The sequence below is a fragment of the Nuphar pumila genome, chromosome 5 (assembly GCF_984573655.1).
Source record: "Nuphar pumila chromosome 5, dmNupPumi1.hap1.1, whole genome shotgun sequence".
Classification (NCBI taxonomy): Eukaryota; Viridiplantae; Streptophyta; class Magnoliopsida; order Nymphaeales; family Nymphaeaceae; genus Nuphar; species Nuphar pumila.
In genome coordinates, this window is record NC_143253.1 from 96,713,410 (window position 1) to 96,785,498 (window position 72,089).

Genomic DNA, 72,089 nt, shown 5'->3' on the forward strand with positions numbered 1-72,089 from the left:
ACCCAAAGTATTACCTCCAAACGAGATTCACTTCGTAGAATCAAGATTTAGCATCCAAATTACTTGCGATTGACCTTCTTCAAGGAAGTTATCAATTTCCTTGATATGAACAGAAAAGAGAATTTGATATTGTGAAAGCAGTTGACGAAAGAGTACTGATAGTAGAATTTCACGAATTTAAAGAGGATTCTTGATAGATTTGGCAGTTTGATATCCTGGGAGCTTCTCTCCTGATACTCTTTCTGCACTCTTTTGACTCTCTGGTGTTTTGGCTACATTCTCCTTCATTTTGGAGATGTTTTTTACTTTTTCTCTCTTTTTTTTTCCTCTCTTTCTCTCTTTTGAGAGGGTACGTCACAAGCTCCTTCATCTTGGAGATGTTTTGATCCTTCTTGAGCGATGGGTTTCGAGATCTTTGGATGATAGCTGAAATTAAATATCTTTTAGGGATTGTCGAGAGGTTCATCGCATCTGCCTTCATCTCGACAGTGCTTTGGACTTTTTCTGGAAGGATCCATCACAAACTCCGTCATCTTGGAGATGTTTCGAATCTTTTTTGGCCCTGGGGGTCTACTTGCCTAATTCGCCTTCATCTTGACGACAGGTGAGAGATCCCTTTTGCGGATACTTAATTGCAGCTTAGGTGATTCTGAGGAGACAGGGTTTTGATGAATGCTCTCTTTTTCTAGCGCTCAGGATATTTTCACTGCCTCGTCTTTACAAGAATAGTATTTAAAAGTGTGTCATTGACTGCGATCAATATCAATCATCTATGGCTTTTCAATAACATTGAATCTTCTTTTCTGGCCATATCGAGGATTATCCTTCATCCTTTTGGTTGGCCAATAGAAAGAATTTGAATTCTAAATCACTTTTCGCAAAAGCTTCGCTCTTTTGGAAGTAATGCTAAAGGCAAACTGAAATAAAGATTTGTGTCGTAAAGATTCTGAAATCAACAAATAATTGATTTGATAAATTGACAAAATTTTCTTGAAATCTTTGGTGAAAGTGAGTATTTGAAGTCCGGCTCAACACATCCGTGACGAAAATTATCCTCTCCTTTCCCCAAAGGAGGCGACTATCAGTTCACTGGGAACAATATCAGTTTAATTAAGAACGACCATCAGTGTGAATAATATCAGTTCAATTAAGAACGATCATCGGTTCACTGGGAACTATATCAGTTCAAGGAAGAACGACCATTGGTTCACTGGGAACAAATATCAGTTCAATTAAGAACGACCATCGCTGGGAATAATATCAGTTTAATTAAGAACGATCATCGGTTCACTGGGAACTATATCAGTTCAATGAAGAACGACTATCAGTTCATTTGTGGGAACAATATCAGTTCAATTAAGAACGACTATCAGTTCACTTGGGAACAATATTAGTTCGATGAAGAACGACTATCAGTTCACTTGGGAACACTATCAGTTCAATGAAGAACGACTATCAGTTCACTTGAGAATACTATCAGTTCAATTAAGAACAACTATCAGTTCACTTGGAACACTATCAGTTCAATGAAAAACGACTATCAGTTCACTTGGAACACTATCAGTTCGATGAAGAACGACTATCAGTTCACTTGGAACACTATCAGTTCAATGAAGAATGACTATCAGTTCACTTGGAACACTATCAGTTCGATGAAGAACGACTATCAGTTCACTTGGAACACTATCAGTTCGATGAAGAACGACTATCAGTTCACTTGGAACACTATCAGTTCAATGAAGAACGAGGACCATTATAGAGAGTTGGATTGCTTCTATAAATGGTTTCAGGATTATCCCCTTATCCTGAACGGGGAATAGAAATCGAATGACCTGGCGGTCGAAATTGAGAATTTTGGTAATTTGAAAATTGGAAATTGGGTGACCCGGAGGTCGAAATTGAAGAATTGAATGACCCGAGGATTGAAATTGAAGAATTATGGAAAATGATTCAGGTTTATTCCTTAACCTGAAGGGGAATATGAATAGAAATTGAAGAATTTTGGGGAAATCATGGAAAATGATTCAGGTTTATCACTTAACCTGAAGGGGAAATCTCAGGTTTATCCCTTAACCTGAAGGGGAAATCTCAGGTTTATCCCTTAACCTGAAGGGGAAATGGAATTGTGTGCATAGTTAATGCAAATGCAATGCACATGCACATGAAATGCAAATGAAGTGCAAATGAATGCAAATTGATGCAAATGAGTGCATATATATGCAAAATGAGAGAATGGTTTATCGTGCCTGCATACAGGATGTTTTGAGGTAAAGATAAATTTTCCAAAAAAAAAAAATGCCCCAGTGTAACTGGGAAGGAAAATTTTGAAAAGAAGGATATTGATTAATAAGGCGACAAGCTTCTTGACTGATAGATGTCCTCAAGATCATTGCTCACAAGAGAGACATTATGAAAAGGAAGAGGAAGTAAATAAGATGGCGCCAAGCTATTGAAAAAAATTTGATGACTTTATTGATGCTTTAAAATCAAGGAAAGAGAATGAGATTACATTATTCTTTTGAAAAAGCAAGATGGGAAATGGGAAATTGTTGGCATTGTCATCTTCTTGAATGATTGTAGAAAAAATCTTTGTCAGGATGACTAGTTCTCCTTTTCATCTTCAACGAGGAGCTTCTTGTCAATGTAGTCTTGAACAATGTTTTTAAGGATGAAGCAGTTTTCTGTATCGTGCCCTACTGCTCGATGAAATTTGCAAAATTGTTCTTTGAATCAGCCCATAATTGCTGGAGGATCAGCGGCTTTAGGCAACCGGACAAGGTCTTTCTCAAGCATATACTTGAGGATACTCTCGAGTGTCTGATCCCGAGGGGTGAATTCTCGATCAGTTCTCCAGTCTTTGCGCTTTGATTTTTCCTGGTCTTTCATTTGATCCTGAGGGCTAGATTGGAGAGGTTTATCACTGTTGATGTCCTTCCCTTTTTGCCTTTTGATTCTCTCCAAACTGTTGCCATGATCATTCTTGTTGCCTTTGCTATTATTGAAAGATTTGGCTGCAAAAGTGAAGTGAGCCTTCTTCTTTTGTTCACCTTGAGGGTTATTCTTGGAAAATGTGAAGCCTTCATAGACTCCATTCTCCACGCTCAGCTCGAGCCATTCTGCTCGCTCAATGAGTTCAACGAAAGATTTAGAGGGTGAGGTAGAAATTAATCCTCTCAGAGGTTGCGAAAAATTATTGAGGATCAAGGATAAAGCATGCCTTTCTGATATAGGATCCCTCATTTTGTTGCAGGTCTCTCTCCATCTGCGAATGAAGTCCCTTGCCTTTTCATTTTCATTCTGCCTTAGATTGCAGAGATGGCTCAATGTTGGGAGCGCTTCAGTATTGAACAAGAATCGTTCAACAAAGAAATTCACGACTTTGTCGAACTCTTTCAGTTCTATAGGATTGATATTCTCCGCGTACCATTTGGCCGCGACTCCTTCCAAGCTGCGGGAAAAGCATAAGAACAGTGCTCTATTGTCTCTTTTGAACCTAGAGCATTCAACGAAGAACATGGCGAGATGGGCTTTGGGATCACCAGAACCATCGAACTTGATGAATTTACGAGGCAGGTTTTCTAGATTTTCATCCTCTTCTAAACCGTCATAAAAATCCTCACTGGTAAAGACTTTCTTGCCCTTGTCGCGGTCTTGTAGATCCTTGACAACTCTGGCCATTTCCCTGAATTGCGCTTGCAGGGGCTCTTCTGCGACCTGACTTTTTGATTTGTGACTCCTCCTTTGGCCACGTTTCTGAAATGCCGGAGGCACCTCATATTCTTCATCGGTATCATCTTCGTCTGAAGTATCTTGAACATTCTCCTCAGAGGACTTGGTTGACCTCTTGGCCACACGATCTCTAATTCTCTGACTGAATGGATTTTTGTCTGAGCTGGTGCCAGCCTGCTCACTCATCATCCTCTTCATCATTTTCTGAAACATCGCGTACATCTGAGGGTCGATACTGTCATCTCCTGGTTGCTCTTGGTCTTTGTCTGACCTTGGCGAATTCATCTCTCCTTCTGATGTTGATAAGTAGTGATACGCTGAATTGGTGCGGTCTTCTTCCTTGACCTTGTCTGAACCATCAAATATTGCGAAGGCTCTCTGCAGGATAAAGTCTTGATTAGACTCTGAGGAAATTTTTGGATTGGGAAAAAAATTATATGGTGGACAATTGGAAGAATATCCCATTACTAGGGATGGAGTCGCCGCTGGAGTCACGACAATTGTGTTGTCATTCTTTGTAAGAGAAATAACAACGGAAAATGTGCCTTGTTACATAGGCGAGGTCGTCAACCACGAGAAAAACACCATTTTTGAAGGAAAGAGATATCTTTTGGAAAAACAATCCACAAACGGATTTAGAATAAGGAGAAGGCAAGTGAGTAAACAATTTTCACCACAACAATCAAGGTATGCCTGAGGAAAATAAGATGAAGAATTTTGCAAATAGACAAAAGGATTGAAAATCCAATAAGAGAAAACATATGATTTTTGAAAATTGCAGGCAGGATAAAAATGCAACTGAAAATTCGAGATCCAGTAGAAAGGTAGAATGGAAAATCACCTGGAGTTTTGAAAGAAAATGGATACTTGAAAATCATCCAGGGTTTGAGAAAATAATGGAAAGGATGAGAATATGGGTATTTGAAAATATTTTGGGAAAATATGAAGGAAATAAAGGTAGCATACAAGCAATCACACCCTGCACAAACATTTATGCACATTCAGCACTCCCTAAAAGGCTGACTCTAGATGCATCATTTTGAAAACAGCTGTAGGACCCTAATCCTAACTCTAGGTTCAGATCATCTTTGTCCAATCCAGTTATGCCGATATACCTGAATCAAAATTCGAGGTACGTGGCATATAATTTCAACTTCGGTTCTAGGATAAGGTTTTCCAACATCCTTGAGCGCCTACCGATATACTTCGGACTGTGGCCCGCGGTAAGTGGTAGGGGGGTGTTAACCCAAATAAGTGGCCCAGTTGTGAGGCTCTGTCCCAAACTAGGGTTCTGGAAGAGAGCCCAGCAACGTGAAGACCAGGTAAAGATAGGTAATGGAGGTTTTGAAAAATGATCACATGCAAGAAATAGAGGGCTCTAAGTCCTAGAGAGATAGATTTTTGAAAACCTTTGAAGAAGCATACATTGTTTGCATTCAGATCGTAAATTGAGGAGAGTTGTATTCAGACCTAAGTCTATGTGAACAGGAAAATATCTCCTCAATCTGGTCCTACCAAACCATGCCTAAGCTATATGCAGTCAATGTCAGCTAGGTCAGAATCTAGGCTCCTAGGTTCGCATGATAGCAAAAGTAAAGAGCTGACATTTTGTGAACATAATTTCGATAATTGAACTAAGTCAAGCACAATTCTGATCAGACAAGGACATGTCCCATCACGGTCGCCAAACCTGTTATCGTCGCATAATTTTTCCCGTCTTCCCTTCCTTGTAGAAGAGAAAGAAGGAAATGCTTTCGCGATCCAAACTTGACCGGATTTTGGAAATTGTTTTGAAATACTCGCCTCCGTTTTGAAAATTGCGAGAAAATCCATGGGATGGGGCTCGACCTGTCGGTACGAGGTTCGACCGTTCCTGCCGCCTTTAACAGGGGTAATCGAACCAAGGACCAAAATTGTGCTTGACTTAGTAAAATTATCGAAATTGTGTTCTATCCTAAATGCACAGAGAATTCAGGCATGTGCTATGAGACTTTGAAAAATGTAAGTTGGAAAACATGATGTATGCTCAGAAAATATTTGGAGTTGAAAGATATTTCTCAGAGAAAGTCAATTTCTCAGGAAACTCAGAAGAAAGGGGTTTTTAAAATCACGAGAAAGTTCATAAAGTTGTGGGAAAATCATGAATGGTTGAAAATCCTGGGAAAATAGAAGTGATTCTTGAGAAAAAGGTGAACATTTGAAAAAGGAAACACTTCTCGGGAAAATTCGAACTTTGAGAATTTTCTTAGGAAAATGATGGAAAATTTATAGGAAAACTCATTGGAGAAGAAAACTGAAACTTGGGAAATTGAAATCCTGGGAATCTTAGCCTTAAAAACCCTTGAAAATTTGATTTTTGATTCTTGAGAAAGATTGGAAAACTCTTTTTGAAAATCTCAAGAAAATAACATTTTCCAAGAAAAATCGAGAGAAAACTTTGATTTTGGAAATCCAACTTAGAAATTTCTTGAGAGACTAGTTTCCATGGAAAACTATGAACACTTGACTTGGGAAAACCGATTTTGGAAAATACTCATAGTTTCTTGAGAAATCGATTTCTTTGAGAAATGAAGTTTTCTTAAGAAAATCATGGGAAAACCAAGGATTTCATGATGCAAATGATATGAGTGAATGAATGCACTTTGAAAGATTTTCTAAGAAATTTGTTCGAAAAATGTGTATTAAGTCAAAATAAATCCTTCACATATTCTGACTATGGCCATGAATATGTTCAGAGTTTAGTTGATTTAATGCACAATATTTTGCAAACTTTGGAAATATGATGTGCATTTTAAGATAGCCTAAGAGTGTAGGCTCAATGTGACTGGTAGAAAGATGATGGATCTGGGTCTCGTCCATATTCCGACTAGGGCCGTAAATATGGATTCCACCAAGTTCATCAACTCCCTAAGAGTTGGTGCACGTGCCATTCGTGTACATCCATAGTGCTTTTGAAATAAAATGCATGAATCACATAAACAGGATATTGCATAAATTCAAACTATATGATATGCATCCTAGTCTAAGCCGAAAATTAAATCTCTTATTCCAAAATTTACATTATTACATCACTAAATAAAGGAAATAAAATGAAATTGCAGACTTCAGCTCCTCCATTTGAATGTCCCTGCCAAGCTTGAAATAGGGTTAGCTTAAATATGTGGGTTTTTCCAAGATTTTCCAATAATATTACGAATTATTGGAGTTAGTTGGATCTAAAACCTATTCTCATGCTTCCTTGATATTTGAAGTGATGAAAATGCAAACAATTCAGTGGAAAATAGTTTAAAATTCGAAATGGTGGTCAAATTGACCAAAATATCCCTAATTATAAAGTTATACCTTTAAAATCAGGGTTTTTTTTGGAGGAAAACTTGGTAGAATTGAGATTTTGGAATTCAAATTGAATCAAATGATGATGAAATGCAGTATGAGGCATGATGACATGCTTCTAAACACATTAGGACTGTAAAATCAGAATTTGAAATTTTGCAATTTATCCAAAATAACTAATTTCGCTTGTTATTTGCTTGAATTCGGGTCCCGCGGGGCCCTATTTTGGTATTATGGATAAATCAAGCCTCAAATGAATTCCAAACTACACCAAATTCGGTATGAATCATCTACATACTCTGATAAACAGCTTAGAATGCTAAAATTTACGAAATGATATGATTTGAATGCTAAAATTTAAAGAAAATCCTAAAATGGGTGGATTTTGCCTATGGACCCGAACCAAATGCAATGCTTAACATGATAATGCAAAATTTACACCATAAAAACTTCTGATATTTTGTAGACTGCTAAAGGACCTGAAATGGAACATTTTTGGTTTTTACAGCCTCGGGATTTTGGCCATGGTGAGTTCGGTAACAGGGATTTGGTTCTGAAGGAGGTAAAATCGACCTAATCTAAAATAAAATACTAAATAAATAGAAAAAAGCGATATAAATTTTTGATATTTAACAGAGCTACTCATGCAACCTACAGAGACAACTTTTATGTTCATGACTTCGGCATTTGATCAACATAAACACAGATAAAAATATAACTTTGCATTCCTAAATCGACAGAACAGACAAATAAGACCAAACAAGTGACTGACAAGACAAATCCGAACCAGGTATCACCACTGTAATTCTAAAAATCACAAGCTTTCATATTCAAACAGAGGACATCCCAGACATAACTTTTACTTTTTAAAGATTTGGATTTGGATCAATACCCAAAGAGAACCCGTCGACCTAAGTTGATCCAAAGTCTCAGAGGCCCAAATCAGGCTCTGACACGTGTCCCGCACTCTCGGATTTTTGTCAGACATAAAATAAAATCATAAACATCTCAGAAAATCAGGGTATAAATTAGACATCCTTTCGAGTTCATAACATCTTTTTTATTGAAAATCGAATCTCCCATGAGGGAGATCTCGATTTTACAAGTCGAAAGTAAAAATTTAAAATGCATCCCGGGTGGTAAAACCCAACTCACCTTTTTGAACGTTTACCACAGTAAACGAATTCAAATGCTTCCGAATTTTTGGCACATTTCTAGGGACACTTAAGGGCGCATTACATGATTTTTTTGGAGTTGTTAACAAAACTTACATGCATGAAATGACGTGTGGACTGACTGACAAAAACAGAGAACTACTGAAACTGAGCAGAATTGAAATAAATGCTAAATTAATCCTAAGTAATTCATGAAACATGCTAAATTAACAAAATAAAATACAAATTAAATTTAGCTAAATGCATGAATGCTAGAAATTATCAAGGAAGCATAATTATATTTTGTTGATATATGTCATTTTATGAGAATAACTCAATCCATCCCTCGGATGAGCTCTTTCTTCAAACGACAACACGAATCAAACCAAAGGAATTATCATGGTGAAATCAATAGGAATGGAGGCTTACCTTGTGTTCTCCAGCGGTTTTGGAACTCCCAAAATGAGTGGCTACCTTGATAATGGGCTCCAAAGGGGCGTGAATCCAGAGGAAACCAAGAAAGAAAAAAAAATGGAATTCTGAAGTTCAATTCTCAAACAGGGCTCTCCCTGAGCTGGGCATGGGCTAGGGTATTTGTAGAAATTTTGGAGATTTTCAAAATTCAAACACAGTGAATCTGGACCTTCTATGTGGCGCCATCTCAGAGCATGCCATTTTGATTTTTTGAGAAAATAAAAATAAGAATTTTGTGAGTGAGACACCTCAGCAGAGGAATTTGGAATTTTTCAAAAAGCTTGCTTGATTTTCTGTGCAGAAGTCTCCCAAATGGCGCCACCTCAAAGGATGTCCTCTTGGAGTTTAAAATTCAAAGCTTAGTTTTCCTGGAAGAAGGAGAGATTGCCATGTGGCGCCACCTCAAGGTGGCTCCACACTGCCATGTGTCAGAAGGTAGGAGCAGAAGAAGCAGAAGATGCCACCTCAGAGGGGTTTGAATTCTACTTTTTCTGATGAAAGGAGAGACTGACATGTGGTGCCATCTCAGAGCATCTTCATTGACATGTGTCAGAAGGAAAGGCAGAGGATTCAGATGGTGCCACCTCAGAGAGAGTTTGACATTTAAATTTCTGTTTTTTCTAGAGGAAAGGAGAGACTGACATGTGGCGCCATTTCAGGGTGGCTCCTACATTGACATGTGGCAAGAGGGAGGAAAAGGAGGGAAAGGGACACGTGGCACCATCTTAAAAAATGAATTTACGGAGGAGACTTCAGGATTTGCACCACCTCAGCCTGGAGTTTGAATATTTGAATTGTTGCTTTTTCTGAAGGAGGCAGAAAATGACATGTGTCATTTGCTTTTTCTAAGAAGAGCAGAGAATGACATGTGTCATTGGCTTTTTCTGAGAAGGGCAGAGAATGACATGTGTCATTTGCTTTTTCTGAGAAGAGCAGAGAATGACATGTGTCATTTGCTTTTTCTAAGAAGAGCAGAGAATGACATGTGTCATATGCTTTTTCTGAGAAGAGCAGAGAATGACATGTGTCATTTTCTTTTTCTGAGAAGAGCAGAGGGTGACATGTGTCATCTACTTTCATGAGGAAAGGAGAGAGTGACATGTGTCACTTGCAGGAGACATAATTCAAATGGTGCAACCTCAGGGGAGACAAGCTCTACTTTTTGTGAACAGGACAACATATGACACGTGGCATCTCATGGTGACCTTGGAATGACACATGGCACAGGGTGAAGATGGTGGACACTGACACATGGCATAAAATGAAGAGGATGTCTAATGACATGTGGCGGCATCTTAAGATGGCCCCCACACTGACACGTGTCAGAGGATGGAAGGAGAGAGAAAAGACAAGTGGCGCCAATCCAGGGGACAAGGCTCCTATATTTTTGGGTTTTTCAAAAATTCAGATTTTTCAAAAGAAAAGCCTGTGTGACACCACCTCAATGTGGGCCCCACATTGCTTCTTTATTGAAATAAGGACGAGACAGTAAATCCTTTTTTTTTGAAATCTTCATAAAATCTAGACTAATTGGCAAAACAGAAATTTTGAAAAGAGATGGCCCTTGTAGGGCAATTTTGTAAAAGAAGGATATTGGAAATTGTTGACAAAAAGGAAAAATCTGAGTTGAAGTGGCTGAAATCCATATTGAAAACTATCCAGATCATTTTTCTGAGGAAATATTTTGAAATTCAGAGTCCTGGGGGTAAAATGGGAAGAATTGATAATTTTGAAGATCCAGGGTTTTGAAATTGATTTTAAAATAGTTGAAATTCTAATCTGGATTGAAAATTTTGAAATCAAGAGTTCTGGATCTCGAAATGACTTGCTGTGCAGTGCAGTGATATGGGATGCTCATGCAATGATATGCAATGCCATGTCTTATGCAATATAATCTTGAACCAAGACTTGGAGATTCCTGTTTTCTGTCAGGAATAAAATTTTGAACATCTGAGCTAAAAATAGAGAAATTTTGGGAGTTGCAGATGAAATTTAGACTTTTGCAAGGTCCGGGCTCAAAAAATGACCATTTTGCCCTCCGGCGATTTCAAAAGGCTGAATGATGATGTTTGGTGAAGATGTTGGGGAGGTGAGTGAAAATTTGGGGTGTTTACAGTTGTTTTTTAGACCTTTTCTTGTCAACCAATTCTAGTGTACCCTTTGTCCTCCGATGACTGCGATCAGAGGCAGGTTTTCTTTTGATACCCTTTGCTTCATGAATATGTTCATCATAATCAACAACGTTCACTACTGACTTGTTGAAGATGATGTTTAGGCTACGACGCAACTTCTCAGGAGTGTCAAGCGAAGCATGATTTTCACCTACGTTGTTTGATCCCATTATCTTCGACTGGTATTCATTCGCTACAACGGACTGAAGGTTAATTAACTGCACGTTTTCAAGTAACTCCCTTGACGCTTTTCTCATTCATACATAGCCTTCTTCACTTCTCGATGCCAAATCAGCAACATGCATAAATGACCTACATAGTTGTTGGTAACGGAAGGCTATGTGGCACTTCTTGTCGACACCAGATTTACTCACATTGTCCATATCAAGCATTTCAATCTTTGCTTGTCTTCTCAATCTTCATATTACATAAGACTCCGGTATTTCTTGTATCTTCTCTTGATTAAGTGCCTTTAATGCATGACAACATAAAATACCTTTGAATTCATACATTTTGCACTAACATTCAACTCTTCCATTGTCCACATTGTACGTGACATGTGCTTCTTGCCTTTTGTGATGCTTTTCGCCCTCCCATAAAATACGGTATTTGTGCATATTCTCGGTTTGCACGGGTCCTTCTATATTGTAATTCATGACATGAAACACCTCTTTCTTGATCCATTCAAATACAATTAGTGTATACACATCTATAGGTCACATCAATATTTTCATGCCAAAAGTTAGAGGTCATGTATTGAAGCATTTCACGTCTTGTTCAAGCTTATTCTGTCTTACACCGTCTACAAATAATTCATATTGTTCCATGAAGCAAAACATTGTTAAACATGAATACAGGGTTTTCTTCAGCGTGGCATGCATAGATTTAGCTCTTTGTGTGCTTATCATACCTGCACAAAAGTATTGTCTTCCATATGCCAATGCCTACTTCTCTTTTTCTGCATATAAATTTTGTAACCACAGACAATCTTCAAGGTCGTATGTCTGAATCATTTTCTCCCAATCAAACATAAAGGTGATCTCGTCTACGCTCTCAAGTACACACTTAGTAAACTTTTTATCAAACCCTGTCTTCTGATTAAATGTGTCATATGTTCTTTGCTGCATTTTGAAAGATATGCCACAAACATAGGCGATGATGTGCATCTGGCCACACATGAAGCACTGCAACCGCAATTGCGTGATCACCATCTGTAAGTACAACTTCAGGTTGCTTCTCGTTCATTGCCTGTGTAAATACTCTGAACAACCACTCAAAGCTTTCCTTGGTCTGATCATACAAAAATGCGCTACCTAATATACAACTCTGTGAGTGATGGTTCACTCTAACAAACTGCGCAAATGGCCACTGTTCAGTATTAATCTTTACTGTAGTATCAAATACAAGCACATTATTGAAGCATTTATAATCTACTCTTGACTTTGAATCGGCCCAAAACATATTCACAACATATCCATCTTCATCCAGTTGCATTGCACTAAAGAAACCAGGGTCATTGCTTGATTTCTTCTGTAAGTAATCAACCAAAGAACATATTTCTCCATTCTTCATGTTATTTGTCCTCTTCCTTCTCCAGTGGTTTCTTAGATCCAAAGGTGTAAATGGCACATTATCGCGACCACCATCTATGTGGGAAAACAAATTGTATGTCTTCCTTGGTGCAATGCCGGCACTATCAATTATTTCAGTCATTGCAGCATGCGCTACAGTTACTTTACGATGTGACCTTAACATAGGAGTCATAAATGATGCAGATAAATCATGATTATGATCACTGATTAAAGTATGAACTAGCAATTTCCTATTCGGATGTCTTCTCAAAACCATTCTCGCTTGACATCCACATCTTGATTCTGGCATGCTCCTTATTGGATTTCCCATTGATTTCTTCCAAGCTTGCTTGGAACAAACATGTCTTTCTCACCACAACACCCTGTGCATTTTTTGACCAAGAAAACCTTCTCACACTGAAGCCAACTTTTAAGGCATAATCATTATAAAATTTATATGCAGCTTCCTTATTATTAAACTGCATTCCTTCTACCGGAACATAGTCAAGTGTACTTCCATGTTCATTCCCAGTGCCTACACTTTTATTATGTGTACTGTCATGATAATCTACCTCATTATTGAATTGCATTTCTTCTACTGGAACATTCAAGTCAAGAGTTGGTCTAATGCCTGCACCCTTCTTATTATGTGCATCATTAGTGCAGATGTTCAATTCTTTAGTTGCGTCATTAGTATAGATGTTCAATTCTCCATATCTTTCAATTGATTGAGCTAGATCATCTTCATTACAACCTGATGATAAGCTCAACAATGTTATAAGCAATATATCAGTTTGTGTTGCCAGTAAAATAACAAACAAATCAATATTAACTAACAGAACAATATCTCACAAATTGGTAGTATGTTACTAATACAGCGGTTTAAGATACAATGCATATAATGAGTGAATGTAGGATACCTGATGGGGTAGAGGCCCTTCCTAGCATTTGTAAACAAGCATTCTTGTCAACAGGTCCCAGCGTCTTACAAATATCGATAAGTTTCCAACCATCGTAAGAACAAGATCTACCTCCAGTAACAAAACAATGACTTAATGGCACACAAGACGACATGCGTTCTTCATCGAAAACATGATGAGATGGAAAGCTACTCACGACGCTTTAATGGCACTGGTCGGAATGTTTGTGCGTCATTGCTTTCTTCCATAATGCCTAACAACAACGCAAAAGAAGAGAAGACACGGGAATGTTTTGTAAGCAATATATCATGTTGCGTTAGCAAGCGCATACATTTACTACGATTTAATCAGGATGCATATAACAACGGATACCGATAAGGGTTAGCAAGTCAAAGAATCAATTTAATGAATGACATTATAAAAGTAAGTGTGGTTTGATATTTGCTTATACTGAGCATCGAGTTGTCACTTACCATGTGTGATCATCACAAAATTTTTTCTTTCTCTTGATATTTCTCTCTCTTCCTTCTCTTTTCCTTTCTAACCTCTATTTCCTCCTTTTTGACGGGAGAAAATAAAAGACAAAAAGAAAGAGAGAAGACAAAAGAAAAGAAGAAGAGAAAGAGGAACTCTTTTGCGGGGTCTCACTTGACCTTGATTTGAAAAATATTTAGCAAATAACTCGCCTCCGTTTTGAAATATTTGCGAGAAAACTAGGAGACGAGATTCGCTCGTCGGTACAAGGTTTGACCGTTCCTGGCGCCTTTACCAGGGGTAATCGAACCAAGGGTCGAATTCATGCCTTTTGCTTTGCCTTAATATTACCTAAGAATTTATCCTAAGTCTAAATGCACAAAGAATCATGCTTGTGCAATGCAAAGATGTATGCTCCTTTTGAAAATGATTTGGAAATCTCCAAGTATTTCTGAGATGAATCTGATAATAGAGTGAAGAAATGGTTTCTAACTTAGAACTTTGAGATTTGAAGTTCTAAGTTTTTGAAATAATCAGAGTTTGGAAAAATAAATCTGGACTTTGAAAGGAATGATTTTGAAGTTGAGATAAAAGGAGAAGAAAGGAAATTTCAAAGTCATAAATGGACTTTGAACTAGAATTTTGAACCTGGATGAATATTTGGAATGGAATTGAATTCTAACTTTGAAGTTTGAAATCAGAATGAGTTCTAAGAGATCCAGATAAGGTTGAGAAATGGAATTGGCTTTTGGGATTTTTAGGAATCAAGATAAACTTGGTTTTTGAAATCTAGAATGAAATGTAGTTGGATTTGAAAATTTGGAATTGAGAATGGATTTTGAATCCAAGGTCTGGATCTAAAATAGATTTTGAAATCCAAGATGAATTTGAATTCTAGATTTAGAATGGAATTGGATCCAAGATCTGAAATCCAAGATAGAATTTGGATCTGAGATCTAAGGTAAAATTGAATTCTGGATCCTAAAGGGACTTTGGATCTGAAGTCTAAGATCTGAGAGGAAATTGGATTCTAGATGGAATTTGGACCTGAGATCCAATATGGAACCGGATTCTGGATCCTAAAATGAATTTTGGATCTGAAGTCTAAGATCCAAGGTGAAATTGGGTTCTGGGTCCTAGAATGGGTTTTGGATATGAAGTCTGAGATCCAAGATGATATTGGATTCTGGACCCTAAGATGGGTTTTGGATCTAAAATCTGAGATCCAAAAAGTGGAGGTTTATACTTGGAAATTTGGATTCAAGTTGGGATGAGGATTCTAACTTTGGATTTGGATTTTTGAAAAGTCCAAAATAGGACTTTCAAAGCTGGATCTGGGTTTTGAAAACCCAGATTTGGATTTTTTAAGAAGAGTCAAGTTTTGGGATTTAGAATCAACCTCAAATTTTGAACCTTATTTGAAATCAGAAAATAACTCAGAGTTTTGAAAGTTAAATTGAACTTTTGAATTTGATTTCAAAGTCAAATTTTGGATTTTGAAGATGAGATAGAATTGATGAATTTGAAATAGAAATTGAAGAAAAGATATTCACAACCACTTGGGTTTTTAAGAGGGGAATTTTGAAAACATGATGCAATTCTATCCTAAATGATGAATGAATTTTAAATAACTTTGAAATTGGAATTTGAAAATCATATTTTATTCTTTAAATGAATGTAAATAAGATTAATGATATAATACACTCCTGACTATGGTCATTGAATGTATTATATAATGATCATATTTAAATTCAAAATGAAGAATAAAACACATTTTGCTGCTTTTATAGAGTTTAGAAAGAAATTAACTCTCAGTATACCCTGACTATGGCCATTGGTATACGTATTGAATTAATTTTAAACTAAACTCTGATAAAAGAGGAAAATATTTAAAGAAAACATGATGAATTTTGAAAATGATCCAGTGTGGATCCAGTGTTATTTTATAAAAGATAAAAAATCCTAAGTCTTGTTTACATCCTGACTATGGCCATTGATGTAAATCATCAACTTAGGATTAATTACCTCTTACGAAATGGTGCACGTGTCATTCGTGTTCCCATTGTGAGATTTTAGAAAATAAAAGAAAATAGTGAAACAAATGGTATTTATATGCTCATCCATTCTAATCTATAGAGTTTTCATTTAATATCTAACTTATTATAACATTGAAAGGGGATTTTGAGATGACAAAATTCTAATCTGGAAAAGAAGATCAACATTTCCCATACATCCTTGCAAAACAAAGTAAATGTAAAGCAATAGGCTAAGGATAGGGAATGTACCTTGGCAAAATTGATATATTCATTGCTTTCGTATGATATTTACCTCTAATAAAGGAAACTTATGTATAAATGTCAATAAGGGAAATACATACACGTGGATCATATAGACAAGCATTTGTATTAAAGGGGAAAATACATATGAAAAGAGATGCTCATATTACATAAAGTAGAAATGTATATTCTAGGCTAACGAAAGGGAGCATATATATATGTATATGTATACATATATACCTATATATATTATGTATATATAGATATATATGTGTATATATGATATTTATATTGAAATGGGGAATATATATACTTATATATGGTATATATGATGTGTTGAATACAGATGTGATAAGTACTAAGTGAAGGAAGGGTTGTATACAGGTGAATGTATGACTCCAATAAGTAACTGTGAAAATGTGGTGTAAGTCATGGTAGTGAACAGTGTATGAAGGCAGCATGTGAAGAGTGCTGGAATATGGATGGTAGGCATGACTGCAAATGTGTGGTGTAAGGTATGGGCATGTGGTAGTGAGTTGTAGGTGAAGTGGATGACTGTTATCGTCGCGAAATTTTTCCCCCGTCTTCCCTTCCTTGCGGAAGAGAGAGAGGGGAAACGCTTTCGCGCTTCAAACTTGACCGGATTTTGGAAATTGTTTTTGAAATACTCGCCTCTGTTTTGAAAATTGCGGGAAAATCCATGGGATGGGGCTCGACCTGTCGGTACGAGGTTCGACCGTTCCTGCCGCCTTTAACAGAGGTAATCGAACCAAGGACCAAAACTATGCTTGACTTAGCGAAATTATCAAAGTTGTGTTCTATCCTAAATGCACAGAGAATTCAGGCATGTGCTATGAGATTCTGGAAAATGCCAGTTGAAAAACATGATGTATGCTTAGAAAAACATTTGGAGTTGGAAAGAATCTCTCAGGAAAAAGGTCAATTTCTCAGGAAACTCAAATAAAAAAGGGTTTTTGAAGTCACGGGAAATTTCATGAACTTGTGGGAAAATCATGAATGGTTGAAAATCCTGGGAAAATAGAAGTGATTCTTGAGAAAAGATGAACCTTTTGAAAAGGGAAATACTTCTTAGGAAAACTTGGACTTTGAGAGTTTTCTTAGGGAAATAATGGAAAATTTATAGAAAAACTCATTGGGGAAGGAAATTCAAAACTTGGGAAATTGAAATCCTAGGAATTTTTACCCTTGAAATACTTGGAAATCGATTTTGATCTTGGAGAAAGATTGGAAAACTCTTTTGAATCTCTTAAGAAAATATCATTTTCCAGGGAAAACTGTGGAAAAACTTGTCTTTGGAAAACCGATTTTGAAAAATCCTTAGAGTTTCTTGAGGAATCGATTTGTTGAGAATGAAGTTTTCTTGAGAAAATCTTGAGAAAATCAATGATTTCATGATGCAAATGACATGAGTAAATGAATGCACTTTGAAAAGATTTCTGAGGAATTGGTTGGAAAATGTGCATTAAGTCCAAATAAATCCTTCACATATTCTGACTGTGGCCATGAAAATGTTCAGAACTTAGTGGATTTGATGTACATGATTTTGAAAACTTTGGAAATATGATGTGCCTTTTAAGATAGCCTAAGAGTGTAGGCTTTATGTGACTAGTAGAAAGATGATGGATCTGGGTCTCGTCCATATTCCGACTAGGGCCGTAAATATGGATCCCACCGAGTCCATCAACTCCCTAAGAGTTGGTGCACGTGCCATTCGTGAACATCCATAGTGCTTTTGAAATAAGATATATGCATCATATAAGCAGGATATTTGCATAAATTCAAACTATATGATATGCATCCTAGTCTAAGCAGGAAATTAAATCTCTTATTCCAAAATTTACATTATTACATCACTAAATAAATGAAATAAAAGAAAATTGCAGACTTCAACTCCTTCTTTTGAATGTCCCTGCCAAGCTTGAAATAAAGTTAGCTCAAATATGTGGGTTTTTCCAAGATTTTCCAATAATATTATGAAATTATTGGACTTAATTGGATATAAACCCTATTTTCATGCTTCCTTGATATTTGAAATGATGTAAATGCAGGGAATTCAGTGGAAAACAGTTTGAAATTCGGAATTGGGGTCAAAATGACCAAAATACCCCTAAAATTAAAGTTATACCTTTAAAATCAGGGTTTTTTGAAGGAAAACTTGGTAAAATTGAGATTTCAAAATTCGAATTGACTCAAATGATGATGAGATGCAGTAAGTGACATGATGACATGCTGCTAAACGCATTGCGACTGTAAAATCAGAGTTTGGCATTTTGCAATTTATCCAAAATAACGAATTTTGCTTGTTTTTCGCTTGGATCTGGGTCCTGCGGGATCCTGTTTTGGTATTATGAATGATCCGAACCTCAAATGGATTCCAAATTGCACCAAATTCGGTATGAACCATCTACCTACTCTGATAAACAGCCTAGAATGCTAAAAATCATGAAATGATATGATTTAAATGCCAAAATTCAAAGAAAGTCCTAAAATGGTGGATTTTGCCTATGGATCCGAACCAAATGCAATGCCTAATATGATAATGCAAGATTTACACCATGGAAACTTCTGATATTTTGCAGACGGCTAAAAGACCCGAAATGGAACATTTTTTGTTTTTATAGTCTCGGGATTTGAGCCATGGTGAGTTCAATAACAGAGATTTAGTTCTGACAGAGGTAAAAATCACCTTAATCTGATGTAAAATGCCAAAAAAATATAAAACGGCCATGAAAATATATGAAATTAATCAGAGATATGCACGACACCTACATGAACAATTTTTATGTTTATGACTTTGGCATTTGATCAACGGAAACACAGATAAAAATATAACTATTCCTGCCTAAACTAACAGAACGGACAAATGTAGCAAAACAGAAGGGCTGACAAGAAAAATCCGAATCAGGGGTCAACACTGTTCTAAAAATTACAGGCTTTCAGATGCAAACATAAGACATTTCGGAAGCCACTTTCACTTTTTACAGTTTCGGATTTTTAGCAACACACAAATAGAAACCATAGCCCTAAGTCGATCCAAGATCTCAGAGGCCCAAATTAGGCTCTGACACGTGTCCCGAACTCTCGGATTTTTTTCAGATATAAAAAAAAATCTGAAAAATCTGAAAAAATCATATTAAAAACTAGACATTCTCCCGAGTTCAGAACATTTTTCGGATCGAAAATCGGATCTCCCATGAAGGATATCTTGATTTTACAATTCGGCAAATGATTTTCAAAATGCATCCCGGGTAAAAAAACCCGACTTGCCATTTTGAATGTTTACTGCAGTAAACAAATTCAAATGCCTCCGAATTTTTGGCAAAATTTCAGGGACACCTAAGGGCGCATTCCGTGATTTTTTTGGGATTTTTAATAAAACAAAAATGCATGAAATGACGTGTGGACTGACTGACAAAAACAGAGACCTACTGAAAATAAGCAGAATTGAAATAAAGGCTAAATTAATCCTAATTAATTCATGAAATGTACTAAATGAATGAAATAAAATGCAAATTAAATCTAGCTAACTACATGCATGTTAAAAATCATCAAGGAAGCATAATGAAACATTTTATGTATGTCGTTTTATGAGAATAGCTCAATCCATCCCTCGAATGAGCTCTTTCTTCAAACGACTCCCGATTCGAATTATGGAATCACATCAAGGGGAAAGGAAGTGCACCTTGCTTCGTTACGCAGCGTAGGAGATCTTGAAAGGGGCAGCTATCACGAGCTTCCTTCGTACTTCGCTCCAAGCTTCGGATGGTTCACAAAAATCGACTTCTGTTGGAATCGAATTCGCCACAGCACGAGCTCTACTCCACCTTCTTCAATGAGCCAAAGGGGGCACGATTTCCAAAGTTCAAAATCGGATTTTAGGAAGGCTAGGTCGGATTTTCCAAGTTCACAAGAGCTAAAAAAAAATGATCTCCTCAGGCTGGGCGTGAACCTTTGTTTTTATAAATTTTCTGAAAATTTTTGAAATTCAAACAGGTTGGATCTGAGCCCTCCATGTGGCGCCATCTCAGGGGGTGCCATCTGAGGGGTTTGAAATTTGAATTTGTCTTCTGCAGGGAGCCCTCAGATGACGCCACCTCAAAAGTCTATTTTGATTTTTTGAAAAAAATAAAAATGGAAATTTTGTGGGTGAGACACCTCAGCAGGGGGAATTTGGAATTTTTCAAAAGTTTGCTTGATTCTCTCTGCAGAGAGCTCCCAGAAGGCGCCACCTCAGAGGGTGCTCTCTTGGAATTTGAAATTCAAACTTACCTTTTGTATGGAGTCCTCAGGTGGCGCCACCTCATGGTGGGCTACCTTTATTAAAAATAAAATAAAAAATGAAAATGGAGCCAAGTGGAGTCCTGGAATGGTGCCACCTCAAAGGCTGTTTGACACATGTCAGAAGGACAGAGCAGTGGGCTCAGAAGGCGCCACCTCAGAGGAATTTGAATTTTGCTTTTTTTGGTGCAGGGAGGTCTGGACATGTGGCAGACAAGTGTCAGCTGTCTGGAGAGGCTTTCTCAAATGGCGCCACCTCAGGGGGGAGTTTGAAATTCAAATGGAGGTTGGCCCTGGAGGAATGGAGGGTGGACATGTGGCGCCACCTCAGGGTGGCTCCTACAATGCCATGTGGCAAGAGGGAGGAAAAAGAGGGCAGTGACATGTGTCTCCTACTTTTCTGAAAAAAAGTAGGGAGAGGACATGTGTCCTCTACTTTTTCTGAAGGAATGAGAAGGAGACATGTGTCACCTTCTTTTCCTGAAAGAAGTAGAAGATGACACGTGGCAGAGGGATGAGAAGGAGGGAAGGGACATGTGGCGCCCTCATAGGCCATCTGGAAAAACCAGAGCTTCGGATTTTCGCCACCTAATGCCTTGTTTGAATTTTAAATGGTTTGCTTTTTCTGAAGAAGGCCAGGAGTGACATGTGTCTCCTATTTTTCTGAAAGAGGTAGGGAGAAGACATGTGTCCTCTACTTTTTCTGAAAGAAGCAGAGAATGACACGTGGCAGAGGGGAGAGAAGGTGGGCCAAGCCATGTGGCGCCATCTCAGATAACCTAGAAAAGGTAGAAGTTCAGGATTTGCGCCACCTATGAGGAGATTTGAATGTTTAAATTCTAGTTTTCTGAAGAAAGCAGAAAACGACACATGGCACTTGCCTTTTTCTGAGGAAATGAGGGCTTGCCATGTGTCCTTTGCAGGAGACACTCCATATGGCGCCACCTCAGAGGAGACAAGCCTACCTTTTCTGTAGGAATTTAGGAGTGATACATGTCTCCTACTTTTCTGAGAAAAGTAGGAAGAGACATGTGTCAGACTACTTTTCTAGAAGGAAGGAGGGGTTGACACGTGTCCTCTGCAGGAGACACACTTCAAGTGGCGCCACCTCAGAGGAGACAAACTCCACTTTTTCTAGACAGGACAACCTATGACACTTGGCATCTCCTGGTGTTCTTTGAAATGACACATGGCACAGGATGGATAGGGTGACACATGGCAGATAAATGGGATGACATGTGGCGGCTTCTGAAGGTAGCCCCACACTGACACTTGGCATGGAAATGGGAGGAGAGAGAAATGACAAGTGGCACCAATCCAAGGGACAAGGCTCCTATATTTTTGGGTTTTTTCAAAATTCAAATTTTCAAAAGGAAAGCTTGTGTGACACCACCTCAGTGTGGGTCCCACATTGCTTCTTTATTGAAATAAGGATAAAACCACAACTTCTTTTTTGGAATTTTCATAAAATCTGGACTAATGGGCAAAACAGGAATTTTGGAAAGAATTGGCCCTTGTAGGGCGATTTTGTAAAAGAAAGATATTTGAAATTGTTAAAAAGGGCAAAATCTGAGGTGAAGTGACTGAAATCCATATTGAAAACTATCCAGATGGTTTTCCTGAGAAAATATTTTGAAATTCAGATTCCTGGGGTAAAATGGGAAAAATTGATAATTTTGAAGACCCAGGGTTTTGAAATCAATTTTGAAAAGAGTTGAAATTCTAATCTGGATTGAAAATTTTGAAATCAAGAGTTCTGGACCTCGAAATGCCATGCTGTGCAGTGCAGTGATTTGAAATGCTCATGCAATGATATGCAATGTCATGTCTTATACAATGCAACCTTGAACCCAGACTTGGAGATGTCTGTCTCCTGTCAGGAGTAAAATTTTAAACATCTGAGATAAAATTAGAGAAATTTTGAGAGTTGCAGATGCAATTTAGACTTTTGTAAAGTCTGAGCTAAAAAAATGACCATTTTGCCCTCCAGAGATTTCAGAGGCTGGATGTTGATGCTTGGTGGAACTGTCGGGGAGGTGAGTGTAAATTTGGGGTGTTTACAGATGCCCCTCTTTGCTACTAAGCCGGCTCATGGCCGAGCTTAGTGGCAAAGAAAAACACACCAAATTTGGGCTATACATAAAAAAATGCCCCAATTAGAAGGATCTGACTGAGTGTGAAGAAATTAGCCCGAGGAAGATGGTAGATATGGAATGAAGAATGAAGAGGAAAGATTTGCTCTATGAGAGCGAAGTTCAGGTTTATGCCCTTGACCTGGATGGGACAAAAATACCTCGCATGGAACGAAGCTCAGGTTTGACCCTTATCCTGATTGGGGAATGGATTATCTCATTGAAATGAGACTCAGGTTTGTACCCTTAACCTGATCGGGCGGAAGATGAAATACCTCTTTGATTGAGGCTCAGGTTTATACTCTTATCCTGATCGGGCAGAAAATGAAATACCTCTTTGATTGAGGCTCAGGTTTATACCCTTATCCTGATCGGGCAGAAAAATGAAATACCTCTTTGAATGAGGCTCAGGTTTGTACCCTTATCCTGATCGGGCAGAAAATGGAATACCTCTTTGAATGAGGCTCAGGTTTGTACCCTTATCCTGATCGGGCGGAAAATGAAATACCTCTTTGATTGAGGCTCAGGTTTGTACCCTTATCCTGATCGGGCAGAAGATGAAATACCTCTTTGATTGAGGCTCAGGTTTATACCCTTATCCTGATCGGGCAGAAAATGAAATACCTCTTTGATTGAGGCTCAGGTTTATACCCTTATCCTGATCGGGCAGAAAATGAAATATCTCTTTGATTGAGGCTCAGGTTTATACCCTTATCCTGATCGGACAGAAGATGAAATACCTCTTCAAAGGAGGCTCAGGTTTGTACCCTTATCCTGATCGGGCGGAAAATGAAATACCTCATCAAAGGAGGCTCAGGTTTGTACCCTTATCCTGATCGGGCGGAAAAAGGATGGAATCCTCGAAGGAAGAGACCATGATGGAACCTTTGGATTTTGCACAATAAATCCAATAGGGTTTTTGCAAAAGGAAGGAAAATGGGGTCCCTAAAGCTTGAAAAGGGATTGATTTTGGGCGTCTCATTGCTGAGACTAAAATTAGCTTTTGAAATTGCCTTTTGCGAGAAAATGATTGGTGGTTCGACCTCGAACCGAAATGGGACTGTCTATGGTGGGACAGTGGGGACACAGGGAAGTGTGCAATTCTGAGAGTTCATGCTCTCAAAGAAGGGAAGGAATCAAGTCCTTAAGAGGGATTTAAAATTGGTGTCAGGATGTATCAAAAAGGGACATCAAGCTCTCACTTCACGTCAGGATAACTAGAAAATATTGTCAAAATATTGAGAATTTTGTTGTTGATTCCAAGTTTTTGAAAATGTTGCACATGGCTGCAAAGATATTCTTTCTTTTCTACCCAAAGCATTACCTCCAAACAAGGTTCACTTCGTAGAATCGAAATTGGAAACCCAAATTCTTTGCAATTGACCTTCTTCAAGGAAGCTATCAATTTCCTTGATATGAGTAGGAAAGAAAATTTGATATTATGAAAGCAATTGATGAAAGAATATTGATAATAGAATTTCACAAGATTAAAGAGGATTCTTGATAGATTTGGCAGTTTGATATCCTGAGAGCTTCTCTCTTGACAATCTTTCTGCACTCTTTTGGCTCTCTGGGTTTTTGCTACATTCTCCTTCATTTTGGAGATGTTCTGACTTTTTCTCTCTTTCTTTTTTCTCTCTTTCTCTCTTTTGGGAAAAGGGTACGTCACAAACTCCTTCAACTTGGAGATGTTTCGATCCTTCTTGGATGATGGGTTTGGAGATCCTTGGGCGATAGCTGAAATTAAATATCTTTTAGGGATTGTCGAGAGGTCCATCGCATCTGCCTTCATCTCGACAGTGCTTTGGACTTTCCCTGGAAGGACCCGTCACAAACTCCGTCATCTTGGAGATGTTTTGAATCTTCTTTGGCCCCGGGGGTCTACTCGCCTAATTCGCCTTCATCTTGACGACAGGTGAGAGATCCCTTTTGCGGATACTCAATTGCAGCTTAGGTGATTTTGAGGAGACAGGGTTTGGGTGAATTCTCTCTTTTCTAGCACTCAGGATATTTCCACTGCCTCATCTTTGCAAGAATAGCCTTTAAAGATGTGCCATCGACTGCGATCAATATCGATCATCTACGGCTTTTCAATAACATTGAATCTTCTTTTCTGGCCATATCGAGGACTTATCCTTCATCCTTTTGGTTGGCCAATAGAAAGAATTTGAAGTTTGAATCTCTTTTCGCAAAAGCTTCACTCTTTTGGGAGTAATGCTAAAGGTAAATTGAGATAAAGGTTAGTGCAATAAAAGATTCTGAAATCAACAATTGATTGACAAATTTGACAAAATTTTCTTGAAATCCTTGGTGAAAGTGAGTATTTGAAATCCGGCTCAACACATCCGTGACGAAAATTCTCCTCTCTTTTTCCCCAAAAAGAGAGACTCAGGCTTAGCCCTTACCTGAATGGGAAATGGGAAATACTCCTCTCTTCCCTGAAGAGGAGGTGTTTGCAAAACGAACTTTCGAAGAGAAATTAAGCTTTCGTCAAAGCTCCCTAATATTAGGCTTCTCTTATGGAAAGGGGGCCGATAATAGTGAGGTCTGAAAATTGGGTCATGAAAGGAACAAGTTCATCACACTCTCCCTGCAAAGAGGGTCTTTCATGACGAAAATGGCCTAGTATGAAATTGGGGGGTCACAAGAAAAGCGAGTCTTCGTCGAGCCTCTCCCTTTGAAAGGGTTTCTTGTGTGAAATTGGAAATTGTTTTGCAAACGGTTCACAAAGACGCGAGTCCCTTCAAACTCTCCCTAAAAAGGGGCTAAGTGAACGAATTGGATAGCATGCAAAAAGAACGAGCTCCCTCGAACTCTCCCTAAAAAGGGTCTTTCGCACGAGGAAATGATTGAAATTGGGTATTGAGATTGATTGACCCGAAGGTCGAAATTGGAAATTGGAAAATTGGTTGCTGAAAATTGAATGACCCGAAGGTCACAAATTTGGATGACCTGGCGGTCGAAATTGAGAATTGATTTGACCAAAAGGGTCGAAATTGAGAATTGGTTGACCTAAAGGTCAAAATTTGGAAATTGATTGACCCGAAGGTCGAAAATTGGAAATTGGAAATTGAAATTGAGAATTGGAAATTGGATGACCCGAAGGTCGAAAATTGGAAATTGATTGACTTGAAGGTCAAAAATTGGAAATTGCATGACCCGAAGGTCGAAACATGGAAATTGGTTGACCCGAAGGTCAAAATTAAAGAATTGAGTGACCCGAAGGTCAAAAATTGGAAATTGGTTGTTTTAAAGATTTAAATTGGAATTTGGAGAGCAAAATATCAAATTTGAGCAATTGACAGACCCTGATGATTGAAATGACTTGGATCAATAAAAGAGAATGATGAGTTCGAGTCAGAGCTCGAATAAAATATAGAGATCACGAGTCGGAACCCGAATCAACAGAGGAAAATGGAAGGCTCGAATCAGAGCTCAAATAAGATAATGAGATCACGAGTCGGAACCCGGATCAACAAAGGAAAATGAAGGACTCAAATTAGAGCTTGGATAAGATAAAGAGATCTCGAGTCGGAACCCGGATCAACAAAAGAAAATGAAGAACTCGATTCAGGGTTCGAGTAAGGTAATGAGATCACGAGTCAGAACCCGGATCAACAAAAGAGAATGACAAGCTCGAAGAGATCTCGAGTCGGAACCCGAATCAACAAAGGAAAATGATTTGTTCGAGTCAAGGCTCGAATAAAGTAGAGAGATCACGAGTCGGAACCCGGATCAATAAAGGAAAATGATTTGTTCGAGTCAAGGCTCGAGTAAAGTAGAGAGATCACGAGTCGGAACCCGGATCAACAAAGGAAAATGAAGAGTTCGAATGAATAGAGAGATCTCGAGTCGGAACCCGGATCAACAAGAGAAAATGAAGAGTTCGAGTGAAGGCTCAAATAAGTAGAGAGATCACGAGTCGGAACCCGAATCAACAAATGAAGATGATTTGAATAAAAACCCGAGTCGGAACTCGGTTTTCCAAAAAGTTGAAAATGTGCCAGCTTGAATACTAGTTCGAGTGCTGGGTTTTGGTTCAGTATTGGCGATGATCTTTGGATCATTAGGAATTGTGATGGGACGGTTTGTTGAGATCCCAATACCGATCGGATTGTTATTAATGCAATTGAATGCAAATGAATATGAATTGATGCATATGAATGCATACGTGCATGAAATGAGGAATTTGTTTATCCTGCCTGCATATAGAACAAAATTTTAAAATGCCCCAGTGTAACTGGGAAAGAAAGTTGGATCATTATTTGAAGGAAACAGGAAGGATTACAAGGGACGAATAAATGTTTCAAGTATAAAACTTTTTCAAGTGTCGAGCATTAATAGGATCTGGCAATTCTACCCCATCGGCATTGATGAGCCGATATGAGTTGCGGGGTAATGCTTCTTTGACAACATAGGGACCTTCCCAATTTGGCGACCATTTGCCGCCGGGACGATGCTTGAGATAAGCTGTGGATCGAAGTACTAAATCATTGACTTTGAATCTTCTTTCGATGATAGACTTTGCATATTGCCTGGCTACTCTCTGGCGATAGGATTGAGCATGCTCTGCCGCTTTTAGCCTTCTCTCGTCGAGTAAGTCTAGCTGCACTAGTCGTTGTTGCTGGTATTGATCAAGAGGTAATTGCAGAAGTGAAGCAAATTTCAAAGCGGGCTTCTGAACATGTAGCGGCAATACTACTTCTGTTCCATAGACCAGTTCTGATGGAGTAGCATTCGTTGGTGTACGAATGGTGGTCCGATAGGCCCATAGTGCATCATGGATCTTTTCATGCCAGTCACGGCCGGTTTCCACAGTTCGCTCTAAGATACGAATTAAAATCTTGTTGGTGGCCTCTGCCTGACCATTCCCTTGAGGATAATATGGAGCGGAAAAATGGTGATAGATCTTGAATTTTGAGCAGAATGTCTTCATCTTTTCATTCTTGAAATGACTGCCGTTGTCTGACACAATGTCATGCGGGATGCCGAAACGGCAAAGGATGTTCTTGTGAATAAAAGAGACTACGTGTCGGCCTTCTACTGTGCGGAGACTGATGGCTTCTGCCCACTTGGTGAAATATTTTGTTGCGGCAAGGAAGTATTTGTGGCCATTTGAAGCTGAAGGAGTGATGGGACCTACGACATCGAAGGCCCACATGGAGAATGGCCATGGAGAAACAACGGATTGTAGATATGTTGCCGGAGCATGGATAGAAGGTGCGTGTATCTGACATTGCACACACTTCTTCACATAATGATAACAATCTTGTTGCATAGTCTTCCAATAGTAGCCTGCTCTTATGATTTGCTTGACAAGGGTTTGGTAGCCAACGTGACCACCACAGATGCCTTTGTGTGCTTCTCGCACGACTCCTTTGGCTTCGTCTTCATCTAAACATCTGGAATACTCTGAACTGAATCCACGACGATAGAGGACATTGGCCAAAATGAAGTATCGAGTAGACATACGCTGGATTGCTCGTTGCTCTTTCTTTGAGAGTTCTGGAGGAAACTCGCCAGTTTCTATGAAAGTTTTGATATTGTAATACCAAGGCTTCTTCTTTTGTTCAGCCTGGTTTACCTGCTCCGATGGAAGGAAAGCAGGTTGGTCAAGTCTGCCAATTTCAAAAGAGCGACAAGATTCTCCATTCTTGAATGCCATAATGGAGCCTAAACTGGCTAGGCTATCGGCCACTTGATTAAAATCTCTCTTGATGTGGAATAACTGAAATTCTTCGAACTTGCTGACGAGAGCTGAAACAATTTTCTGATAGGGAAATAACTTCTGATCTTTGACTTGCCATTCCACTACAACAGAGCAGTAGATTAGCGACGACCACCTTCCGTCGCTAATCCGTCGCTAACATGGTTAGCGACGGATTAGCGACAACGCGGCGACAGTATGCTTACGTCGCGAATATTTCGACGCTAACTGGCGACGGAATAATTCCGTCGCCAAGTCCGTCGCTAATTGCGACAGAATAACGAGCGCTATATTCCGTCGCCAATCCGCCGGTACTAAACGGCGACCACGGCGTGGCGACGGATTTAATTCCATCGCTAAGCCGTCGCTAGATTAATATGAATAGCGACAGAATCATCCGTCGCTAATCCGTCGCAAAAACGAAAAAAAATAAAAAAAAAATTATTTAAAAATTAATTACGGAGAACTGTACAATTTATATTTCCTGTACAATTTATATTTCCTGTAAATAAAAAACAAACCACACAAAAAAATTCATATAACAAGTATCTATAATAATTAATCGTTCCACCTTAAAACTAAGAAGTTTAATTATTTACAATTCAACAATTACAATTAGGAAAAATAAAAAAAATAGAACTTCTTCAACACAGTCCTCTAATCATCGCCAAGATTTTGTGCGTCTTCTTGTTCATTGTCTTTATCTGTCCCTTCAGCTCCACTACCCTGATTATCGCTAGCAGCCTACACAAGAAAAGAACAGTCAGTATTGATAAACAAAATATAATGAAATAAATTACACACTATATGTGATTCTATCATGTGCTCATGTGTGATCTAAGGCAATAAAAAAACTCTATATGTGATTCTATCATGCTCATATGTGTGCTAAGGCAGTCAAGAAATTGAATATGTGATTATAGCATGTTCATATGTGTTCTAAGGCATATAAAAAAACTCTATATGTGATTCTACCATGCTCAGATGTGCTTTAAGGCAAGCAAAAAACTATATATGTGATTCGATCATGCTCGTATGTGTGCTAAGGCAGTAAAAAAATTGAATATGTGAATATAGCATGCTCATATGTGCTCTAAGGCAGGCAAAGCCAAAAATTTTATATGTGATTCTATCATAAATGATATATAACATGTTCATATGTGTTCTAAGGCAGTTAAAAAACTCTATATGTTATTATAGCATGTTCATATGTGTGCTAAGGCAGTCAAAAAACAGAATATGTGATTATAATATTCTCATATGTGTTCTTAGGCAGTAAAAAAACTGAATATGTGATTATAGCATGCTTATGTGTTCTAATGCAATCAAAAAAACTTTATATGTGATTCTATCATGCTCATATGTGCTCTAAGACAGACAAAAAGTTAAATATATATATGTGATTCTATCATGCTCATATGTGTGCTAAGGCAGTAAAAAAATTGAATATGTGATTATAGCATGTTCATATGTGTTCTAAGGCATCTAGAAAAACTCTATATGTGATTCTACCATGCTCAGATGTGCTTTAAGATAGTCAAAAAAACTATATATGTGATTATACCTGAGAGGGACCTGGAATCGAAGATCCCCTATCCTGAACAGCGGCCTTGATCTCATTTCGGAGAAAGAGGGCGACGGTGTATTGGAAGTAGTTATTCAGTGATTCATTAATGATCTCGCGTACATCATCACCGGAAAGAATAGTCGGCTGCTTGGAGCTTATGTCGGCGCAAGAAGTTGGTGAGCCGTAACTGGAAGAACCAATAACTGGTGAAGTGTTCATATTACTCCCAAACCCGAACACGCGACCTTTTTTGGGTTCACCTGCTGCAGTCACCCATGCTGTAGGATCAAATGATGGATGCTGAGTAGCGTCTTCACCATATCGCTCTACCATTTGTTGCTCATATGCCTCCTACAAAATAATGTTTAAAGTATTCATTAATAATTAATGATAACATTATGATGACTTGCATATATATTGCAATGATTATTAATAGAATTAATACATACCGTTGTCGTTCTCGCCTTCTCTGATACGAAGACTCCCGTGGTCTTCCGTTTATGTGTTTCTACAAACACATCCTTATATGGTACACTGCCTCCTTTTTCTGCTTCCTGCGAAGTTAAATGACAAAAGATTTAGTACACAAATTTGCAACTATACTTATAAAATTAATATTATATATTGATGAGTTACCATTTTCTTTAGGTGGCTCCCAAATGTCTTAGATCCACCTGTGTGTAGATGGGCTTCGGGCATCTTCGATCGATTTTGTGAAGCCTTCGCAGAGCGATTTTTAAATGCATCTCCCGCCCACATATCGCACATTTCATCCCAGTAATCTCTCCTGATAGTAATAGGACCATGGCCCTTCCACAGTAATGGATCATCTACTACGCCAGATGCTTTTTTTGCTGCAGTCTTCATAGTGTGCAGCATGTCTGCAAATCGATTGGCAGCCACCTTCTGCCACACCTTCCTTGCATCATTTTCTTCCACCGTAGTTGCAAAGCGATTCGAAGCCTACAAATATTTTCAGAAAGTTAGTAGACATTGCTTAAATAAATTAAATATGAAACACATTAACTATGAGGAACAACTGTATACCATGAATGAGGACCACAATCTGTCTAATACCTCCTTTGGGTACTCTTTCCATTGAGCAACTGGTCCTGGTAGATGTTGAAGAAGTGAATTCCTAATCTCCCGTACTACTTCTTGTGGCTCAAACCTCGTGCTGCACATGAATTGTTACACAGTAAATATCAATATAAAATATTTAAAAGATATGCAATAATTGAAAACAAAATACTTACGGTCGATTATCGATATACACTATTCGAATGAGTCTTCTTGTGCCAGCCTGTGAAGACCCTGTTTCCTGTGTTGGCTGTTGACTTGTGCGATCAACTGGTGTAGGTGGGTCGTATACAGGCGCAACATCATCTGTAAAAAAATACACACCAAGTTCTCAGAATGTGCATTTGAACTAATCAAGCATCTAATTAGTTATATGATATACCTATCACAGGAGCCCGTGAAGATGAAGGTTGAGCCTGGCTACTACTGGATGAGCGACCACTATAACCTCCACGAACCATATTCTAACAAATAACATATGTCATACAATACATTCAAATAATTCACATCAAGTATTACAATGCATTCAAGTCATTCACATCAAGCATTGCAATGCATTCAAATAATTCAAATCATTGACATCAAGTATTGCACTAATTCAAATCATTCGTTAATTGCATAAATTATAATACATTCAGATAAATTACAATGCATTCGAATCATTCGTATCAAGTATTACAATACATTGAAATAAAATTTTTAATCATTCACACCAAGTATTGCAATACAACTCACATCAAGTATTACAATGCATTTAAATAGAGGTTTGTAGTATAAGATTTTTTTCACTAGCTTGAGAATTCTTCCTCGTCACTAGTTTGACTTTCTTCTTCTTCTTCTTCTTCTTCTTCTTCTTCTTCTTCTTCTTCTTCTTCTTCATTGTTTGCCCATCCACTTGGTACATCATTTGGATCACATTCCTCTATGAATGTTTCATCAGCTAATGGAGATATGACATGCATATCATGCGCAACATCGTGACCATAAGCGAAGTCACAGACATCATCTGATTGATAGTAATCACTGTCTTCAGCTAACTCATCTTCTTATAACTGATCATACTCGGGGTATAGTTTGGATTTCACCTTGCAAACTGCCCACCATTCATTTCTATCTGACTTTTTTATACTCGGATATGAAGTATAATAAACTTGTTGAGCTTGCGAGGCTAATATGAATGGTTCATATGTTCCAAACCTGGATTTATGATTCACCTCCACAATGCCTGAAGCTTTGTCGAGTCTTGTTGCAGTTGGATCAAACCAATGACACTTGAATACCGTAACCCTGTTATTCATGCCTAAGTAAGTCAACTCCATTATTTCCTCTATAACACCGTAGTAATCATGTTCATTTTCACCGTAGCTGCTACCCTTGACACACACGCCACTATTTATCGTTGATTTGTTTATACCGTAGTCTTTTGTATGGAATCGATAACCATTTACGATATACCCGTTGTAGCATTGCACAACTTTGGTCGGACCATTTTCTAAATCACATATTCCTTGATCTTTAACATCACCATGGCGAACCTACGCACAGACATAAACAATTATTGTGATCACGATCAATTAAGTAACTTAGTGTTGTTTATAAGTACAAAATTTATGTTAGCTTCTTTACCAACTGTTTCAACCACTCCACAAACTTAGTTTCACGTTCTTTTTGTACTTCTGCATTAGTGAGATGTGAAACTTTGCTTTGCAACTCCAGATCAAATCGTCTGCAAACCACAAATACTTATATTACCGAGCCATGTATCCACATATAGAACATAAAAGGATTTATAATTGAGTTGCATATACATATACTTACTCGATGTATGGGTCGATCGCTGAACAATTAAAAAGAATATAGATGTGTGCTGCATCTTGCTCTCGATCTGTCAATAGCCTTGATCGGCAACTACCAAATGCATGCCCAAGTCGTTGAAATATCGACAGCTTGTCAGCTACAGTTACTTGTTCTCCATCATCGTTACGGGGCGGGCATGTGTAACGTGTTGAAATATGAGGTTCGAAGTACATAGATGAGAAATTTGAAATCTCTTCTAAAGTGTACGCCTCACAAATAGAGCCTTCTACTCTTGCTTTATTACGAACCTTTTTTTTTAGGTCGAACATGCATCTGACAAGAATATACATTTCAAATTTTAAATATCTGTCATTAAAGAGACAAATATAAAAAAACATATACCTTTCAAATGGGTACATCCATCGATATTGCACAGGGCCACCAACCCTTAGTTCATATGGCAAATGTATGATCAAATGTTCCATAACATCGAAAAATGCTGGCGTAAATATCTTTTCTAACAAACAAACAGTGGTGATGACAGAGTCCTCGAGATTCTTTACATCTGATACAATGACCTCCGATGCGCACAATGTTCTGAAAAATCCGCTCAACTCAGACAATACCCCCCATATAGGTTTGTCTAACATATCATGGAATGCTAGGGGTATCAATCGTTGCATAAAGATATGACAATCATGGCTCTTCAACCCATATAACTGTCCATCGTCAATCTTCACAGCCCGAGCAATGTTAGAGACATATCCATCTGGAAATCTCAGTTGTCTCAACCATTGACATACATGTTTTATTTGATCAGGTCCGAGCACGTACTTCGCCTTTGGTTTCAGTACTTTGCCATTATACTCTTTGAGTTTCAATTCTGGTCTTTTACATATTAATTTTAAATCCATACGGGCCTTCGGATTATCCTTCGTTTTTCCTTTAATATTCATTACTGTATTGAACACATTATCAAACACATTTTTCTCTACATGCATCACATCCAAATTATGTCGTATCAATAGGGTCGGCCAATACGGTAGTTCCCAAAAAATAGATTTTTTCGTCCAATTGTGTTCCTTCCCAAATCCACGGAAGGGTGTAGGACTGCGGGCATCTGTTAATACATCTGGAAAGTATCGCAATGTTCTTAAAATCTCTATGCCAGACAATCTTGAGGATGGATCTTCCATTTCAGTTGTGCCTGCTGTAAATGCATTCTTTTGACGTCGGAACGGATGATCGCTGGGTAGAAATCGACGATGGCAATCAAACCAGCAAGGCTTCCTTCCATGCCTCAATCTAAAAGCTTTGGAATCCTCCATGCAGTACGGACAAGCCAACCTCCCATGTGTGCTCCAACCAGATAACATACCATATGCAGGGAAGTCACTGATTGTCCATAGAACAGCGGCCTTCATGTTGAAATTTTGTTTTTTGTGGGCATCATACGTGGTAACATCGTCATCCCACAGTACTTTTAATTCATCAATCAATGGCCTTAGATATACATCAAGATTTTGGCCAGGTGAGGTCGGACCAGGGATCAACAGAGACAAGAAAAGATTTGGACGTTTCATATACAAGCTTGGTGGAAGGTTGTATGGAGTTACAAATACTGGCCAGCATGAGTATGGAGTTGATCTACCCCCAAATGGATTAAATCCATCTGTACATAGACCGAGTCTAACATTTCGCACTTCCATTGCGAAGTTCTGATGAGTACGATCAAAGTGCTTCCAAGCTTCAGTGTCAACAGGATGCGTGATCTTGTTTTCATCGTGTTGAACTTTATTTGCATGCCATCTCATGTGTTTAGCTATCTTTGAAGACATATACAATCGCTGCAATCTAGGAGTGATAGGAAAGTAGCGGAGCGACTTGTATGAAACTTCCTTTGATCTCGTGCTACCATTGCCTCTTGTCTTTGGCTTGAACCGAGGATGCCCACATGACGGGCATGATATGTCGTTTTCCTGCTCCTTGAAATACAACATGCAGTGATTTGGACAAGCATCAATCTTTTTGTAACCCATACCTAGAGCGTTGACCATAACTTTCGCACGATAGAAATTTTGTGGCAATTTCTCATCTTTAGGCAACATACTCTTCACAATCATGCACAAACGGTCAAAACATGATTGACTCAAATTATACTCGGACTTCAAATTCATTAGTTGAAGAACTGCAGACAAGATAGTGTGACTCTCACAACCGTTCCAAAGTGGCTCATCAGCATCTTTAAGTAAATCATAAAATCTACTAGCTGCATCGTTTGGTGATTCTTCATCTACGACAGTTCTTACATCACTAGAACTCATAGCAGAACCCAGTTCTGTTCCTGCAGCATCAAATATCAAATCCGTATATGGATTATCGTGCACCACATTCACCCGTGCATCAAAATCGTTTCTAAATTCTTCTCCATGAAACGTCCAGTTCTGATAATCACTCACAAAACCCTTCCTGTATAGGTGATGTCTAACGCCATGAGGTTCTACAAATCGATTATTCTTACAAATCTTGCAGGGACACTTAATCCGACCTGTGGGATCTACCGTACTGACACTTGCCGTTGCAAATTCAATAAAACTGTCGACACCATCCATATATTCATGCGATAACTCATTGTCCACTATCCTACGGTACATCCATTCACGGTTTGCAGTCATTCTGTCGTATGATGTTACGAATAGTATCCTAACCAGTTAAAAGAGAACCATCAAAATGCTATGATGAAGAAAATATCAAATTTATCATGCAATATATGATGTCATACAATCACAAGAATTATGATGCATGCATTGATAACTTAATATTTTCATGTGCAAACTATTAATGACACGATACATTCATTTGAAGCATGCTTTCAGTATACAATTTCACATGGAAGACATAATCAAATTGAAAGTAACTACATTAAGCATGGATACAATCACATCAAACATTGCAATACATCGAAATAATTCATATCAAACAAATGTCAAACATGTACCTGCAGCAAACACACTTCAATATCCCACTAACTACTACCACGCATAGCATGGACTCCGTACTCCAAAAATAAAAACACTTCCATATTCATACATTAAAATCATGCTCAGCATGATCTCCGAACTCCAACAAAGCAGTCCTAGATATCAACAACTAAGTGAGTGTGTGAACAATAAAGTGTTACATTCAATAAATTAAATAACATGTGATGCGCTTGCCTCACTTACTCACCACGGGTATTTACCCGATTTGCATTGTTTTTGTCACTTACTTACCACGGGTGGCGGGGCACAAGCGAGTTCCGTTGAGAAATCTGCACAAAAAAACAATTTTTTAAAATGAAGTCACCACGGAAAAAAAACTGTTCTGACAAGGGGTCGACTCCCCTGCTGTTCCGACAGGGGGTCGACCCCCTGCCCGGGTCGACCCCCTACCGGAAAGGCAAGGGGCAAGGGTCCTCTGCCGAAAAATGCAGGGGGTTAACCCCCTTCCGGAAAACGCGGGGGTTAACCCTCTGCCGGAAAACGCGGGGGTTAACCCCCTCCGTTTTCCGGAAGGGGGTTAACCCCTTGCCGGAAACGGGAGGGGGTTAACCCCCTGTGAACCGGGAGGGGGTTAACCCCCTGCCGGAAACGGGAGAGGGTTAACCCCCTGTGAACCGGGAGGGGGTTAACCCCCTGCCGGAAACGGGAGGGGGTTAACCCCCTGTGAACCGGGAGGGGGTTAACCCCCTGCCGGAAATGGCAGGGGGTTAACCCCCTGCGTGAAAATGGGGGTTAACCCCCTGCGTGAACCGGAAGGGGGTTAACCCCCTGCCGAAAACGGCAGGGGGTTAACCCCTTACGTCAAAACGGGGGTTAACCCCCTGCCGGAAACGACAGGGGGTTAACCCCCTGTGTGAACCGGGAGGGGGTTAACCCCCTGCCAGAAACGGCAGGGGGTTAACCCCCTATCTGAACCGGGAGGGGGTTAACCCCCTGCCAGAAACGGTAGGGGGTTAACCCCCTGTGTGAAAACGGGGGTTAACCCCCTGCCGGAAACGGCAGGGGGTTAACCCCCTGTGTGAACCGGGAGGGGGTTAACCCCCTGTGTGAACCGGAAGGGGGTTAACCCCCTGCGTGAACCGGGAGGGGGTTAACCCCCTGCCGTTTCCGGCAGGGGGTTAACCCCCTGCGTTTTCCGACAGGGGGTTAACCCCTTGCCGAAAACGGGAGGGGGAGGGCGTTACCTTTCTCCGGGCGGCGAACGGTGGGACCAGCGGACGGTGGGACCGGCGGACGGTGGGACCGGCGAACGGCGGGACCGGCGAACGGCGGGAGCGGGACCAGCGCAGGAGCAGCGAAAGAAGAAAAGGAAAACCTGGTTGGGATTAGGGTTATTCGAAAGTTAGCGACGGCTTAGCGACGGATTAATTCCGTCGCTAAGCCAACGTAAAATCAAATTCGCGAAAATAGCGACGGATTATATTCTGTCGCCACATCCGTCGCTAGTTAGCGACGGACTAGTTTCCGTCGCTAACGTCGTCGGTAAATGGTGCGATCGTACCGACAAAACAATCTGTCGCAACATCCGTCGCTAATTAGCGACGGACTAGGCGACGGACTATCTTCCGTCGCTACTTTCATAAGATTCAGTGATAATAGCGACGAATATTTGTCGCTCGCCAATCCGTCGCTAACTAGCGACGGAAAGATTCCGTCGCTAACGTCCGTCGCTAACAACCTATTTTCTTGTAGTGTTCGGCTCGAACTTGATTGACAACAAGTAATGAGTCACCGTAGGCATGTACTCTCTTGACATTGAAGTCTAATAAAATCTTTAGACCTCGAATCAGGGCTTCGTATTCAGCCATATTGTGAGTGCATTGAAAGTCTAGCTTGAAAGAAAATGGAATCATCTCCTTTTCTGGAGTGATTAATAGGATTCCTATGCCTATTCCCGCCATATTCTTAGAACCATCAAAAAATAAATTCCAGACTGGAAATTGCTGGATATTGCAAATTTGCTCATCAGGGAAGTCATCTTCGGCTTTCACTTCTTCGGCCAGAGGAAAATCCGCCAATTGATCTGCAATTGCTTGGCCTTTGATTGATTGCTGCGAAACATATTCTAAGTCATACTGCATCAGTAAGACTTGCCATTTGGCGACTCGTTCGCTTAGGAAAGGCTGCTCTAAAATATACTTGAGAGGATTGAGTTTGGACAAAATTTTGACCTCTGATGCCAACAGGTAGTGTCTTAGCTTCTGACACATCCATACCAGAGCTAGGCAGGTTTTCTCTATTTGAGAGTATCTCTTTTCATAATCTATGAAAGTCTTGCTCACATAATAGATAGCATGCTCTATCAGGCTGCCTTCTTTGTATTGTGCCAAGAATCCGCCACATGCGACTTGATTAACTGAGATGTATAATAAAAGAGGTTTTTCCAATTCTGGCGGCTTCAGGATGGGAGGATTAAGAAGATACTTCTTGATTCGATCGAACGATTGCTGACACTCTGGTCCCCATTCGAACTTAACTCCTTTTCTGAGCAAGTGGTTGAAGGGTTCACATCTCATTGCCAAATTGAAAATGAATCGCCGGATTGACTGCATACGTCCTTGAAGGCTACGTAATTCTTTGAGATTCTTTGGGGGAGGCATATCAATGATAGCCTTTGCTTTGGCCGGGTCGACTTCAATTCCCTTTTTACTGACCAGAAAACCCAACAGTTTGCCTGATTCAACTCCAAAGACACACTTTTGCGGGTTAAGCCTTAACTTGTAAAGAATAAGTCTTTTAAAGACTTGATCAAGTGCTTCGAGGTGATCTTCTTCCTCTTTAGATTTCACGAGAATATCATCAACATACGCATCCATGATTTTGCGCATTTGATCGTGAAAGATAACGGCCATTGCTCGTTGATATGTTGCTCCAGCATTCTTGAGCCCAAAAGGCATAACTGTGTAGCAGAAAGTGCCCCAAGGCGTAGTAAAGGAGGTTTTTGATTGGTCGCGGGCGGCCAACTTAATCTGATTGTAGCCGGAATATCCGTCCATGAAAGAGAACATGGCATGTCCTGCCGTGCTATCGACTAGAAGATCGATGCTTGGAAGTGGATAGTCATCCTTCGGAGTTGCCTTGTTGAGGTCTCTGAAGTCTATGCAGATCCTTACTTTGCCGCTTTTCTTTGGGACGACGACGATATTGGCTAACCAATCCGGGTAGTCAATAGCTCGGATAAATCCTGCTTTGAGTAGATCTTCAAGTCCTTCCTTGACTTGTTGTTCTATTCTGGGATCCATTTTTCTCAGCTTCTGCTTGACTGGCTTAGCATCCGGCTTTAAGACAAGACGGTGCTCGACCAATTTGGGGTCTAAGCCCGGCATGTCTTCATACGTCCATGCGAACACTTCTTCATGCCGCTTGAGAAAATCTATAAGCCTTTTCTTTTCTTCTGGACTCAGACTGGTTCCGATCTGGAGAATTTTTGGATCTTCTTCTGAACCGATATTGACACCTTCAGTTGGATCTTGTACTAGAGGAGATGGTTTGTCCTGCTTCTGAACTGCGGCGAACTCCGGTAATTCCTGAAGGGACTGATCGTATTCAGCACAATCATCTGACTGCTTTGCAATCTTATCATTTCCGGTGCTTGCTTTGATTCTGTGAATTGCTGTAGACTTCTGAAAGGCCTTGGGATTGAGAACGAGCTTCTTCATTGTCCGAGAAGTCATTCTGAAATTTTGGAGAAGAAATCTGGTTCAGACAAATCGGCCTATGGTAAGACAAGCAATCATTTGAAGAGAACCATACATAAAATGGCATTGAATTATAAAATGATGAGACAGACAAAAAGGGAGTAGATGGCATCCAGATAGACAAAGAAACTTGGAATTATATTGATTGAATTGATCAATGACATTGGTAAAATGAGACATTTATTTGGAAAAGAATAGAAAGGAAATAACAAATGGTCTTCATTGTGCCCCTTTGACAAAAACAGTCTTCTTTGATGAGCTTCTGCCGGCAAACCCTAGTCCTGCTCTGTGGGGACGATGTTTCTGGATCATTGGCTCGATGCGGCCATCTTCGTTTCTGCCGAGTCCCTTGAAGGGTTGATAGCCATGCTTCAGGAGTAAATCAAATCCCTTTCTTGATTTCATGAATTGAGGAAACAAGGGATGATCCTTAATGGTGCTGTAGTCGATTCGACCTCCAACCTTGAAAAATTGAGGACCTTTCCATCGTGTCATGGCTACTGTGTGCAAAGATGGCTCTGATGGTGCCTGAAGTATTTCTCGATTCTTCCCGAGATTGATCTCTTCACTTTCCCTGATGCTGGGAATATCTGCATTGAATGATGGCCGAGGAATCATGGGCTGCGGGAGCCTTTCTTTTGGGTCTTCTCCCAGTATTGTGGTAATCATTCCACCTTTGGACCACTTCACACATTGATGGAGGGTAGAAGGCACTGCATTAGCATTGTGAATCCACGTCCTACCGAGCAGCAAGTTGTAGGTTGGTGGTACATTAACCACATGGAAAAGCACTGAATGCACTGAATAGTTGATAAACACTTCCAGGAATATCTTGCCCTTGGCCGTTTGACCATGATTGTCAAACCCATAGATAGTGATGGGATCTGGAATATATTCTTCATCTTTGATCCCTAATGCCTTTGCGGTCATTTCAGGACATATGTTGAGGCTACTGCCTCCATCGACCAGCACATGCGGTACCGTCATTCCTCTGACTCGAACGACAATATACAAGGCATTATTATGAAAGGAATGAGGCTTTGGAAGGTCCTCATCTGAGAAGGTGATTGGTGCATTGGTCATGGCGGAGTTCACGATCTGTGCCATGTCTTCAGGAGTGGTACTGGGCTTAACTTTGATTTTCCTGAGCAGATCATCCAGTACTTGTCGGTGCTTGCTAGAATTCTTGGCCAAGTCAAGGATGGAGACATTGGATAAAGCAGTCAGAGGCTTCTGACTTGAATTCTCTGGCCTTGGTCTAACGATTTGCTTGAAGAAGTCAGGAGTTCCCTTTGATTTGGGAACTGACTTCACAGGTGCTTCTGCAACTTTCATTTTACCGAATGCTGAAATTAAGTCCATCTTCTTGGAATCTGGAGCTGCTTGTCGTAGCACCGTTACCTGATGCTGAACTTGGAGATCTTGCGCAGAACATGGCTTGATATGTTCATGTGGTAGGAAGGGGTGTGCAGACACTACTGTTGTGGTGTGCAAGGGGAAGGGGTGATTGAGAATGTCCATCTTCTCTTCTTCTTCTCCTTCTACCAATAGATTCTTTTCAATGAGATCTTGTACGATATTTTTTAGAACAAAGCAGTTCTCAGTGTTGTGTCCCACTGTCCTGTGGAACTTGCAGAACTGATCTTTCCATTTCCCCATGGGCACAGGGGGATCGGCCAATCTGGGCAATTTGACCATCTCTTTTGATAGCATGTACTCGAGCACATCTTCGAGTGATTGGTCAAGGGAAGTAAACTTTCTGTTGTAACTCCATCCTTCATGTTTGGCTTTCTCGCGCAGCTTCGGTCCTTGATCCTGCTGAGGAGGCTTGCTGAACTGAGGAGCAGGCTTTGCTTTCTGATCTTTGTGGTTCGAACTACCTGAGCTGTAGCAGTAATCTTTCTTCTGCCCTTTGTGCTGATTACGGCCTTTGTTGCTGTTGCTGGCAGAATAAGTGAAGTGAGCTTTCTTCTTCTGCTCACCTTGGGAGTTGTTCTTGGAAAAGGTGAAGCCTTCATAGACTCTATTTTCCACACTTAGCTCGAGCCATTCAGCTCGTTCAGTCAACTCGATGAAGGTCCTGGACGGCGCTGTGGAGATTAATCCTCTTAACGGCTGCGAGAAATTGTTGAGGATTAAGGACAATGCATGCCTTTCTGAGATAGGATCTCTCATCTTATTACAGGCTGATCTCCATCTGTGAATGAAGTCCCGTGCTTTTTCATTCTCATTCTGCCTTAAATTGCAGAGATGACTTAATGTAGGCAGCGCTTCTGTGTTGAACAAGAAGCATTCAATAAAGAGATTTACAACTTTATCGAACTCCTTGAGCTCGATGGGGTTGATATGCTCAGCATACCACTTGGCGGCAACTCCTTCCAAGCTGCAGTGGAAGCATAGAAACAATGCTCGGTTATCCCTCTTAAACCGAGAGCATTCAGCAAAGAACGTGGCGAGATGCGCTTTTGGGTCGCCAGAACCATCAAACTTGATGAATTTACGGGGGAGATTTTCCAGATCATCATCCCCTTCTAAGCCGTCATAAAAGTCCTCACTGGTGAAGACTTTCTTGCCCTTGTCGCGGGCTTGCAGATCTTTGACAACTCAGGCCATTTCTTTAAACTGCGCTTGCAAAGGCTCTTCTTTATCTCTGCTTTTTGACCTGCGGCTTTTACTTTGGCCACGCTTCTGAAATGCCGGAGGCACCTCATATTCTTCATCTGTGTTTTCAGTGGAATCTGATTCATCTGAAATCTCTTCTGGCTGGATCTGCTTCTTGGGAGCCTTCTTACTCCTACGACCATGAAACTTTTCTCTGAATGGATTCCTTTCTGAGCTGGTCCCGGGCTGCTCATTCATCATCTTATTCATCATTTTTCTGAACATGGCATACATTTGAGGGTCTATGCCATCGTCTTCTTGCTGCTGCTCTCGACTCTTCTCAGATCGAGGGGAACTCATCTCTTCTTCTGAGGCTGACGAGTACTGGGATGCTGTGGTTCTTTTGCCTGATCTTGTCTCAACCATCAAATGGTATGGATGCTCTCTGCAGGGCAAAGACCTGATTAGATTATGAAGGAATTGAGCTCTTGGAAGAAATATTTGCTGAAAATATGGTAGACAATTTAGAAAAGATGTCCCATTACTAGGGACTGAGTCGTCGTGGGAATCACGACAATTGTGTTGCCATTCCTTCTGCAAAAGAAATAAACAACGAAAATATGCCTTGTTACCTAGGCGAGGTCGTCAAACCACAATAGAAGGAAAGAGAATTTTATTAAAATGAGAAAAATAATATTTTATTGATCCTGACAAAGAGGGGGGGGACAAACAATTTGCCACCATTCACGATAGTCGGCAGACACTCTAGGACCTGGAAAGATTTTAAGAGAGACAAAGGAATCCCAGCCGTAGCGGGCAGAATGATATGCCCCGGACCATTGTGCGGAGGTGAGATCGAACTCTGCCATAACTCCTGATAACAGTCGGGCTTCGACATACTGCTGCCTCTGAGAGAACTGTCGAACACATCTCTCTGGTTGGTAGTAAGTGCAGAAGAATGGTCCCAGCAACTTGAACCGCTTGCCATAAGCGTACGTATATCTGGGAGGAGATATTTGCCGATCAAAATAGTCCCAAACAACGTCATCCTCTTGAATGTTGTTGATCATAGATCGGTACTGCGCCACTGGAAGGAGTTCTTGACCATTGTATCTGAAAGAGCTTGCTCGGGCTGGAACCTGTTGGAAAAACCAGGACTGAAGTGCGTAGATGCATCCTTCAACTAAAATGGACTCTCCAAGTGAGAATCGAGTCAGACCTCGATAAAGGAAGGCGAGCGCTGCCATGGCTATAGAGAGGCGATTGGTTTGCCGACTTCCCCATCTTCTCATAAGTTGGATTATCCTGATGTCCATGTAGTTCTGTCCATCTGGGAAAAGGGACAGTCCTACAGTGCATAGAACCATTGCATTCTGAATCTTTTCTTTGGCTGTTCTTGAAAGCGAGCTGACTTCGACGAAGGTCCTGTACTGGCGGTACAACTCAAGTAGGTCAACATATTCATTTCCTTCTAACTGGATCAGAGGCCAAGATCGGCGGCCTGTCATACGAGCTAAGGAGTCTCAGGGGTCCAAACCCTTGACATTGATAAGGAATTGATGCTCTAATGGGTCGCTTGGTCGACCAGCTGGTTCTGGCAACCCCATGATTTCTGAAAATTCATCCATTAAAACAGTCATCTCTCCCCACGGGAACCAGAAGGTACACGTTCGAGGATTCCATCGCTCTGCCATTGCATGGATCAGGTTTCCATTGATGGTCTGCTTTCCGACTGCTGATGCCAACTCTAATCCACACTCGCTCAAATGGTCCGGGAACATTCGGGAAAAGCTCTTTAGCCAGGAATAATACCACCGGGGAATGAAAGTTCCGGTGCTAAGGGCTCGATGTTCAGGACGACCTTGTCGCACCTCGAAGGAGATGTGACCTTCAGGAAAGATAGGATCAATTTGACTGGATGCCATCGAACTGAAAAAGAGAAAGACTCAGAATGAGACTTAGGAAAATGTGAGAAATTTTGAAAAATTTTGCAGGCAGGATAAAATGCAGTTAGAAATTCGAGATCCAGTAGAAAGGTAGAATGTAAAATCACCTGGAGTTTTGAAAGAAATGGGATATTTGAGAAAATCACCCAGAGTTTGAGAAAAGATCTCGTGGAAAATAAGGATATTTGGAAAAAGACCTAATGAGTTGAAAAACATTGGGAAACATAAAGAATTGAGGAAATCATACATACAATCTCATCCTGCACAAACATTTATGCACATTCAACACTCCCTAAAAGGCTGACTCTAGATGCATCAATTTGAAAACAGCTGTAGGACCCTAATCCTAACTCTAGGTTCAGATCATCTTTGTCCAATCCAGTTATGCCGATATACCCGAATCGAAATCCGAGGTACGTGGCATAGAATTTCAACTCTGGTTCTAAGGTAAGGTTTTCCAACATCCTTGAGCGCCTACCGATATACTTCGGACTGTGGCCCGCGGTACGTGGTAGGGGGGTGCTAACCCAATTAGTTGGCCCAGTTGTGGGGCTCTGTCCCGAACTATGGTTCTGGAAGAGAGCCCAGCAACGTGAAGACCGGGTAATGATAGGTAATGGAGATTTGAAAAAATGATCACATGCAAGAAATAGAGGGCTCTAAGTCCTAGAGAGATAGACTTTTGAAAATCTTTGAAGAAGCATACATTGTTTGCATTCAGATCCTAAATTGAGGAGAGTTGTATTTAGACCTAAGTCTATGTGAGCATGAAAATTTCTCCTCAATATGGTCCTACCAAACCATGCCTAAGCTATATGCATTCAATGTCAGCTAGGTCAGAATCTAGGCTCCTAGGTTCGCATGATAGCAAAAGTAAAGAGCTGACATTTTGTGAACACAGTTTTAATAATTGAACTAAGTCAAGCACTTTTTTTTTTTTGGTCAGACAAGGACAGGTCCCATCACGGTCGCCAAACCTGTTATCGTCGCGAAATTTTTCCCCCGTCTTCCCTTCCTTGCGGAAGAGAGAGAGGGGAAACGCTTTCGCGCTTCAAACTTGACCGGATTTTGGAAATTGTTTTTGAAATACTCGCCTCCGTTTTGAAAATTGCGGGAAAATCCATGGGATGGGGCTCGACCTGTCGGTACGAGGTTCGACCGTTCATGCCGCCTTTAACAGGGGTAATCGAACCAAGGACCAAAACTATGCTTGACTTAGCGAAATTATCAAAGTTGTGTTCTATCCTAAATGCACAGAGAATTCAGGCATGTGCTATGAGATTCTGGAAAATGCCAGTTGGAAAACATGATGTATGCTTAGAAAAACATTTGGAGTTGGAAAGAATCTCTCAGGAAAAAGGTCAATTTCTCAGGAAACTCAGATAAAAAAGGGTTTTTGAAGTCACGGGAAATTTCATGAACTTGTGGGAAAATCATGAATGGTTGAAAATCCTGGGAAAATGGAAGTGATTCTTGAGAAAAGATGAACCTTTTGAAAAGGGAAATACTTCTTAGGAAAACTTGGACTTTGAGAGTTTTCTTAAGGAAATAATGGAAAATTTATAGAAAAACTCATTGGGGAAGGAAATTCAAAACTTGGGAAATTGAAATCCTAGGAATTTTTACCCTTGAAATACTTGGAAATCGATTTTGATCTTGGAGAAAGATTGGAAAACTCTTTTGAATCTCTTAAGAAAATATCATTTTCCAGGGAAAACTGTGGAAAAACTTGTCTTTGGAAAACCGATTTTGAAAAATCCTTAGAGTTTCTTGAGGAATCGATTTGTTGAGAATGAAGTTTTCTTGAGAAAATCTTGAGAAAATCAATGATTTCATGATGCAAATGACATGAGTAAATGAATGCACTTTGAAAAGATTTCTGAGGAATTGGTTGGAAAATGTGCATTAAGTCCAAATAAATCCTTCACATATTCTGACTGTGGCCATGAAAATGTTCAGAACTTAGTGGATTTGATGTACATGATTTTGAAAACTTTGGAAATATGATGTGCCTTTTAAGATAGCCTAAGAGTGTAGGCTTTATGTGACTAGTAGAAAGATGATGGATCTGGGTCTCGTCCATATTCCGACTAGGGCCGTAAATATGGATCCCACCGAGTCCATCAACTCCCTAAGAGTTGGTGCACGTGCCATTCGTGAACATCCATAGTGCTTTTGAAATAAGATGTATGCATCATATAAGCAGGATATTTGCATAAATTCAAACTATATGATATGCATCCTAGTCTAAGCAGGAAATTAAATCTCTTATTCCAAAATTTACATTATTACATCACTAAATAAATGAAATAAAAGAAAATTGCAGACTTCAACTCCTTCTTTTGAATGTCCCTGCCAAGCTTGAAATAAAGTTAGCTCAAATATGTGGGTTTTTCCAAGATTTTCCAATAATATTATGAAATTATTGGACTTAATTGGATATAAACCCTATTTTCATGCTTCCTTGATATTTGAAATGATGTAAACGCAGGGAATTCAGTGGAAAACAGTTTGAAATTCGGAATTGGGGTCAAAATGACCAAAATACCCCTAAAATTAAAGTTATACCTTTAAAATCAGGGTTTTTTGAAGGAAAACTTGGTAAAATTGAGATTTCAAAATTCGAATTGACTCAAATGATGATGAGATGCAGTAAGTGACATGATGACATGATGCTAAACGCATTGCGACTGTAAAATCAGAGTTTGGCATTTTGCAATTTATCCAAAATAACGAATTTTGCTTGTTTTTCGCTTGGATCTGGGTCCTGCGGGATCCTGTTTTGGTATTATGAATGATCCGAACCTCAAATGGATTCCAAATTGCACCAAATTCGGTATGAACCATCTACCTACTCTGATAAACAGCCTAGAATGCTAAAAATCATGAAATGATATGATTTAAATGCCAAAATTCAAAGAAAGTCCTAAAATGGTGGATTTTGCCTATGGATCCGAACCAAATGCAATGCCTAATATGATAATGCAAGATTTACACCATGGAAACTTCTGATATTTTGCAGACTGCTAAAAAACCCGAAATGGAACATTTTTGGTTTTTATAGCCTCGGGATTTGAGCCATGGTGAGTTCAATAACAGAGATTTAGTTCTGACAGAGGTAAAAATCACCTTAATCTGATGTAAAATGCCAAAAAAATATAAAACGGCCATGAAAATATATGAAATTAATCAGAGATATGCACGACACCTACATGAACAATTTTTATGTTTATGACTTTGGCATTTGATCAACGGAAACACAGATAAAAATATAACTATTCCTGCCTAAACTAACAGAACGGACAAATGTAGCAAAACAGGGGGGCTGACAAGAAAAATCCGAATCAGGGGTCAACACTGTTCTAAAAATTACAGGCTTTCAGATGCAAACATAAGACATTTCGTAAGCCACTTTCATTTTTTACAGTTTCGGATTTGTAGCAACACACAAATAGAAACCATAGCCCTAAGTCGATCCAAGATCTCAGAGGCCCAAATTAGGCTCTGACACGTGTCCCGAACTCTCGGATTTTTTTCAGATATAAAGCAAAATCTGAAAAATCTGAAAAAATCATATTACACACTAGACATTCTCCCGAGTTCATAACATTTTTCGGATCGAAAATCGGATCTCCCATGAAGGATATCTCGATTTTACAATTCGGCAAATGATTTTCAAAACGCATCCCGGGTAAAAAAACCCGACTTGCCATTTTGAATGTTTACTGCAGTAAACAAATTCAAATGCCTCCGAATTTTTGGCAAAATTTCAGGGACACCTAAGGGCTCATTCCGTAATTTTTTTGGGATTTTTAATAAAAAACAAATGCATGAAATGACGTGTGGACTGACTGACAAAAACAGAAACCTACTGAAAATAAGCAGAATTGAAATAAAGGCTAAATTAATCCTAATTAATTCATGAAATGTACTAAATGAATGAAATAAAATGCAAATTAAATCTAGCTAACTACATGCATGTTAAAAATCATCAAGGAAGCATAATGAAACATTTTATGTATGTCGTTTTATGAGAATAGCTCAATCCATCCCTCGGATGAGCTCTTTCTTCAAACGACTCCCGATTCGAATTATGGAATCACATCAAGGGGAAAGGAAGTGCACCTTGCTTCGTTACGCAGCGTAGGAGCTCTTGAAAGGGGCAGCTATCACGAGCTTCCTTCGTCCTTCGCTACAAGCTTCGGATGGTTCACAAAAATCGACTTCTGTTGGAATCGAATTCGCCACAGCACGAGCTCTACTCCACCTTCTTCAATGAGCCAAAGGGGGCACGATTTCCAAAGTTCAAAATCGGATTTTAGGAAGGCTAGGTCGGATTTTCCAAGTTCACAAGAGCTAAAAAAAAATGATCTCCTCAGGCTGGGCGTGAACCCTTGTTTTTATAAATTTTCTGAAAATTTTTGAAATTCAAACAGGCTGGATCTGAGCCCTCCATGTGGCGCCATCTCAGGGGGTGCCATCTGAGGGGTTTGAAATTCGAATTTGTCTTCTGCAGGGAGCCCTCAGATGGCGCCACCTCAAAAGGCTATTTTGATTTTTTGAAAAAAATAAAAATAGAAATTTTGTGGGTGAGACACCTCAGCAGGGGGAATTTGGAATTTTTCAAAAGTTTGCTTGATTCTCTCTACAGGGAGCTCCCAGAAGGCGCCACCTCAGAGGGTGCTCTCTTGGAATTTGAAATTCAAACTTACCTTTTGTAGGGAGTCCTCAGGTGGCGCCACCTCATGGTGGGCTACCTTTATTAAAAATAAAATAAAAAATGAAAATGAAGCCAAGTGGAGTCCTGGAATGGTGCCACCTCAAAGGGTGTTTGACACATGTCAGAAGGACAGAGCAGTGGGCTCAGAAGGCGCCACCTCAGAGGAATTTGAATTTTGCTTTTTTTGGTGCAGGGAGGTCTGGACATGTGGCGGACAAGTGTCAGCTGTCTGGAGAGGCTTTCTCAAATGGCGCCACCTCAGGGGGGAGTTTGAAATTCAAATGGAGGTTGGCCCTGGAGGAATGGAGGGTGGACATGTGGTGCCACTTCAGGGTGGCTCCTACAATGCCATGTGGCAAGAGGGAGGAAAAAGAGGGCAGTGACATGTGTCTCCTACTTTTCTGAAAAAAAGTAGGGAGAGGACATGTGTCCTCTACTTTTTCTAAAGGAATGAGAAGGAGACATGTGTCACCTTCTTTTCCTGAAAGAAGTAGAAGATGACACGTGGCAGAGGGATGAGAAGGAGGGAAGGGACATGTGGCGCCCTCATAGGCCATCTGGAAAAATCAGAGCTCCGGATTTTCGCCACCTAATGCCTTGTTTGAATTTTAAATGGTTTGCTTTTTCTGAAGAAGGCCAGGAGTGACATGTGTCTCCTATTTTTCTGAAAGAGGTAGGGAGAAGACATGTGTCCTCTACTTTTTCTGAAAGAAGCAGAGAATGACACGTGGCAGAGGGGAGAGAAGGTGGGCCAAGCCATGTGGCGCCATCTCAGATAACCTAGAAAAGGTAGAAGTTCAGGATTTGCGCCACCTATGAGGAGATTTGAATGTTTAAATTCTAGTTTTCTGAAGAAAGCAGAAAACGACACATGGCACTTGCCTTTTTCTGAGGAAATGAGGGCTTGCCATGTGTCCTCTGCAGGAGACACTCCAGATGGCGCCACCTCAGAGGAGACAAGCCTACCTTTTCTGTAGGAATTTAGGAGTGATACATGTCTCCTACTTTTCTGAGAAAAGTAGGAAGAGACATGTGTCAGGCTACTTTTCTAGAAGGAAGGAGGGGTTGACACGTGTCCTCTGCAGGAGACACACTTCAAGTGGCGCCATCTCAGAGGAGACAAACTCCACTTTTTCTAGACAGGACAACCTATGACAGTTGGCATCTCCTGGTGTTCTTTGAAATGACACATGGCGCAGGATGGATAGGGTGACACATGGCAGATAAATGGGATGACATGTGGCGGCTTCTGAAGGTAGCCCCACACTGACACTTGGCATGGAAATGGGAGGAGAGAGAAATGACAAGTGGCACCAATCCAAGGGACAAGGCTCCTATATTTTTGGGTTTTTTCAAAATTCAAATTTTCAAAAGGAAAGCTTGTGTGACATCACCTCAGTGTGGGTCCCACATTGCTTCATTATTGAAATAAGGATAAAACCACAACTTCTTTTTTGGAATTTTCATAAAATCTGGACTAATGGGCAAAACAGGAATTTTGGAAAGAATTGGCCCTTGTAGGGCGATTTTGTAAAAGAAAGATATTTGAAATTGTTAAAAAGGGCAAAATCTGAGGTGAAGTGACTGAAATCCATATTGAAAACTATCCAGATGGTTTTCCTGAGAAAATATTTTGAAATTCAGATTCGTGGGGTAAAATGGGAAAAATTGATAATTTTGAAGACCCAGGGTTTTGAAATCAATTTTGAAAAGAGTTGAAATTCTAATCTGGATTGAAAATTTTGAAATCAAGAGTTCTGGACCTCGAAATGCCATGCTGTGCAGTGCAGTGATTTGAAATGCTCATGCAATGATATGCAATGTCATGTCTTATGCAATGCAACCTTGAACCCAGACTTGGAGATGTCTGTCTCCTGTCAGGAGTAAAATTTTAAACATCTGAGATAAAATTAGAGAAATTTTGAGAGTTGCAGATGCAATTTAGACTTTTGTAAAGTCCGGGCTAAAAAAAATGACCATTTTGCCCTCCAGCGATTTCAGAGGCTGGATGTTCATGCTTGGTGGAACTGTCGGGGAGGTGAGTGTAAATTTGGGGTGTTTACAACGACAGAAGGTGAGGTGCAAGAGGTCCGCCCAGATCAGGTGAAAACAAGAAAAAGCATGGACCAGAAATATCTCTTTTACCTATTTGCAAAGATCTTCCAGAAAATCAGAATAAGCTCCAGGCTTAATTTCATTGAATTTGCCAGGAAGGAATGCTTGATGATATCAATAAGCACCTCACACATGTATACCAGGAAATCAAGAAAACCCTCAAATCAAACACCCTCAGCTTCTAAAATATTCTGAGCTAGTACAAACAAAAGATATGCAGTAATATGAAACCTCTCAACCGAGTCTGTTCAAGAAAATATGTGAAATGTGGTTAACTGGAAACAACAAACAGATTCTTTGAACAAGGAAAAAGTTAAAGATAAAAACCAAAAAAAAATGAAAAGAAAGAAAGAAAGAAAAAAATAAATATCCCTACCAAATGATTGACAGAGTTTGTCAAATATCTCTAGAACATTATACACCATATACAACTTAAGAGTACCTTGGCCCCGAATTATATGATATGTAAGGCTGATATCTTTATTACAAGAACACCTTTTGCCTGTATAACTCCACAAAGCGACCAAAATCTGCTGATTCTGCTGCACTTGGTCTCTAGAACTTCCTCACGTTTGAAGAATCTCCAGCAGATCAAGAGGATCTGGGCTGGCATAGGAGTCAATATTGAAAGAAAAGAATCAAGACAGACAAAGAACCCAACATCAATTAGCTGCACAGGGTTGAAGATATCAAAGACTAATATAGAACATATGAATAAAAACAGAATTATATATTAAGAGCAAGATCAATGGTTTACATATTTAGTCATAGAGTCAGCATCTTCATTAGTGTGTGCATGTGTGTGTGGATGTACACAAACACACACTCACACTCATACACTTAAAACTGAAATATTTCACAATTCATTTCTAATGAACCATTGCTACAAAACCCAAAAATAGACATATCAAACTGGAAGAAAATTAAAAAAAAAAAATCAGTGAGTTGATGCAGTTGTTAGTACTATCCAAGAACATTCATTAGTTCAATTCAGGAGCAACACAAAAATAGTTCATCTATTAGGCAGCTTAATTCAACAAAATGACTTAGCTTCTCCATATGTCACAAGTCAAACTATTTCTCTCTAAGAACCATGAAGATTTTCAACAACAAGACCAATAAAGGACAAAGATTAATCCGCATCATGTCAATCCACGTGTGGGTTAATGACTGCATAAGAAGATACATATTGCCAAAGCATGAGAATAAAATAAATTCAAATTAAGATAACACGGAACAGTGGCATCACCATTTCATATCTCCATGGCTTTTAAAAAAAAAAACCTTCATAATATCGCCCAGTGGAACTGTACTGAATCAACATAGGGGCTATGAAGAAGGTGGAAGTCACGACCCATAGTGGGCTGTGGCGGATCATGAAGCAAATGAGTTTGTGACAAATGGGAGTGTTGCTAGGCATGAGACTACAGTAGTGGTAAGTGGTTTTTGGGCCATGCAATGACTGTTGTGCAAGTTGCAGGAAATGGCATCGTAGCTGTATGTGGTAAGTGAAAAATGACAAGAGGTGAATAGTGCCTCTTGCAGGAACAGGGGTGCATGCATGCGAATGCCATGAGGGATATCAACAAGTGGGTGTATTGTAACCATGCTAATGGATTGATGGGGAGTTGAATAAGGTATTGGTAAATGGAAATGTTGTGAGTTACAACAGCTATTAGGTTGTTGTGCTCAGGTATGTACATGGAGGCATGTAAATACTATCGATGGTGAGGCTGTGATGGGCTTAATTGTATAGGATGTAAATGTTTATTATAAAGGGGATAAGTGTGAAGGCAACCCAAAATGGGAAAGTAGGAATTCAAAATATAATGGGAAATTGAAATAATCAAATGCTTGCAAAAAGAACAAGAATGTTGTCAAAGGAAATGGAGGTGAATGAAATTTAGATAATGATGTGAAACTGAACTTAACAGGAGAAATATGATGTAGGAGATAGGTTATGAAATTGCAATGAAACGAGATAAGATAAGGGAGATGAAAAACGTAAAAAAAAAAAAAGTTTATTTCATGGTTTTAAAGAGGACCTCCCCGATTGAGGTAACCTCACAAACATGATCAACAAGAACATCAACTAGTGTAAATCAGGATGTTCTGCTGCATCTGATATATGCGACATATATTTGAGATAATCTAAGCAAGAAGCAATGTTGTGTGATATTAATTATACAACAACGTAAAGGGGTGAATCAGGTTATATAGAGAAAGCTATGAGCCCACGTAATGTAATGGAAAACAAAGGTAGCAGAGAAATTGAAGTAATATGATAAAAAAATGCATGAAAAATAGAACTAACTAATAAGAAGAAAGGACTGTACATTTTCACAGTGAACAGGGGATTGCTACTGGAATATGAGTGAGCATGTTTTCAGTAGGAGAAAAAAAACATGAACTAACCTGTTTTTCCAAGCAGCTAGACGATGAACCCCACGACAGGACCCAATTGAGCCCTCTTGTCAGTACGCCAGCGATTTGATTTTGCAATGGATGGCTTTTTCTGATTGTTGGGATGGAGCAGATGGCTAAGTATTGTGGTACTTCATCGATGCGAGTGATTTATCGCCATCAGGGCAATTGATTAACATAGTAATGTAACAGGACCCACGACTATATAAAAAGAAAACTTGAGAGGTAGACGAACATTGCATTGCAGCCGATGACAACACAGTAACAAGCCATTCGCTGGGAATTTTTAACCGAGATATAACTCGAGCGATTTTTGTACTCAAGATACATAAACATCGGAGAGAAACATAACCAAAGAGATAGCAAATACACAGGGCAGGCAAGATCAGTATGACAAAATGGACTGTAAAGAGATATTAAATCTAAACGACATGTATTGAGATGTATCAAAACAGGAAATCAGTTATGCAGCTACTAAAAAAAAAAAACATTAAAAGGAATGACAGAGAATCCAAAAGGAAGTTCAAAACAAATTGCAGAGAAAAAAAAAATGATTGTCGGAACAAAAATTCTGTTAATATCGCTCCGTATGAGTCGAGGCTGCAATATGCAGACCGACGCCATACATGAGATCAAAAGAAGCTAAAAACTCAAAACAAAACAAATAAAGGAAAACAAGGGAGGAGGGGAGCAGATTCTTGCCTTGTTATGTGTTTGTGGAGCTTCCAAGCTTGAAGAAGGAGAAGGCAAATGGGGGATCGGATCGTGCCTTTTTCGCTGAGATTTTCCTGAGGAGAGCTAGAGTCGATTGAAATCCTTCATGAAAGAGGGGTGCGGGGGTGAGAGGCGGTCCCTCAAACCTTCCCCTTCGTGCCTCTTTTGAAGTGGAAGAAGAAGCTTTAGGAGGATCCGGGTTGTTGGAAATCGATGGCGGAGGATGAAGGTGGCTGATCCGAAGGTGGTTGGTGCGATGGGTGAAAAGGGATTTCGGTGAGGGTCTGCGAAAGGGTATGCTTCGAGAGAAAGAGGGAGATACCTCTCCTGAGAAAACTGATTTAGGGTTTTCTCTCCTTTTTTTCCTTTTTTTTTTCAGGGACATCCTTCATTTTATCGAAAATTTCAAAAACGAGCCTTTTTCAAAAAAAAATGGATTTTATCAAAAGGATGATTTTTCAAAAAGATGGTTTATTATTTGTTTATTATTTTATTTTTTTGTATTTTTCTTTTTGATTTTCCTATTTTTTGTTCTTTTCTTGAAATCTCCTACATTTTTTGTATTTTTTTAAGAATAAAAATTCTAAAACTGGGGAAAATGAGAGATTAAATCATTTTTGGATTTTTTTTTGAGAAATATTTATAAAAGATGGTTTTCTTGAGAATTCAAGGCTATTTCTCTAAAAGATTCTTCAGAAAGAGAATTTATATCCAGACTTTAAGAAAATATTTGAGGTTTAGAACCTCGAATTGAGAAATGCAGAGTTGTGGATCCAACAGGATACCAGATGGGCTGTCTGAGCCTTTCAAAATCATTTTTTGGTATTTTTGTAATCTTAATTTGGAAATCGGACAACGAGGCCCGAATTTGGATTTAAGACACTAGGTTTGGTTCCGAAATCAAGTTTGAATGGAATTCAATCAAGAAAAATTGAAGAATAACTGAATTTTAGTTTTGATTTTCTTAGAAGATGGAGTCAGGGGCAAAAATGTCATTTTTACAAGCCTTTGAAAAATTTGGGGTGTTCACACCATGCCAATAAAAGACACGAAATGTCGTACATGTGTGTTGACGATAACGCTGTCAGTAGATACAAGAGGCTGTAAAGCGAGTTCAATAGAAATCGCTGACAGAGCAGTGATTTGAATGCAAAAATCGCCACCGCAATGCGTGTAACGATGTGTTTCTGCATGCACACATTTTCAAAGTCTGTGTACAAATATCTTATGAATACATATTACAAAACATATAATATCTTACAAATCGATATATATATCGAATAATATATTGAAAATCGATACAGCAGTTCAGCATAATAACTTACAAATCGACAATACAAAACCATAATATCTAAAAGGTCGATAAATATATCGCATAATAAATTATAAATCGATATGGAAGAAATTAAGCATAATAGCAAACAAATCGATATTAACTAACAAAACAATATCTCACAAATCGGTAGTATTGTAAACACCCCAAATTTTCATTCTTATCCAGTGCTTATATTTCGTGTGTCACTGCATATCATTGCATGCATTCGGCATACCATTTCATTGCATTGCATAGCATTGCATGTCATTACATCTCATTTTCGAGATCCAGAACTCCTGTTTTCAAAATATTAAATCTAGATTCGAGCTTTTTAAACTTTTCTTTCAAAATCAATTTTAAAACCTGGGGTTTTAATCAACATTATGTCATTCGCCAACCCCCAGGACCTCATATTTTGAAGTGTTTTTCTCAGAAAACAATTTGAATTCTTTTTAAACTCAATTTTCAACTGATTTCAATTCTCAGATGAGACCCATTTAGGTGGTGTCGCTTCTGGATTCCTTTCCTTGTCAAAAATCTCCAAAATTTTAAAGTCCTAGTTGGATCAGGACTCTTTTTCCCAGAGTCCTAGTCGGATCAAAACTCTACTTTTCACTACCTTTTTACCTGTTTTCGAAGAAAACCTTTCAAAATCTTCTATTTTGGCCAAAATTTCAGAGTCTTAGTTGGATCAGGACTCTTCTTCAAGAGTCCAATCGGATCAGGACTCTTCTTCAGAGTTTTAATCAGATTAGAACTCTAATCTTTTACAGCTATTTTATCCATTTTCAATCAAATCTTTCAAAATGAGTGAGAAACTCAAAGTTTTAGTCAAAATAGGACTCTGTTCAGAGAGTCCTAGTTGAATCAGGACTATGATCCTGATTTCAATTTTTAGAGAATTTTTTAAAATTCTTTCCATCTATCAAAACTGTTACACTTTTATCAAAGAATTTCAAAATTCTGAGGTTTTATCCCAGAGTCCTGATCGAATCAGGACTCTATCCGAAGTTCATTCTTTCACTTCATTTTCACTGGTTTTCAAAAGTTTTGCTTAAATTTCATCATTTACTTATCAGAAAACCAAAAATTTTTAGAATTCTGATCGAATCAGGACTTTTTCTCAGAGTCCTCATCAGATCAGGACTCTGAACCAAAACTTCAATTTCATCCTGTTTTTAACTGTTTTTCAAAATTCTCTCATTTGTTTTCTCAGAAAATCCAAAAATCTGAAAGTCCTAGTTCAATAAGGATTTTGTCCTCAGAGTCTCAGTTGAATCAGAACTCTGTTCTATTTCAATACTTGTTATTGTTAAATTGTTTTTACAAGTTCTTTCATCTGTTTTTCAGAAAATACCAAAAAAATCTAGAGTTTCAGTCCGATCAGGACTTTGTCCTAGAGTCCTAGTCCAGTCAGGAGTCTGTTTTGAAGTCTGTTGTTACTTCCATTTTTCATTTATTCCCATTTGTTTTCAAAAATTAGGTCATTTTGTAGAGTCCAGTTAATCCAGGACTCTATTTCAGGGTTCTGATCGAGTTAAGAGTCTAACCCTGATTGTATTGTTTCACCATTTTCGATGAAATCTTTTCAAAAACTCCTTCATTTGGCTTTTAAAAACCAAAATCACAGAGTCCTAAAAAACCAGGACTCTAACCCGGAGTTCCAGTTCGCCTGAGACTCTATTTTCAAAGATTTTGAATTTCAACTATTGATTTTAACCCCTTTTCAAAGCCATTTTCAGTATTTATTTCAAATTTTCAAAACTTTGATGTGGGGTCCACTCAGTTGGTGCTACATCCAGAGGAGTTCTGACCCAGTTGGAACTCTATGTCATTTCAAAACTTTGATTTTCAAGTTTGCTTTTGAAAATCTTTTGAAAATTCTCTCAATTTCAAGTTTTAAAATCATTTTTTTGAAAAACTCAAGTAGGGCCTACTCGGGGTGGCGCCACATTTGAGAAAGTCAGGGTTAGTTTAGGCTTAGTCAGTGTCTTGGTTAGTTTTAGAAGTTTAGAAGAGTCAAAATCTATTTTGAAAACTCATTTTTAAAGTTTGGTTTTTAAATTATTGTTTTTAAAAGTTTTAGTTAAAACTTTAAAAACCCAATGTGAGAAAATGCCAAGTGGCACCACATTTGGGGGCTTTTTAGGATTAGCTAGGGGTTAATTAGGAATTAATTAGGATAATTTAGACTATGGGTAGATAGGTAACTCCACCCCAAAATCGCCCCCCCCCCCTTAGAAGAGTCCAAAATTTTTAAAAGTGTGATTTTCAAAACCTAAAAAATTACTATAAATAGAGGCTATAGGGGGGACGATTTTCTAGGTCTCTCTCCTTTGGATTCTTGGAGCTTCTCTCTCCTCTCCAGCTCTTCTTTCATTGCTGCAAGTACCAATGTAATATTTTTAATATTTTTTTTAGTTTTATTCAATACTTTTCATGTTTTAAATCAATTTTAGCCATTGGTGCCATTCCCTTCATGGATTAAACCATGGATTCAAGTTCAAGAACCTCAAGAGAGGTTCAAGAAGATGATCTAACTCTGTTTTAATGTTTTTCCAGGGATTTTAATCCATTAGAATCGATTATAGTGTGGTTTTTCATGTTCTTAACCATTAAAACATGTGATTTACCCGTTAAATGGGTAAAATCCATGTTTTTAAGGTAAAATCAAATTCCAGCCATGGATTCCCTGTGTTTATTTATTTTTTTTACTTATTTATATTTATTACATGTGTTTTAGCATATAAATTAATTTCGTTTTTCTGTTTGGTATTTTTTATTATTATTTTCATTAGTTAAAGTATGATTTATTAGGTTTTATCAAATTTCTGTGTGTCTTTAGTTTAGATCAGAAAAGAGTATGTTATTTTGGATTGAAATATTCACTGTTAATTTTTGATTTTTTTATATGTGATACATGAATGTGTGAATGAACTTCTGTAAAAAAATAAGAGGTTTTGGGATTCGATAACCCTGTCAGAAAAATCAGACATCAAATCGGGATTTTCAAGCTTTAAAATCATTGTTAAAATCAAAAGGGTAACTTTCTGTTATGATATTTTTCTCATCTGATATCCGATTTAAAATACGTAAAATGCTGTGGATTCTTGTTGAGATGATCTATTTACTGTGAAATTTTGGTAATTTTTGGCCTCTGTTTAGTATTTTTCCTCTGGCAGAGAGTCAGATTTTAAATTTAAAACTCGTTAGGGTTTACCAAAACCTTAATCTGGCTTGTGTTGATCATAGATCTCAGACCGCAGATCCGATTCAGAATCTGTAAAAAATAAGGTTCATTATTTTTCTGTCTTCTGTTTAGTGCTAAAATTTCAGAAATTTTTGATTAAGTTTATTATTTATTTCTATATTTTCAACATGAAGTATATGTTTTAATCCCTGTTAGATTTGTTATATTTTAGTTCAGATTGCCGGAAGGGTTTCTCCCTAACCAAAGATGCTTTTTCCAATATGTAAATAGGAAAACCTTTGTTTTTATGTTTAGTTTGCCTCTGTGAAAATTCAAAAATTTTTATGGAGGATTGACCCCTGACTTGGGTCTAACTCTGAAACTGGTTTGTGACCTAGGTTAAAAATAACATATTTTAGGGTTTTAATACAATTTTTGGATTAAAATAATGTCAAAAATTTATTTTTATGATTTCAATATGATTTTAGGGTCATAACAAGTGCAAGTACCATTTTTTATGAATTTTGGAATCTGTTTGATGCCTAAATTAATCAAATTGCAAAATAGGGCACCCGTAGGATCCCGAAACACTGCCAAAATCACAATTTTTTTGATATTTCTTGATTTTCGTGCATAAGTGTGTGTTTTTATGGTTTTTTCATGTTTAGAATCATGTTAGGGTGTTTCATGTTTGATTTTGTGGTTATTTCAATCATAAATTCCAAGTTTTTACCAAAATCTATTTCAGAAAACCCTGATTTCAAGGCCATAGTCTTGCTATCAGGGGCATTTTGGTCATTTGACCTCAATTGCGAAATTTTAAACCCTAATGTTCATATTTGTGATCATTTAATATCATATTTGAGTTAATTTATCCTTATTTGTATTTCAAAAGTTGCATTTTACAAAATATCTTTTTGAAAACATTGATTTTAAGGCCATAGTCTTGTTATCAGGGGTATTTTGGTCATTTTGACCCTAATTTCGAAATTTCAAATATCATTTTCATATTTATTATATTTTATTTCATATTTTATTAAGTTTATATCAGGGAATCATGGAAAAAGGCTTATGTCTAGCAAAATCCATCAATTTTCAGATATTACTGGATAAATCTAGAAAAGCCAACATATTTTCATTAACCAGTTTTTCTAGTTTTGCAGGAACATTTAAGACTTTACTTTCTTTTAAATTCCTGTATTTAAATTCAATTAGTGATGTAAATTAAATACAAACTTTGGAATAAGAATTTCAATTTCTGCTTAGATTAGGATTTGCATTGCATATAGTTTTAAACTTTGATATATAACTGCAATATATGCCAATTCATGCATATTCTTTACAAATTCACTATGGTCTACACGAATGGCACGTGCACTAGCTCTTATGGAGTTGACAAACTTGGTGGAATTTGTATTTATGTCTATAGTCAGAATACGAATGATACCCAGATTTGTAATCTTCGTATTAGCCACATTCAGCCTACACTCTTAGGCTAACTCCAAAAATGCACTGCATTTCTCAAAAATACAAAAAGATTTTCTCAATTCCTCAAAATCAAGTCTTTCAAATCCATATTCATTCATTTCATTTATTTGCAAATTCCAATTCCAGCCCAGAGAAATCGATTTTCTCAAAATTTCTCAAGTCTTATTCAGAAATTGATTTTCTCAAAAACTTTGAGTTTTCAAATGATATTTCAAGTATTCCTCAAGTTCAAATCATGATTTTTCAAGTTATATCTTCAATTTCTAAGTTCTAATTCAAAGAAATCAAGTTTTTCAAAGTTATTTGAAATTCCTCAGAAATCGATTTTCCTAAAAACACTTGGATTCTTCAGAAATCGATTCTTATTTTCTCAGAAACATTCTATCAATCATGATTCACGATTTTCAAAGGGCTTCTTTTCCAAGTATTTTCCCAACTTTGAAGCAAACATCATGTTTTCAAATCTGCGTTTTCAGAAAATTCATAGCACATGCATGATTCTTTGTGCATTTAGGAAATAGAAAACGATTTAGACAAGTTGAGCAAAGCTAAGCATACAATTGATCCTTGGTTCAATTGAACCTCGTACCGACAGGCGAGTCCCATTCTTCAGAATTATCCCGCATTTTAAAACGGAGGCGAGTTATTTTCAAAATCTTTTTCAAAGGTCAGTTTGACTTGCAAAAGTAAAAATTTTGCGATGATAACAGGTTTGGCGACCGTGATGGGACCTGTCTTCACCTGATCAATTGTGTGCTTAACTTGTCAAAATCGTGTTCCATGGAATGTCAGCTTTTATTTCATGATATCATGTGAACCTAGGAGCCTAGACTTGAACCCAGCTGACATGAATTGCATATAGACTAAGTATGGTTTGGTAGGACCATATTGAGGAGGAAATTTTCATGCTCACATAGACTTAGGTCTAATACAACACTCATCAATCTAGGAATTGTATGAAAACAATGTTTGCTTCTTCAAAACTTTTAAAATCTCTATCTCTTTAGGTTTTAGAGCCTTCTGATTTGCTTGCATGTGCTCATGTTTTCAAAAACCACCCCACCTATATCTACCCGGTCTTCACGTTGTTGGGCTCTCTTCCAGAACCATAGTTCGGGACAGAGCCTCACAACTGGGTCACCTATTTGGGTGTAAACCCCCCTGCCACGTACCAAGGGCCATAGTGCAACGTATATCGGCAGGTGCTCAAGGATGTTGGAAAACTTGAACCTAGAACCGGAGAAATTGATTTTATGCCACGTACATCGAGCCTTGGCTTGAGTATATGGGCATAGCATGATTGGACACAGATGATCTGAACCTTAGAGTTAGGATTAAGATTCTACAACTATTTCAAAACTTGTGCATCTAGAGTCAGCTTTTAGGGAATGCTGTATGTGCATACTTATTTGTGCAGGTTGTAGTCATTTCCTTTTATTTTCCATATTTCCACAAATTTTCTAAAATACTGGACGATTTTAAAAAATCCCCAATTTTTCCATCTGTTTCCATAATTCCTGTTTTATTTCAAACCCTGGACGATTTTCCAAATTCTCCTCTATTTCTATCAAAACTCTAGGTGATTTCCATCCTTTCTTTCTTCTGGATCTCAAATTTCCTACTTCATTTTTATCCTGCCTGCAATTTTTCAAAATTCCTGTATTTTCCTGAGTCTTATTCCAAATTTTCCAGTCTATTCTGATGGCATCCAGTCAACTCGATTTAGTCTTTCCTGAGGGTCACATCTTCTACGAGGTGCGACAAGGTCTTCCAGAACATCAAACTCTCAGCACTGGATCCTTCATTCCCCGGTGGTACTATTCATGGTTCAAGAACTTCTCTCGTATGTTTCCAGACCATTTGGACGAGTGTGGATTGGAACTGGCATCCGCAGTGGGAAAGCAGACATTTAACGGCAATCTGATCCACACATTGGCACAGTGCTGGAATCCGAGCACTAGTACCTTCTGGTTCCCATGGGGGGAAATGACTTTACTGATGGACGAATTCTCAGAGATTATGGGATTACCTGAACCAGCTGGTCAACCTGGAGATCCACTGGAAAAACAATTTTTGATCAATGTCAAGGGTCTGAATCCCCGAGATGCTTTAGCTCGCATGACAGGACTCAAGTCTTGGCCATTGATCGAGGAGGATGGAAACAAATATGTGAGCCTGCTCGAAATCTATAGACAGTATGGAACATTTGTGGAAGTCAGTTCCTTATCTCGAACGGCTCGAGAAAGAATCCAGCATGCTATGGTCTTATGCACTGTGGGATTAGCTCTCTTTCCAGATGGACGGAACTACATGGATATCAGGATAGTTCAACTTCTGCGAAGATGGGGAAGTCGACAGACCAGCCGCCTCTCTATAGCTATGGCCGCACTCGCTTTTCTGTACCAAGAGTTGACTCATTTCACACTCGGAGAATCAATTCTAGTCGAAGGGTGCACCTACGCATTACAATCTTGGTTCCTCCGGCATGTGCCAGCCCAAGCCAGTTCATTCAGATACAATGGTGAAAAGCTCCTTCCAGTTGCACGATACCGGTTCTTGATCGACAACCTTCAGGAGGAAGAAGTCGTGTGAGATTATTTTGATCGTCAGGAATCACCTCTCAGATATACTTACGCATACGACAAGTGGTTTAGGCTACTTGGCCCATTCTTCTGCGCATACTATCATCCAAAGCGTTGTGTCAGGCAGTTCTCTCAAAGACAGAAGCGCATAGAGATTCGCCCATTATCAGGGATCTTGCCAGAGTTCGTTCTCACCTCAGATCAGTGGTCCGGAGCATATCATTCTGCCAGACATGGCTGGGATTCTTTTGTTACTCTCACTATTTTTCCTGGTCCTCGAGCGTCCTCTGATTATCAGGAGTGGTGGAAAATTGTTCGACCCCCTCCCCTTTGTCAAGTTTATTATTAATAAAATCATATTTTTTCTTTCTTTAATAAAATTCCTTTAAATTTCATTCTATCTTGGTTTGACGACCTCGCCTAGGTAACAAGGCATATTTTTCAGTTGTTTATTTTTTGCAAAGGAATGACAATGCAATTGTCGTAATCCCAGCGATGACTCAATCCCTAGTAATGGGATACTCTTTCAATTGTCTACCAAAATTCTCAGTAAATATTTTCCTCCAATCAAAATTTCTTTCAAAAGCCTAACCATCAATTCTGCCCTACAGAGAGCGTTAGCAACTTCAAGAGAGCCTTTGTGACATTCAATGGTTCAGAGAAGGTCAGGAAAGAAAACCGCACTAGTCGAAGGCATGGCACACTCAACAGCTTTAGAAGAAGAGATGGGTTCCCCGCATTCCGGCAGAAACCAAGGGCAGCAAGTTGAGGATGACATTGATCCTCAAACGTATGCTATGTTTAAAAAGATGATGACCAAAATGCTGGCAGAGCAAGCTGAAGCCAGTACAGAGCAGACCCAAATTAAGCAAAAAGCAAAAGGCTGGGCAATGAAAGAATCCTCGAAGGTAGCCAAAAAGTCCATTCAGTATACCGATGTGACCGATGAAGAAGAGTCAATGAAAGATTCAGATGAAGAGTTCGAAACTCATCAGGCATTTCAGAAATCAACCCAAGGGCAAAGGTCAGCCCACAAATTCAAAGAGCAATCCGTCAATGATTCTGACCAGCCACGATTCAAAGAGATGGTCAGAATAGTTAGAGATCTGCAGGTCCGCGACAAGGGTAAAAGGGTCTTCACCAACGAAGACTTTTGTGACAGTTTGGAGGGAGATGACAATCTGGATAATCTCCCTAAGAAATTCATTAAATTCGATGGTTCTGGTGATCCCAAGGCACACCTCGCTATGTTCTTTGCTGAATGTTCCAAATTCAAGCGAGACAACCGGGCACTTTTCCTTTGTTTCCCTCGCAGTCTGGATGGAACAACAACCAAATGGTACTCAGAGCATGTTAACCCAATCGAGCTGAAAGAATTTAACAAAGTGGTAAACATGTTCATTGAACGATTCCTCTTTAATGCTGAGGCGCTTCCCACTCTCAGTCATCTCTACGGCCTCAAGCAGAGAGAAAATGAAAAGGCCAGAGATTTCATTCATCGCTGGAGGTCAGCTTGCAATAAGATGAGAGACCCCATATCAGAGGGGCATGCTTTGTCCCTAATTTTGAGTAATTTCTCACAGCCTCTAAAAAGCCACATCTCTACTGCACCATCCAGAACATTTATTGAGTTAACAGAGCGAGCCGAATGGCTCGAGTTAAGTATGGAAAATGGTTTTTATGAAGGCTTCACTTTTGCTAAGAACAACAATCAGAATGAGTCAAAGAAGAAGACTCATTTCACTCACTCTGCCAGAAATGATAAATGGAATCATCGCAAGGGGCAGAACGAAGATTTTTGTTATGGGGCCGGAAGTTCAAACAAGAATGATCAGAAAGGGAAGTTGATCCTGCAATTCAACAAGCCACTTCAGTTAGAGCAGGGACCGAAACCCCGGGAGAAAGTAAAACATGAAGGATGGAGCTATGATAGGAAGTTCACTCCACTGGACCAATCACTCGAGACCGTGCTCGAGTATATGTTGACCAAGGAGATGGTCAAATTGCCTAGACTGGTCGATCCCCTTGTGCCCATGGGAAAATTCAAGGATCAATTTTGTAAGTTCCACAGAACAGTGGGGCATAATATTGAGAACTGCTTCGTTCTCAAAAATATTGTTCAGGATCTCATCGACAAGAATCTTCTGGTAGAGGGTGTCGAAGATGAAAATATGGATATTTTGAAGAAACCATTTCCCCATCATTCTGCGACAGTTATTTCTGAACAACCTTTTCAACCACAGGAGCATATCAGGCCATGCTCTAAAAAGGATATGCAAGCTCAGCATCAGGATATTATACTGTAGCAGGCTCAGTCCAAAGCTCAGAAGATGGATCTTATCTCAGCCTTAAGAAAAATAAAAATATCTGTCGAGCCCGCTGGGGTATCTTCTGAGGTAGCTAAAAGAATGTCGTGGCTCCCCAAACATTTTATTAAGCCCGCCCTAGAAAAAAGTGAGACATCTGCACCAAAACCAATTACCGTATTGTCCAATGTCCCAATTTTGGATTTAGCCTAAGCTTCCACCAGGCATAAGCAAGTGTTGGATGATCTGTTGCGGAAAATCAAGGTAAAACCAAGCATAACTCCTGAGGATATGGCCCACATAGTCAATCAGGCCATGGCAAATGCTCCAGTTACTTTTTCAGATGAGGATCTCTCAAAGCCTCATGTATTTCACAACAATGCTCTGTATGTTGTGATTCAAACCAGAGGGATGACAGTTCCCCATGTGTTGATAGATGGAGGCAGCAGCCTCAATATATTCTCGGAAATGATAGCCAAAGCATTGGGCATCAAGGAAGAAGAATATATTCCGGACCCAATTACCATTTATGGGTTCGACAATCATGGCCAGACAGCGAAAGGAAAAATCTTCCTAGAGATTTTCATTGATTACTCAGTCCATTCAGTTCTCTTTCATGTGGTCAATGTGACACCTACCTATAATCTGCTTCTCAGGAGACCGTGGATTCACAACACGAACTCTGTGCCTTCTACTCTTCACCAGTGTGTCAAGTGGTCAAAAGGTGGTATAATCACAACAGTCTTGGGCGAAGATCCGGAGCAGAGGCTGACGCAGCCCATGGTTCCCAGGCCCACTTTTACTACTGATATCCCTAGCATTAGAGGGATTGAAGAGGCCAATTTTAAAGAAGATTCAAGAATACTACATATGACATAACAACCAGAGCATACAGTGGCTATGACTCGATGAAGAGGCCCACAGTTCTTCAAAATTGGAAGACGAATTGACTATAGTACATTCAAAGATCATTCTTGGTTCTCTGAGTTTATGAAGGCCAAAAGAGGATTTGATCTATTAATGAAGCATGGTTATCAGCCTTTTCAAGGCCTTGGCAAAAATGGAGATGGTTGTCTCGAACCTGTGATTCCTCAGCACTACCCTAAAGGAGCCGGATTGGGTTTCACTAGCAGAAGATCTCAGAAGGGCACTATTTTTGTCAAAAGGACACATTAAAAGAATTTGCTTGTCTTTTCATTTCTATTCTTTTGTTGGGATGATATCCCATTTCATTTTCATCATTGTCATTTGATCAATTCAATCTTTCAATAAAGTTGCAAATTTTCTTTATCTGTCTGGATGCCTTTTGTCTTTATACTTCTTATTATCAAATCTTTGCAAAATTACCATTATTTTGCTCTTTTATCTTTTCGATTATTTTCTCAATAAAAACAATTTGTTTTATGATAGGCGATTTCCCTGAATCAGTTTATTCTCCAATTTACAGAATGTCTTCCCCATCTATCAAGAAGCTCGTTCTTAATCCAAATGCCTTTTCAAAGTTAGCAGTGATTCATCAGATTAAAATAAGAGCAGAAAGCAGTCAGAATACAAAGCAGTCAGAAGAACCTGTAGAGTTCGATTCAGCTCTTCAAGAACTATCAAAATTCGCAGCAATTCAGAAACAAGATGAGCCATCATCCTTAGTTCAAGATCCGACTGAGGATATCAATATCAGATCAGAAGATGATCCTAAAATTCTCAAGATTGGTAGCAGCTTGAGTCCGGAAGAGAAAGAAAGACTCATCAATTTCCTCAAGCAACATAAAGAAGTGTTTGCATGGACGTATGAAGATATGCCAGGTCTGGATACCAAATTGGTTTTGCATCGCCTCATTCTAAAATCAGATGTCAAGCCAGTTAAGCAGAAGCTGAGAAAGATGGATCCCCGAGTGGAACAACAAGTTAAGGAAGGTCTGGAAGACCTACTCAAAGCAGGGTTCATTCGAACCATTGACTATCCAGATTGGCTAGCAAATATTGTCGTTGTTCCCAAGAAGAATGGCAAAGTTCGAATTTGCATCGACTTCAGAGATCTCAATAAAGTGACTCCAAAGGATGATTATTCGCTTCCTAATATTAATCTTTTGATTGACAGCACGGCGGGCCACGCCTGTTCTCTTTTATGGATGGATATTCCGGATATAATCAGATTAAGTTGGCCGCTCGCGATCAGTCCAAGACATCTTTCACTACTCCTTGGGGCACTTTTTATTATACAGTCATGCCATTTGGGCTTAAAAATGCTGGAGCCACCTATCAGCGTGCTATAGCTATTATTTTCCATGATCAGATGCACAAAATCATGGACGCATATGTAGATGATATTTTGGTAAAATCCAAAGAAGAGGAAGATCACATCGAAGCTCTCAATCAAGTTTTCAAGCGGCTCATTCTTTACAAGCTAAGACTCAATCCACAAAAATGTGTTTTTGGAGTCGAATCTGGCAAGTTGTTAGGCTTTCTAGTCAGCAAAAAGGGGATAGAAGTGGATCCTGCTAAGGCAAAGGCTATCATTGGCATGCCGCCCCCGACCAATCTCAAAGAATTGTGTATTCTTCAAGGACGCATGCAATCAATTCGGCGATTCATATCCAATTTGGCCATGAGATGTAAGCCGTTCAATCATTTGCTCAGAAAAGGAGTGAAGTTCGAATGGGGACCAGAGTGTCAGCAATCGTTCTAACGCATAACCCTTCTGTTTTAAAGCCGCTAGAATTAGGGAAACCCCTACTGCTATACATTTCAGTCAATCAAGTTGTTTGCGGCGGATTCTTTGCGCAATACGAAGAAGGCAGTCTGATAGAGCATGCCATTTACTATGTAAGCAAAACCTTCATTGATTATGAGAAGAAATACTCTCAAATAGAGAAGACGTGTCTAGCTCTGGTTTGGATGTGTCAGAAATTGAGACACTATTTGCTGGCATCTGAAGTCAAGATTCTATCCAAATTAAATTCTCTCAAGTACATCCTAGAGAAACCATTCCTTAGTGGACGGATTGCCAAATGGCAAGTCCTATTGATGCAATACGACTTGGAATATGTCTCTCAGCAATCTATCAAAGGCCAAGCAATTGCAGATCAATTGACAGATTTTCCCCTAGCAGAGGATGTTAAAGCCGAAGATGATTTCCCCGATGAGCAGATCTGCAATATTCAACAATCCCCAATTTGGAATTTATTCTTCAACGGTTCCAAGAATATGGCAGGCATAGGAATTGGGATTCTGTTAATCACACCAGAGAAAGAGATGATCCCCTTTTCTCTTAAAATGGATTTCTAGTGCACTCACAATATGGTCGAGTATGAAGCTTTGATACAGGGTCTAAAAATTCTACAAGACTTTAATGTCAAAAGAGTGCATGCTTATGGTGATTCTTTGCTCGTTGTAAATCAAGTCCTAGCCGAATGGCAAGTGAAGGATAAAAAATTACTTCCTTATCAGAAGATCGTCTCATCTCTTGCCGACAAATTCAAAGATTTCCAACTTTTCCATATCAAGAGAGACTTCAATCAAGTTGCAGATAGTTTAGCCAATCTAGGATCCATCATGTCTTTCAAGAACGGAGAATCTTGTCGCTCCTTTGAAATTGGTAGACTTGATCAACCTGCTTTCGTCCCAGTAGAGTAGATTAACCAGGCTGAGCAAAAGAAGAAGCCCTGGTATCATGACATTAAGAATTTCATAGAGACTGGCAAATTTCCTCCAGGACTCTCAAAGAAAGAGCAACGAGCAATTCAATACATGTCTGCTCGATATTGGCTACCAGACTCTTGTCAAACAAATCATCCGAGCAGGATATTACTAGAGAACTCTGCAACAAGATTGCTATCATTTTGTGAAGAAGTGCGTTCAATGTCAGATGCATGCACCTTCTATTCATGTGCCGATGACATACTTGCAATCTGTCGTCTCACCATGGCCATTTTCCATGTGGGCTTTTGATGTCGTAGGCCTCATTACTCCGTCTGCCTCAAATGGCTACAAATACTTTCTTGCCGCAACAGAATATTTTACTAAATGGGTAGAAGCAGTCACTCTACGCACAGTAGAAGGCCGACATGTGGTCTCATTCATCCACAAGAATATTTTATGTCGTTTCGGCATACCGCATGATGTTGTGTCAAATAATGGCAGTCATTTCAAGAATGAGGACATTCTGCTCAAAGTTCATAATCCATCATCATTTTTCCGCTCCTTATTATTCTCAAGGGAATGGTCAAGCAGAGGCCACCAATAAGATTCTGATTTGAATCCTGGAGTGAACCTTGGAAACAGGTCGTGACTGGAATGAAAAGATTCATGATGCGTTGTGGGCGTATAGAACCACCATTCGAACTACAACTAATGCTACTCCGTCAGAACTTGTCTACGGAACTGAAGTAGTACTACCTCTACATATTCAGAAACCTGCTCTGAAATTTGCATCACTTCTAGAATTACCTCTTGATCAATATCAGCAACAGTGGCTAGTACAACTTGATTTGCTAGATAAGAAAAGGCTCAGAGCAGCAGAGCACACTCTATCGTATCGTCAAAGGATAGCCAGACAATATGCAAAAATTGTCATTGAAAGAAAATTTTGAGTCAATGATCTAGTGCTCAGATCAACAACTTATCTCAAACACCGCCCAGGTGGCAAGTGGTCACCAAATTGGGAAGGTCCCTATGTTGTCAAAGAGGCATTACCTCGTAACTCATATCGGCTCATCAATGTCGATGGAGTGGAATTACTAGATCCCATCAATGCTCGGCATTTGAAAAAATTCTATACTTAAATCATGTATTATCCTTTGTAATTCCTCCAAAATTTTCTTCAAATAATGATCAAGATTCTCTTTTCCCAGTTACACTGGGGCATTTTTAAAATTTTGTTTTTATCTACAAATACCCTGTATGCAGGCAGGATAAACAAATCTCTCATTTCGCACGCATATGCACTCATTTATACCATTTTTATATCTGCATATATCTGTGTTCATTTGTGTCGGTATTCGTTGGCATGCATTTTCACCAAATTCAATACTCATTTAGGATAAGGGATAATCCTGAGACCCCGACGATCATTCTCGTTACAATTTTCAAATACTATAAAAGCCTAGGTCTCTTTCTGAATTTCAAAGATTCAATTTAAAAATAAAATATATTTTCAAAACCCAGTGCTCAAACTGGTATATTTCCAAAATTCAGTGCTCGAACTGATATATTTTCAAAATCCAATGTCCATGATGACATATTCTCAAAACCCGGTATTCATACCGGCATTCTTTCCAAATTAAGCACTAGTGATTAATGTCTCACTGGTTGGTCTTGTCAGTCAACCTCTTGGGGTCAGTCTTCGCACTAATCATTCATCAAAATTCAAAATTCCAATTTTCAAATTGTCAATTTCGACCTTCGGGTCAATCAATTTCAATTTCGACCTTCAGGTCAACCAATTTTCAATTTCCAATTTCCAAATATCAAATTTCAATTTCCAAATGTCAATTCCAAATTTCCAATTTCCAATTTCCAATTTCCAATTTCCAATTTCCAATTTCCAATTTCCAATTTCCAATTTCCAATTTCCAATTTCCAATTTCCAATTTCCAATTTCCAATTTCCAATTTCCGAATATTAATGTCAAAATTCCAAACTTCAAATTTCCAATTTCAAATATCAAAATTCAAATTTCAAAAATTCAAAATTTCAACTTCCAAATTTCGACCTTTTGGTCACCCAATACGAATTCCAATAATTTTCTCTTGCGAGAGACCCTTTGTACAGGGAGAGTTCGAGGGAGCTTGTTCTTTTCGCATGCTATCCTTTGTTCACTTAGCCCCTTTTTAGGGAGAGTTTGAAGGGACTCGTGTCTTTGTGAACCGTTTGCAAAACAAAATTCCAATTTCGTACAAGGAACCCTTAGTTCAGGGAGAGCTTCGACGGAAGTTCGCCTTCCTTGTGACCATAATTTCGTACTAGGCCATGTCATCATAAAGGACCCTCTTTTCAGGGAGAGTGTAATGGACTCGCTCCTTCATGACCAATTCACCGACCTCACCATTACCGGCCCCCTTTCCATAAGAGAAGCCTAATGTTAGGAAGTTTTGACGAAAGCTTAATTTCTCTTCGAAAGTTCATTTTGCAAACACCTCATCTTCAAAGAAGAGAGGAGTAATTCCTATTTCCAAATTTCTGAATCTTCTCCTTTGGGGAAAGGAGAAGAAAATTTCTGTCATGGACGCGTTGCGTTGTGCTTCAGACGCTCGCTTTCATAAAGGATTTCAAGAAAATTGTGCCAATTTGTTATTAAATATTTGTTGACTTCAAAATTTTTATCACACAAAAACATTACCTCAGAATACCTTCAGTATTACTTCCGAAAGGACAAAGCTTTCGCGAAAAAGGATTCAAAATTCAAGATCTTTCAATTGGCCAACCAAAAGGATGCAGAATAAATCCTCGATATGGCCAGCAAAGAAAATTCAATGTTGTTGCAAAGCCATAAGTGATCGATATTGATCGCAGTCAATGACACATTTTTAAAGATCATTCTTGGAAAATAAGTTAGTCGAAATATCATGGGTGATACAGAAAAATCCACTCAATCTCCATATCTTCTCAATCACCTAAGCTGCAATTAAATATCCGCAAAAGGGATCTCTCAATTGTCGTCAAGGTGAAGGCGAATTAAGAGGGTAGACCCCCGAGGCCAAAGAAGATTTGGATCATCTCCAAGATGACGGAGTTTGTGACGGATCCTTCCAAGGAAAGTCCAAAGCATTGTCGAGATGAAGGCATATGCAATGAACCTCCCGACAATCCCTAAAAGGTATTTAATTTCTGCTATCATCAAAAGATTTCCAACCAAAGAGCCAATAATCGTCAATATAATCCCTGAGAGAAAAGAAGGATCGAAACATCTCTGAGATGAAGGAGTTTGTGACGTACACTTCCCCAAAAAAAAAAGAAGAGAGAAAAGCCAGGACATCTCCAAAATGAAGGATGATGTAATTCCCGAAAAATCCAAGAGAGCGCCAATTCTGTTAAAAAAAAAGAGTACAAAAAGACCATCATGAAAAAAAAAAGAATCCCAGGATATCAAACTACTAAATCTACCAAGAATCTTCTTTAAATTTTGTGAAATTCTTTTATCAATATTCTTTCACAAATTGCTTTCATAATATCAAGAATACTCTCTTTTCTGCTCATATCAAGGAGATTGATAGCTTCTTTGAAAGAAAGCCAATCACAAGCAATTTGAATTCAAATCTTGATTCGAC

The 72,089-nt window shown here is 39.0% G+C and overlaps 1 protein-coding gene and 1 long non-coding RNA gene across 2 annotated transcripts in view; both read right to left on the reverse strand.

Moving 5' to 3' along the window:
• LOC149837868 (uncharacterized) overlaps positions 1–13,460 on the reverse strand; it is a 22,093-nt gene extending 8,633 nt beyond the window's left edge. The window contains exon 1 of the long non-coding RNA XR_016432132.1: positions 13,353–13,460. This is a non-coding gene — a long non-coding RNA (uncharacterized LOC149837868). The remainder of the gene's footprint in view (positions 1–13,352) is intronic.
• Positions 13,461–28,720: 15,260 nt separating this feature from the next.
• Positions 28,721–30,026, reverse strand: LOC149837869 (uncharacterized). Its single transcript, XM_090008141.1, has 2 exons — positions 29,805–30,026; positions 28,721–28,984 (listed from the first exon to the last, which is right to left on the reverse strand). The coding sequence occupies exons 1-2, from the start codon at positions 30,024–30,026 to the stop codon at positions 28,898–28,900; spliced, it is 309 nt and encodes a 102-aa protein (XP_089864267.1). The 3' UTR covers positions 28,721–28,897.
• Between the last annotated feature and the right edge of the window lie 42,063 nt (positions 30,027–72,089).

Excerpts from the sequence above, each read along its gene's own strand:
- LOC149837869 (XM_090008141.1), bottom strand. The coding sequence starts at position 30,026 with ATGAACACTTCACCAGTTATTGGTTCTTCCAGTTACGGCTCACCAACT. Across the intron at positions 28,985-29,804 it reads CGATTCCAGGTCCCTCTCAG|GCTGCTAGCGATAATCAGGG; the intron begins GTATAATCACAT and ends TTTCTTGTGTAG.